Source organism: Tenrec ecaudatus, chromosome 4, assembly GCF_050624435.1.
Source record: "Tenrec ecaudatus isolate mTenEca1 chromosome 4, mTenEca1.hap1, whole genome shotgun sequence".
NCBI lineage: Eukaryota > Metazoa > Chordata > Mammalia > Afrosoricida > Tenrecidae > Tenrec > Tenrec ecaudatus.
Genome location: NC_134533.1, coordinates 41,218,590 through 41,290,678, shown reverse-complemented (window position 1 = coordinate 41,290,678; position 72,089 = coordinate 41,218,590). Strand labels below are relative to the sequence as shown.

The 72,089-nt window shown below is 40.1% G+C and overlaps 2 pseudogenes; both read left to right on the top strand.

Annotated features, from left to right (window-relative positions):
* Positions 1-20,401: 20,401 nt before the first annotated feature.
* LOC142445792 (uncharacterized) lies at positions 20,402-57,696 on the top strand (annotated as a pseudogene).
* On the top strand, positions 34,634-34,757 carry LOC142447542 (small nucleolar RNA SNORA73 family; annotated as a pseudogene).
* Positions 57,697-72,089: the final 14,393 nt, after the last annotated feature.

The following is a 72,089-nucleotide window of genomic DNA, read 5'->3' as shown; positions in this document are numbered from 1 at the left end:
CCACTGGCCTGTGATCGTTCTGCATGCGGCACCATTGCATGCGTTTTGTGAGTTTGAAAGAGGACTTTATAGCTTGGTATCGCACATATGGGCTAATATTGGACTTATGGACTTGATCTGGACTGGGCTGGGATGTTTTCTCAATATTTTCAATACTCAATTGCTCTTGGATATAAAGCTATTTCCTACACACATATAAGTGTGTCTATGAATGTGTTTCTCTAGTCTACCTGGAGTAACACATAGTGCTAAGTTGGCAAGGGATGAACTGTAAGGGTTAGGTTATTGTGCCAACTCTGCCTCCATAGGAACATGTGGGTAGAGTGTGATCATGATACAGCTTGATTGGAAGGTGGTGAGATAAATGCTTCCCAAAGCTGACCCCCTTATCTCTTTCTCCCTGGTGATAAGACCAACATGCTGCAGCTTTAGCTAGTTCTTTTACTCAACCATGTGCTGCGTTACTTGTGGAATGAGACAGTCTGTGGATCACATTAGTTCTTTAAAAGCTGCTTCGCCACACTGCTGGTGGATTGTGTCCACATGGTACATCACTGGAGTTTGAGACCCTATTGGGGCCTGCTTAGCTACTCCCCGCCCTATTGACTGTTTTTGCCCCATCCTGATATATCTGCTGCCTATAGGCAACCCTGCCTATTTGGTCTGAGGACAGACTCCCCTGTCTGCTTCTTTGACCTTGGACCAGCAGCACATGTGAGTTGAAGGACACTAAGTATATTAACTGTTCCACAAAGTGAATTGAATTGAGTCCTCTGTATTGCTCTGTGAACTAATTAGCCATTCTATTCCTTCTGACTGTATAAAAATATCTATCATATCTATCTATCTATCTATCTATCTATCTATCTATCTATCATCTATCTATCTATAATCACAAGTGTCCTGCCTTTGTTTCTCTAGAGAACTTTGCCTAACACAAACATAATTCTTAATAAAACAGAAGGTCAGTGAAAAAGAGGAAGAATCTCAACAATATGGATTGACACAGTGGATGCACTAATGAATTCAAACCTAACAATACTGAGATGGAACAACACTTCACTCTGTTGTACATAAGGTACATGAATCAGAACTGACTGGAAACATAACAGCATAAAAATGGAATACTTGACACACATCACAGATTCAGCTGACAATTCCTGGGCTAGATGTATTTTTTGATAAATTTCAGGGGACAATCTATCTGTGTGTGCAGATGCATGTGTGCACTCATGCAAAATTCCCCAGTGCCATATACACCAACCGTGAAAACGCTCAGTCATTTGAATGTGATAGTAAACCACAAGTTTACTATATCACAAGTAACTTGATATAACCACAAGTTATAGTGATTGTTTTTCCTGTATGTCTTACATCCTCACAGATGGTCCTATGCCTGAGTCGATGGACGCATTGATGCCATTGTGATGAGTAAGCCCCCAGGACAAAAAAAATCTATGACCACCAGCCTTACACTCATTACAATCACCTTTCGTATTCCTTTTGATTGTTAATTAGGAGCATGAGGAGATGAAACTGGCCTTCCAATTTATCCAGTGAGTCACTTTACCGCCAAGTCATACAAGGATTTGTGGAAGGATAATGTTTTAAGCATTGACTGCATTAACAAGCCACCAAATGGGGAAATAGGTCACAGTATTATGCAGGATTGTGAATGTCAGTCATATTTCTAGCCAAAACCTGTCACTGAAATTCTTTAAAAATATAGCTAATGATATGTTCTCATCTTTCCATCAACTTATACTAATCACTGATGATTTATTCCTATAGATGAGAGACAGTTTAGTAGAGTGTGTGAGGCTGCAGGCAGTCTGATTATTACATAACTTTCACTAAGTTTCTGAAACTCTCTGAGCCTCAGTTTCCTCATCTATAAAGTTATGAGAACAGTGGGGCCTATGGGAAAGCCCTGGGGGCATAGTTAGTTACATATTGGGCTGTACAATACAAGGTCAGTAGTTCAAAACCACCAGCTGACTCTGAGGGGGCAAGATAAGGGTTTCTCCTCTTGTAAAGGTCTGTAGTCTCAGAAACCTACAAGGGCACGTCTACTCTACCCTATAGAGTCACTGTGAGTCAGAATCAACTTGAGTGCACCGGGATATGAGAGTCACAAAATGCATTCAAGGATACAGTCAATATAAAAGGCAGAACTATTCTTAACATATGACAGGAAATCACTAAGTATTAGCACATATTAGTTGGCATGTCTTTCTTAAATATTTATTCAGCTTTATCACACATAGGTTTTAAACATTCCCCACCCCCCAAAAGATGTATATGTTGTAGAATAGAAAAGTATGGCCGCAATTAATTCTCACAAAAAGTAGAATCGTGTTGTTGTTGTTGTTAACTGCCATTGAGTTGGCTCCAATCCATAGTAACGCTATGCGCAACGGAAGCTTGCACAGCCCTGTGCCATCCTCACCATTGTTCCTGTGCTGGAGACCATGGCTGCAGCCCTGGGTCAGCATCTTTTTCGTTGACCCAACACTTTACCAAACACGATGGCCTTTTCCAGGCACTGGTCTGTCCTGACAATATGTCCAAAAAATGTATGACAAATCCTTGCCAGCCTTGCCTCTGAGGAGCACTCTGGCCTTACTTCTTCTAGTACAGAATGCTTTGTCCTTTTAGCAGTTCGTGATAATTGCAATATTCTTTCCCAGCACCATGATTAAAATGCATCGTTTCTTTGAGAGTCTTCCTTATTCAATGTCCAACTCTCACATGCGTATGATGCAATGAAGAAGTACATGGCCTGCGTCAGGTGCACCTTAGTCCTCAAAGTAACATCGTTGCTCTTCAACACTTTAAGAAGGTCTGGTACAGAAGATTTAGCTAATGCAATGCGTCTTTTGATTTCTTTGCTGCGTCCATGAGCTTTGATTGCGGATCTAAGTAGAGAAAATCCTTGACAACTTCAAACTTTTCGCCATTTATCGTGATGTTACCTCCTGGTGCAATTTTAAGGATTTTTGTCTTCCTTACACTGAGTTGTAAACCATTCTGAAGGCCACAGTTTTTGATCTGAATCAGAAAGTGCTTCAATCCCTTCTCGTTTTCAGGAAGCAATGTTGTATCCTCCAGCCCTGAAGGCACAGTCTTCTTCATATAATCCTGCTTCTCTGAACAAGTATGGTGAGAAGATACAACCCTGAGGCACACCGTTCCTGATTTTAAAACATGCAGCCTTCCCTTGTCGCATGCACACAATGGCCTCTTGATCCGTGGGCAAGTTCCTCATGTGCCCAGTGAAGTGTCTGCAATTCCTGTTATTTTCAAGGTTAGCCGCAGTGTATGATGGTCCGTACAGTTAAAGGCCTTCGCATAGTTAATGCAACACAAGTCAAAATCTTTCTGGTATTCTCCATTTTGAGTAAAAATCCATCTGACGTCAGTAATGATATCCAGTTCCCTGTCAATGCAATGTCAAAACAATTGTTGTATGATCCTAAGCAAAATTTCACTTGTGTGTGATACCAATTAGATAACTCTCTAGCTTGAGCATTCTATTGGGTCGTGTTTCTTTGGAATGGGAACAAATATTTATGTCTTCCAGGCAGTTGGTCAGGTTGCTGTCTTCCAAATTTCGTAGCATAAATAAGTGAGTGTTTCCAGTGTTTCGTCAGTGTTCTGAAACATTTCAATGGCTATTCCATCAATTCCTGGAGCCTGGTTTTCGCCTAATTCAATTAGTGAGGTCTGAACTTCTTCCGTCTGCACTGCAGGTTCTTGCGCAGATTGGCACCTGCTGAAATGGTGTGCTGTTTACTAGATTTTTTAGTGCAGTGACTCTGTGTGCTCTTTTTATCCTCTTTTGATGCTTCCTGCATCAGTCACTCTTTTTTCCTATGGAATCTTCAAAATTTCTATTTTGGGCTTGAATTTTTCTCGAGTTCTGCCAGTTTCAGATATGTTTGACGTATGGTTTTCTTCTTCTGGGTCCTTGCACATGTCATGATAATATTTGGATTTATCTTCTCCAGCTGCTCTTTGAAGTTTTTATTCGGCTCCTAACTTCATTCCGTCTTCCATTTGCTTTAGCCACCCTATGATTGACAGCAAGTTTCAGAGTCTATTCTGACATCCACTTTGATCTTTGCTTTCACTCATGCTTTTTTTTTTAATCATTTTATTGGGGGCTCGTACAACTCTTATCACAATCCATACATACATCCATTGTGTCAAGCACATTTGTTGCCACTATCATTCTCAAAACATTTGCTTTCTACTTGAGCCCTTGATATCAGCTCCTCATTTCCCCCCTCCCCACTAACCCCTCCCTCATAAACTCTTGATAATTTAGAAATTATTTTGTCATATCTTACACTCTCTGCCGTCTCCCTCCACCCACTTTTTTGTTGCCCATACCTAAAGAAGGAGGTTATATGCAGATCCTTGTAATCAGTTCCCCCTTTCTTTTATTTTCCTTTTAAAAAAATAATTAAACCAAAGCCTCATTTATTGGCTATCAAGCTATATGCAACTTCACATTTACAAAAGTGAAAAAATCTTTTTTTATGTATAAATCATTTTAGGGAGGGGGGTTAAATCCATAACTCTTGCTTATAACAATCCATTCATCAATTGTATCAAGCACATCTGTACATTTGCCACCAGCATCACTTATTTATTTATTTATTTTTAATTAGGGACGCATACAATTCTTATCACAGTCCATACATAAATCAATTGTGTAAAGCACATTTGTATGTTCATTGACCTCATCATTCTCAAAACATTTGCTCTCTAGGTAAGCCCCTGGCATCGGCTCCTCGCTTTTTTTAAATGACCTTTTTCTTTCCTCAGGGATGATGGTCTTGATGTTCTCTTGCAGTTCATCAAGCCCTCTCGCATTAGTGTTCACTGCATCAAATCTGCCCTTGCTATTCAGGTGGGCTGCACCCAAGGTCATCTTTTGGCTCCTGCGGACTTGTTTTCATTTTCTTCAGCTTCCACCTGAACTTACATAGTAGCAAATTATGGTCAGTTCCACAGTCAACTTTTGATCTAGTAAGAGTCAGTGATATTGAGTTTCTCCATTGTATCTTCCAAAAAAATGTAGTCAATTAGATTTACGTGCATCCCATCTGGGGAAGTCCATGCACATACCACCTTTTGTGGTGTTGAAAAAAGATATTTGCTACGAACAAACAGCTGGTTTCATAAATTTTTGTCATGCAATAACCAGCTTCCTTTCTATCACCAATTTCACATTTCCAACTACTTCTCTTTACCCTGTGTTTCTCACTTCTGCATTGCAATTTACAGTAACTATTAATGCATCTTGATTGCACCTTTAATCAATTTCCTACTAAAGTCATTGGTAGCATTCATCGTAATTTTTACCATGAGATTTCGTGGCCGGTGCATAAATTTGAATAATAGTTGCATTATTTATTGGATTTCCTTGAGAATGGATAGATATAATCTGATCGCAGGTAGCATAATACATCATGATGCATTTAAGACGATACTTTCTGACAATGAATGCCATGCCATTCCTCTTAATTATGCCTTTCTTGATTGTGCATAGTAAACCATATGGTTTTCTGATTCAGAATGGACAATATCAATCATTTCTGCTCACTAATGCCTGTGATATCAATCTTCATGCATTCCGTTTCATTTTAGACCACTGCCAATTTTCCTAAATTCATATGTTGCTCAATCCACCTTCCAATCATTTGAAGATTTTTGCAGCTGTTACTCATTATCTTGAGTCAAGCCCCATCAGCAAATGGAGATTCTGAAGGGCCCGCTCCCACAGCTTCATTGGACTCGCGTCACTATGGTCAAGTCCCCTCCAAGAAATCATCTCTTCTTCAGTTGCATTTCGAGTGCCCATGGACCTGAGGGCTCCCTCTGCTGGTAGTATCTCTGCGAAGCTTATGCATCAGGTTCTCAGTGGCTTTTTCCTCTTAGTCTGGAAGTTCTGCTGACACCTTTATATTGTGGTTAACCCTACTGGCATATGGAAACCAGTGACAGAGCTTCCTGCATTGAAGCAAGGCATATGTCACCCCATTAGGACAGACGGGCAGACAAGTAGAATCATGTGCTAAATAGAATTTTATAAATCAGATGCTACCATGCTTAGATGTTCAAAATGGTTAATTCTAATCTGAGCATTGAGATTTTCTTCTAACTAGATAAATGAGACTATATTATTAATTTAGTTTAAAAAGATAAAGCTTGGAATAGAAAAAAAACTTTTCGACAGAAATTCTAGACTAACTCTCTTTGTAAAGAATCTAAGCCATAGTAGGTTAACAATAAATATTTGTTGGAGAAATAATTTAAATAGCATGTGCTAAGTCTGAAACCCAAAGGTATATATATAATCATTGGTCATTTGGATATTCCTCAAAATGATCCCTCACAGTAAACCATCTCCAGGAGGAGTCAGGATGCCCAACCCTTTTGATGTTCGTAGCAATTGTAAGGTTTCTTTTTTTCTTATGCAATATTTTGCTCTAAGACTGAAATAAGATACCTGGGCAATGAGCTATCAAAAGGATAAAAAAAAGGAACTCTGGAAATTTATGTGAATGTGTCCTCACTTATTTGGCTTCCTTTCATTTGTCCCTGGAACCATTGTGCTATGAAAAAGTTTTAGTAAAATGTAGGCTGCTCACTGGAAGGGAACATGATATTAAGATAGATCGATAGGTAGGTAGGTCAATAGGTAGGTAGATGATTGATTGATGAATTTGTAGTTAACTAAATAGAACCGCCATTGAGACCCCTCTGACATGGTGGGTATGTACATATCAGGATCCCCTTGCCCACTCCGATGCCATCCTGATGGTCACCAGTATGTTTGAGTCCATTGCTGTGACCATTGTACCCGTCCTTCTCATCAAGACTTCCTGATACCCTCTTCTACCACTCTACTTCACCAAGCATGATGTCCACCTTCAGTAATTAGTTCCTCCTAATGATATGCCCAAAGAAAGTGAACTGAGCAAAGAGTTCTGCTGTCATCCATGAAGTTCTCCTCAGCCAATTTTGGACAACACAACATCAAGTCTTTTGTCCGAGTCCATGGCCGTGTGAAAGCTCTGCTGAAACATGCCGGCCCTGAGTGACCCTGCTGGAACTGACCACGGGCAGCATAGCATCTACATCACAGAAATACGGAAGCCACCATAATCTGGCAAATTCTTTGGTGAGGAGTGGGGGAAGGAACTGAGAGTCTAATGTTCTTGCCCATTTCTTCAATTGTATAGATGAGGAAACAGAGGAATGTGTTACTCCCTCACGCACAGCACAGAGCTCCCAGACTATGAGAATCACAGTTACCTTTTAAATACAGCTCTGTGGCCTTTCGTTACCAATGCTCCATGTCTCAAAGGCCCTTTCTCTGGAACATTATTATTTCTTGGACTTCCTCCTGTCTTTAGGAAATAATCATTTGAATACAAAGGAATACCTCAAAGACTTACCATATTTCATGAGCCTTTCTCACAGCACCAGTACTTCCCACCTGGAGACAGAGCTGGAGTAGGATTCAGAGCGGCCAGCTGGAATGCAGCAGGTGTCGCCCCTGGCATGGACTCAGCCGATGGGAGCACTCCATGCTGCCCATGTGTGCTTAGTGGAGAGTCGGCTAAGAACCCCGGACACATGAAGGGACTCGTTTATAAAATGTTGCTTGGAGCAGCAGAAGAAAGGAATTGGACTGGAGATGGTAAATTCTGCATCTCTGCTGGTGTTAGGGGGGAACCCCAAATGCCACTCAGCTAAGTACGTAAACACATAGAATGAGCCATTCAAAGACTTAAAATCATTCATTGTGCTTTATGATTAGTTGGCTATATCCTCTTTCCTCTCAAGTATCTCCTGAATCTAGTCTCAACCAATTTTATCATATTTTAACTTAACAAATATGTTAGTTTATCTCTTTAAATGCTTGATTACATGAGCAATCTACCTCTTTATTGATCCAATCTTCTAAATTCAGAAATTCTGATCTTCCCTAAAAACCTACTGCCAGAGAGAACGTTGAGAAATTATCAGATTCATTCACAATCTTCTGGAATGAATATTGTAGGGACTCACACTGGAGAACTGTGAATTATTTTTATGTCTGTTTAAGTGTTAGAGATTCATCTGGAGATTTTATCATTCTATTAGCCAGACTGGGCCCCATATGTCCATATGAAACTATACTCTTTTAAGTTCACTGCACTTCGTTCTAGTTTTCATTCACAAGAACAGCAACCAACTGCCAGTTGCCTGTATAATTTGTCTCCAACTCTCACATGCTATGATTTTCTTAGTTATCTAGTGATTCTATAAGAGAAATAATACAAGTAGATGGCTTTAATAAGCAGATGAGGGACTAGACCCCACACCCACCACAAAAAAGTGGATTTTTTAAAGCTATGTATTGAATTAAAAAAATACAAAAAAGCCTTATCACCTTCAGAGTACTCTCCATTATACTTAATACATTTGTCAAACCTGTAATTCCACTCTTGGAAACATTTGTCAAGCTCATTTGTTTGGATGGTTGGCAGTACCTCCCTCGTATTTTTCTTCACCTCTCCTATATCATCAAATTGCTGTCCTCTCATTTGTAAAACAAAAATAAGTCCCACAGAGCAAATTCAGGTGAGTCAGGTGCGTGGGGGAAGAAAGGCATGCTGTTTTTTGCCAAAAATTGGCACAATCAGATGGCTATGTGAACAGTTGCATTGTTGTGGTGGCAAAACCAGTCCCCTGTCTTCGACAAATCAGACCTTTTTGGTCACACACTGTGTTAGTCTGGGTAGACTGGAGAAACAAATCCATGGGCACACACATGTGTATAAAAAAGAGATTTATATACAAGAGCAACTGAACATTGAGAAACATCCCAGCCCAGTCCAGATCAAGTCTTTAAGTCCAATATTAGTCCATATGTCTGATACCAATCTATAAAGTCCTCTTCAAGCTCACAAAACACATGTAATGAAGCCAAATGCAGAACGATAACAAGCCAGTGGGTAGAAAGTCTTTGGGTCCATTGGTGGCGTAAGCATCTCAATCCTGGCAGGGGTCTCTCTGCGGCTTTTCCAGCTTCCAAGGTCTGGTTGTGTCCACATGGCTTGTCTTCTGCAATGTCTCCCAGGGAGTAGGAGAGAGAGAGAGAGAGAGAGAGAGAGAGAGAGAGAGAGAGAGAGAGAGAGAGAGAGAGAGAGAGAGAGAGAGAGAGGTCTTCCATCTCCAAGGAGGAAGTACCAGAATTCTCAGCAGAAGGCCATGCCCACACAGAAGTCTCATTGGCTATCTCCAGCAGATTGACAGCCTAGACTCCACCCCTACACTCTTAATCCTTAAATTGACACCACACACACTGCTAGACAATCTTTTAAGAACCTCTAAATAGAAAGCTTGATTAACAGTCTGACCTGATGGAATGAACTCCATAGGTATTTTTTCATCCATTTGGTAAGTTTATGGATGTCAGAAAGAGGTTTGTCATCAAGTGATATTTCACCTTTTTTGAAATGAGAAAACCACTCATACACTGGAGTTTTTCCCATAGTGTTTTCCTTATAAGCTGTGTTCAACATCACAACAGTTTCTGTGGCATGTTTCCCGAGCAGGAAACAAAATTTCACAGCCTCATATTGTTCTCTTGAATTGGCCATTATAAAAAACGAGGTTTGAGCAAAAGTGCTTTTACGAAAAATATTCACTGTGAGCAGAGCCCCTTCCTAGGTGATGCTACTGGATGCACTAACTCAGAGTGAGCTGCTCAATATTTTCCTAGTGGGAAAAATGCATACTACAAAAGCTCTGCCCAGTGGAGCTTTTTCCCTCTTGTATATACACACAAACGCATACATCACAGAGAGAGGGGTTGATTGATTGATTGTAGCTTAGGAAGTCATTTGGTAATTTTATTGATTACTCTTCAGGAAATGAGCAATCTCATGTTAGGCAGGCTAGTCTAGGGAAACATCCAGTAGCACTCATTTATGTATAAGAAAGAGCTTTATGTCAAAAGTAATTATATATCAAGAAGGCATCCAGACCAGTCTAACTCAATTCCATAAGTCTGATGCTAGTCCATAAATCTCTCTGCAGACTCACATAGATTCATGCTGGTGATGAAGAATAGTGAAGCAGGAAAATCACAGGCTGTCAGATGCTGAGCCTTGTGGAAGCCAGGTTGTTGGAAACATGACAGGGTGCTCACATTTCTCAGAGTTAGGCAGCCCATGTAAGGCCACCCCTGATGGCAGACACAGAGTCCCAATGAGTACCAACAGGAAGAAAGAGAGAGCACAGTTCCTGAAGTCCTTCGCTCTTATTTAAAAGAATTATGACATCAAGGGAGTATCATCAGGCTGCGGCTTCATTGACAGGTTTGACTCCACCCCTAGTTGGGAGTGTCGAGTTGATATAATCCCTAACTACCACAAACCTATATTTAAAAAACAATGAAAAATGTATAAGATACAAAACCATTGATTTTTCTTTAGACGAATATCTTTGTATATTTATTATGGCATTTTATTCCCAACATTGCTCATGGTTAAAAATAGAATTTGGTTGGTATATCTGTCATGGACAACTATATAATATCTGATCCTGTTTCTTGTTTGTGATTTTAACTTGTGAGGAAACATGGAGAAGGTGGCTGAGCAGCAGATAAAGGTAATTTATGCGGGGAAAGTGGGGGTTACAAGTATTCTGCATACTGGAATTCAGAATCTGGCAGAAAGAAAGGTCTATACTAAAATCATTCAGGTTGTGTTATTGGGGCTCTTAATGTGGATGAAAAGGACTTGATGGATTTTACCTCTCTTGAAGGTTTTACAAAAGATAGCTAAGTTATTCTTTTAAAAACTACTGGCTACAATTGTTGTGCTGGGTTCCCTGTCAATTGTTGCTAGGGGGCCATGTAGTTGATTTACACTTACAGCGACTCTATGGCACAACAGACTGAACCCCACCTACTCCGACCCCACCCAGTCCCGAAATCTCCTTACAGACCTGGTCCTGGTGGAGCTCATTCTTTCTGTCACTTTTCACCAAATTCACAATGAACAGTAAAAACAAATTTTAAAAACCCCTATTTAAAGCAGAATGCCTATTTAAAACTTAACAAAAAATATCCTGAAACCAATCGTTCCTCTTCTATAAATTCTCCAAGAATAGCCCCTAACCTAAGACTTCAACATGGAAGATTCTGAGTGGCCCCAGTTTAAGGAAATTTAAATCGAGATATTTTGAATATATGCTTTACATAATTATCTATTTTTCTGGTGTTATTTTGTTTATATTCTGGTTGCCCAAGAATTTTATTGGCATAAAATTTATTGGGCACATGTCTGTCAAAGTTATCATGCTGGACAGCTGTCCATGTTTTATAAGCCATCTTAGGCATTAAAGGAGTCATTGTGATGATTCAGCTCAGAAGAATCTAAGCAGCTCAATAGATATGAGTCCCTAACCCACAGTCCTGTGCTGTGGGGTAAATCTTTCGGAGCATTTTATTCTCAGTGCAGAAACATCGCTTGTGCAATAACAAAAGGATATGAATACTCTATACACTTGCCCAATAGGAGGCTAGAATCAAAGCCTAAGATTTTAGCAGCAGCAGAGTGGGAGATAATTCATAGGGATTGGCACACTTTATTAAGTGGCTAAACATCTTTCAAGAGAAATTTATCTGAATAAAAAAATCCTCCTAGCACTGGAAGCAGGAAATAAAATTCCCGTACACATGTATTACAGACGGTAGTTGTTCTGATGGTTCCTTTTGAGAATGTTTTTTATTTTTTTTACTCTTTTAAAATTTTTATAGTAGGTATAATATATATAATACAATCATGCAACCCAAATATTCTGTTTACTTGAATTTTGACAATTGTTGATGCTCATAGTGACCTTATGCACAACAGAACAAAACCCTGCACCATCCTCACAGAGGTTCCTGTGCTGGAGTCGGTTTTCCCAATCGGAGTGTCAGTCCAGCTCCCTGAGGGCCTGCCTCTTTGCGCCCTAATATATACGGCTTCTAAGGGTCTCGTAGCTGTTAGGCATACAAACCTGAAGAATACATAGTAAGGTGCTATTTTTACATTTTGTTGAATTTTTATTATAAATATGGTTTGCTTTTTAGAAGAGGAAACCATTGATATTTTACAATTTGTTTATCAAGAAAAATGATAAGATAAAATCATATTATTTCACTCAGAGAATCTAGTCCTCATCCTCTCGCTCTCCCAGTTGAGGTCAGAGAGCTTTTCTTTCACTGCTCTCACTGACCCAGCTTCTCCGACAGAACAGATCAGGGACCAGTAAGTGGAACTGATCAACTATTCAGGAGAAGTGCATGTTTGAAACCTGTTCTCAAACCTTATAGCAATCTGCCCAATGCTTTTAGAAAATCTCTGTCTTCAGCAACCCCTCCTCATCAGCAGAAGCAGCATACAAGCAAGGATGGAATTCTTTTCCTTGATCTTCTTTATTTTATTTCGAGTCAAGCCTAGTTTGTTCCCCCACCCCCCTTAACTATAAGTTGATGCTAGTATATGAAGTTGAGATCCAGTAGGGGATAACGACTGATTCATGTCAGGAAGTCATTCCTCTCCATCTCTGATACCTGAGGGACACACTGAGCAATTACAAGCATTAAACGCATCGCTGTTGTACAGTTCCAACTCCTATCAGCCCCACAGACAGACTAAAACTACTCCATAGAGTCTCTAACACTGTAATTTTTATGGAATCAGACTACAACATCTTTTCCCATGAACTGATTCATCGGTTAGAAATGCCTCCGTATCGATCAGCAGCCTAGCATGTATCTACAATGCCGCTAGGACTCTTTAAACATATTGGAGAAATTTAGCTCTCTACTCAGAAGCGACTATTTTTCAGTACTGGAGTATACAAGATGTTATCAGAAAGGGTCTGATTGGTGATGCTGGCTCCTAGCTGGCTTACAGAAATAAATTTGTAAAGGCAAAAATATGAAACAAAACAAGTCATAAGGAAATATTAATTTCTATTAATAGTCATTGTGATTAGATGTTTTTTATGTTCTTGAGGTGGTATTTTAATATAGACTGCAAAATAAATTATACTCCAGGAGAAGAATTATGTATGCTACTATTTCTATTATGTCACAGAATAAGCGACTATGCTTTTTATGAGGAATGCATAAAGATGTAGAGAGATGTCTACCGAATAAGTCAAAACGGTGAACAGCAGTGGTCCATCGTGATCTTGCGTTAAGCCCATGTTCAACTCTTCAGCATTGATGTCTTCTTAATATATAATATCCATCATGCTTTAGCTTATATGATGGCTGGAGCAAATACTAATAACTAGTCACTATGGTCAGGTAGAATGTATTTTTAGAGATTACGTTGAGAAATCTGTATTATAAGTATGCTCTCAATGGTTTTAATTGGAAAAAGAAGATTCAGGTCAATAGAATAAAGTTGCTTCTATCAGTGTGAGCCAAATGATTATCATAAACAGATCTTCTCCATTAAATGTGATTTATGCTTTTTCTTAAATTAAATAGTGTGTTCGCAATTAATGGCTATGTCAATAATGTGAATGTCTAACCTTCAGACCTGACCTAGCCCTCATAGCTCCTTTGATTCTGTTCTGAAATATTGGGTTGTCATGCTTGGAGGTGGTCCCCCTTCAATAGCTGCCTGGTGGCGGGACCACACAGCTAGCTGATTCCTTTGCGTCTTCTCTCATGACACACAGGCACCAACTCAGAGCATCGAGCAACTGGATCTGACTTAGTGCAGCCAGAGGCGCTGCCTGGGAAGGTTTCTCTGGGCAAAGTGATTTTTTGGTAAAAGCATCATTGGTTGTGATGGCCAATTTCAGAGAAAAGCGTGCCACTGTGAATTTTTGTTTCCTGCTGGGGAAAATGCCGCAGAATCTGATGGGATACTGAACACCGCTTACAATGACAACATGATGGGGGTGGGGGCCAGTGTGTGCATCATTTTCTCATTTCAAAAAGATGCAATGTCTATTGATGACAAACCACCTTCTAGATGTCCGTCAACTCTCCGAAAGGATGAAAAGGTCCACAAAATCCGTAAACTTGTGTTAGAAGTCTACCAACAGTTCATTGAAAAGATGGGGACGTTAACTCGACTATCATGGAGTTTGCTTGATTCAGTGAATTTTAATGGAAGAGGTGGGAATGAGAGGGTAGCTGCAGCTTTTGTGCCACGGGGCTGACTGGCCAGGAGAAAGAGCGTCCAGTGGGAACAGGCTGTGGCTTTGAAAGAATAGCTCCGAAGTGACCCAGACATTCCTCACCCCAAGGTCATTACTGGTGTGGAGACATGGTGCCATTCTTACAATCTCAAGAGCAAACATCAATCAAGCCAGTGGAAGACACCAACTTCACCTTGCCAAAAAAAAAAAAAAAAGCTCATCAAGTGAAATAAAAGATCAAGAAGATATTCATTTGTGGGGTTTTTCTTGTTTTGTTTTGTTTATGTGAGGGAGATAATGCATTAGGAGTTCAATCCATCAGGTAAGACTGTTAATCAAGCTTTCTATTTTGAGGTTGTGAAAAGATTTCATAACCGTGTGTGACAATAAAAGGCCTGATTTGGTTTGCCACCACAATGCACCTGCTCATGCAGCCATCTCCATGTGCCAATTCTTGGCAAAAACAGCATGACTCTCTTGCCCCCCACACCTTCCTCACCTGACCTCACTTCTCCCTGTGACTTCTTTTGTTTCATGAATGAAGAGGGAGATGAAAGGACAGCAATTTAATAACATAAAAGAGGCGAAGAAAAATAACGAGGGAGGTGCTGCCAGCTCCCCGAACAGATGTTTGACAAATGTTTCCAAGAATGGAATTGCAGATATGACAAATGTCTTAAGTGTAATGGAGAGGACTCTGATGGGGATAAGGTTGTTTTATTGAAATTTTTCAATACATAGCTTTGAAAAAAAATTCCAGGTTCGTTTGAGGACCCATTTCTCCAAACTTTCTGCATATTAAATCAAATATACATGAGCATAATGCTGCTAGTGAGGTGGCTTGTTTTATCTTGATAGACCAGTTTGCTGTGGAGAAATTGTCTGCAGTGCTTCACATCCAACCCTCTCAGAACCCCTATAAAGGAGCAAGTGAGGTGCACAAACAAACATGAAAATCTTGAGGAATGCATATGGTGTTTGTTACACACACAAGCAATTTACATATGAGGACACTTATCGTGCTGCTTTTTGCAGCTTTCATTGTACAATTACACACAATGTAGTCTTTCATATTCTCTTGAATATGAGCATTGGCTGCTGACATCTGGGCTTTATTGCCATTTAACGGTGACGGTATTACCCAGGAGAAGAAGCCCTGACCACTGTGACAAACATATTAATTTTCTAGCTGCTATGGGCCAGGTGTTCCACAAGGAACTGTATTGAGGTTATTTTATTTGTCAAACAGCCATTGTTTGTGTATTAATAACTCCATGTGCAGGCAGATACACTGTGTCCATACATGTACAGAGGAAGAGAGGAAAGGTGCTGCGGCTCCGGACGTCCATGCTGGTCACCGAGTTGCATGTTTCCTCACATAAAGCCAAGCGTGGTCATAGAACCTTAAACCGAAAGCACCTAGAATGGCTTCATGGAGTCCTGGTCCCATAGCAATATGATAGCACTATTTAGCAAGTTCAAAGTCTCTTTCTAAACTAACCTTCCCAGGAGAAAAATTCTACTTAAATCCAAACACGTTCTGCCTAATTAATTCTTCAATGCATTCCCTCCCATTCACAACAAGCATAATACCAATTTAGGATTGCTCATATATTTTTTAAATGGTGATATTTCTCAATAATATGCACATTTTCTTGCTTGTCTGCCACTTTGATTTCTTCTTCCTTCCAACTGAAGTTGTTTTGCTTATAGTTTCTTATTTGAACATTGTTTTTCTGAATCTACATGGCAACTCCTCTCCTTCATCCAAGGAAGGTCTGTGCACTTTCTTTGTGTCTTCTGAAGTATAACTGCTTAAGGGCGTTTGGTATATTTTCTTTGCTTCTGCCCTGACTGAAGCAAGCGTCACACTTTGGGTGCAAAAATCTTTGATCTCAACAAGATCAGCTCCTGCAAACTACCTAATTAGATGTTGGATTTTAGATGGAAACAGAAAAAAATAAAAAGCTGATAACTTGAAGGAAACAAAAATGAACGAATTCTAAAAAGGTGTCTTGTCCCTAGCACAGTCATCAATTAATAGTTATTTAATACCTGCTGTGTACATGAATTAGAACTAGATTCAATGAAATTTTGATGTTCAGCTAACTGGATGATTAGAACTCTGTGAAACTGTACTTTGAGAATCATAAGACATTAAAAGTTGGGGAACTTTAGAGATCACTCCCACTCGGATCTGATCAGAGAGGTTACATGTCTGGACCAGGATCACAGAGCAAGTTAATGCAAGAACTGTCAGCTCAAATGATTTTCAATAACTGGAGTCTAGGAGAAAATGATCATTTATTGAATGTCCACAGCACCCCAGCATTCTTGAGAGAAAGTTCTACATATTTCATTTACCCAACAGCGTAGCACTGGGAGGTTGATTTGGTTTAGCATGCCAGCGTTTTGGCATAAAAGAACATCGAGTTTCAGGTCTCACAACTAGGGAAGGCTCATCTAGGGTTCAGATTCAAGTCCATCTGATGTCCATGGCTCAATCTCTTAACTAGTCTATCAAAATTTAGGCTTTGTTTTAAATGTTGGGTTTTCACTATGAATGGTGAGACTATGGCTATTGTATTATTTCATAAAGTGATCTTTTGGAGCTCGACTCCACTGGATTGATCAAGTAGAGCCTGGACCATTCTAAACCGTGAGATCGGGACTAGAAGCTAATGGACAGGTACTTCAAAGAAATGTGAGATTGAAACACAAGCAGCAGAGTCAAAGGAACATTTCTGACAGAGACATGACTCATTGGAACCTGTTCGGCAACACGCGCAGCCCCCACAAGCATTTAGTACCTTAGAACTGAACAATGCACTCCCACACCTCCTTTCTGAGATGACGCTGTACAAGACTCCGCTGCCAATAAGAGATCAATAGGACCAAATATATTGCACAAATGAGTCACATAGTGGATACCACAAGTTGATACCACAGAGCCATAAGTACATCTGAGTTTCTAAAAGACTTTTACAAGGTAGAATTTATTCCCTGTATTCTACATGGGATGAATACTTAACCACACTGCTTTAATCTTCACAAAAATTCTTCAGGATTTTTAACATTATACAAGAGAGAATGTGATCAAACTTTACATGATCATTTATTCCTGAGTATTATATAAAAGTGATTTCAGAGCAAGTTAAAACATATCCCCATTCCCTATCACCATTTATAAATTATCAAGCAATATAAAAGATGCTGTGTTTAAAGGAATGTGGAAATATTACCGAGTAGTCTACAGATATGTATAAGCACAATCTTTTAAAATGGCTTTAATTGTTGGGAATGAGAGAGAACAGATATAACAAACAAGAATGCAGATGGGATATGGAGAAATCTTCTAGAGTTCTGCCTTTAGTATTTGGGGCAAACTGAAGAGGAGACCTTTAACTCACATGGACACAGCACCAGTAATCAACACTGTCTCTGGGATCTAGGTGCTGACTAGCCTAAGCAGAACAACTATAGATAGATATAGATATAGAAAGATAGAGATAGAGATAGATAGAGAGATAGAGATAGAGATATATCCAGTTGTTATTCAGTCAATTCTGAGCCTCATCCACAGCGCCTGGCAGTGGAGCGACAACCTGTGCCTCGGCAGAGCCTCCTGGGACCCGTGGTGCTGAGGCTGCGCTGGGCGGTGGAAGGTCATTGTCTCAGCTGGGCTGCTGCTGCTGCTACTGTGAGCCAGGCTGACCCCGCCCAACACGTGAGGATGCCGAGGGGCGGGCTCTAGACACCCAAGAGGATCCAGCGTGGGGTGCCCAGCAGACTGAAAATGGAGAGCTCGGTTGGGGCTCCGAGCCCGTGGGCCTCAGAGATGTATGCCCTCTGGGCCCGGGGCTGGCGCCCTTGATCCGCAACCTCTCCTGGGGCTGGCAAGGTGGCAAGGAGAATAAAGGAAGTGAGAGAGGAGTTGGGGGTCAGGAGCCCCTTCTTGCTCTCTGATTCTTGGAAACCCTATATATGTATCAAATCAGAGAAGAACTATTCACTGTAGGATGTTCAATAGCTGTTTTATGTTGTTGTTATCTTGGTTTTGTTTGCTTGTTTATTTGTTTTAAATAAAGCACATCACCAGGGCTTTCTTCAAGATGCTTCTGCATGTACTCAAATTGTTAACCATTCGGTTAGCAGCCAAAGTACCTGTTAGCACCATGCAAGGACTCCTTATAACAACAGTGTTGATGCACTATAATTATATTTATTTACTTATTCACAAACCAGTTATTCAGAACCTCTGACTATTCTACAGTGTTGGGAAAAGAAATATTATAGTAAAAGAAGTCTGATTGTAAGTAAACAAATAATTAAAAGGAAAACTTCAAAGGGTTTTAAATTTTAGAAAGAAAATAAAACAGAGTGGGATGTGTTGCAGCTACATAATCTGTTGTCAATTTGAGATTTAAGAGTGAATGGTGTCGAGTTTAGCCTGACAACTAGGTGGCAGCTTGATGACCTCATTTGGAGGAGCAAAGGAGATACATAGCTTGCTGGAGGCAGGACACAGGCCCACTCCCTGCGAGACATTTCTGCAGACAAGACACATGGAGCTACAGTAGAGCCCTGGAGCTGAAGGAGCCACGTGGAGACCAACACCAGCACTGAGATGCTTCCACCACCACTGGATCCACAAGACTTTCCGCCCACTGGCCTGTGTTCTTCCCATATTAGGAATCATTGCATGTGTTGAGTGAGTCTGAAGAGTAATTTATAGATTGTTATTGGACATATAGGCTAATATTGGACTTATGGACTTGATCTAGACTGGGCTGGGGTGTTTTCTCAATATTTAACTGCTCTTGTATAGACATATGAGTGCCTATGAATTTCTTTAGTCTACTCAGACTAACACAGCATGGCATAAGGAACATGACATATAGGAAGTGTTAAGGAAAATCTTCTCTGAGTAGTTATCATTCAAGATAAGATCAGAATGGCCAACAAGAGTAAGTCATATTTTTTCTGAATGTTTATGAACTTAAGACTAGAAGCGGAGATCCCAGAACCAGGTTGTGATGTCACAAGAATCAGAAACAACCTTCTTTTAGGAGTAAGGCCCTCCCTATTTTTGCTTCTCTCTATTTGCATCCTTACTCTGTATCTTTGCAAACCAACTTCATCAGTCCTACTTGCTTAAGATGCTTACAGAGTAATGATTAAAGTCACTATATCACAAATCCAAATTTCAAGAAGCTATTAGTTTCAACATGGGCCAACTAGCCACTCTGAATTCAATAATCTTTGGACAGTAGGGAAGACTCCAAGCCTATGCTTTTCACAAAGAAGGGTGAGAAAAGTGTGATAGGGTTTTGTGTGTGTGTGTGTGTGTATGCGCCAACATAACACCTGTAGGAAGATATGGGTCGAATTTAACCTGTCAATCAAGTAGCAGCTTGATGACATCCTTTGGAGGTGCAACTGAGCTAAACGGCTTTCTGGAGGACAACCCGTCTCGCTCTTTCCCTTCACCTTCCTGTTGCAGAGCCCCACTAAGACCTGCTTGAACCCAGAGATGTGGCTCCCGCCATTGGATTCACAAAACTGTACCCACCAGCCTGTGATCTTCCTGCATTCAGCATCTTTGCTTGTGGATGTGCGAGTCTGAAGAGGGATTTATGGACTTGTGGACTTGAGTTGGACTGGGCTGGAATGTTTTCCTGATACACAATTACTTCTTGACTTAAAGTGCTTCCTTACACACATCTGAGTGCCATTGGATTGTTTCTCTAGTTAAGCTGGCCTAATACAAAGAGTAAAATGTTGGTTATCCATTCATGTATCCTCATCAACACAGGATTTAAAAGTCTTCTCTATATCTGTCATTTTGTATCTGCTTACAGAGAATGGGGTAGGAAGGTAAGCAGTGCAAGATGCTTGGGATATCAATGTTGGAGATTAAGGTCAATTAGGAGAGTTAAGTCCTGTACACGAATATCTAGAGTTCCGAGATAAAAGTGCCATTGGAAGCACACAAATACACAATAGGATATTTTATCAGAGAGAACGATATTTCTCTGTATTTATAAATGTCATATTTGGGGCCATTTCTTAGAGGAATGGTAGAATCAACTGTCTAAGCCACTGGTAAGATTTTGAATCTACCATTGCCTTCTCATGATGTGCTGCTAAGTCAACTTCCATCATAAAAGTAAACACAATGGGCCAGGAATGGATTTCTGCAGAGAACGTGTTGGGAGGCCAAAGGGCTAAGTGCTGTATCAATAATAAATGCACCTTCTCTGTGGCTTGTGATAAACCAGACTCTCCAAACTACCAACAGAGGAGGCGCTTCAGAAAGACGATTATTTTTGCCAGAAAAACTGTGCTGGTGAAAATAAAGGTGAGATTTTTGAAATTTTACAGTCTTTCAAAACTTTCTTGAAGGGTCTTTCTGAGTTGGAATCAAGGCAAATAGTAAGGTACTAACCACAGGCATAGCCATGATCATATTTTATTCTAAAAATTAACAATTACTTTAAGCGTTTTTGATTACAGGCTTATTTCTCCTTACTACTGAGATCAAGTTTCTGAGCTGTGATTTTAGAAGGAAAACTACCTGAGCTGAGGTTTTAGGCCGCCAAATATGGGGAACTGTCCATTATTTTAATCATTGTAATAGCATGTTAAATGTATTCCCCCCATTCTTGTAAAATGGCCTCAACAGTGAAACGCAATATAATAATCTGTAAGCTATATAATCAGATTGTGTTAAAAGATGGAAAGCAGCATTCTCCACCTTTAGTCCATCCAACTACTCTGAGGTTGAAAGCCCTGTTGTCGTGCTGGACGCAAACACATTCAACCACTAACCATCACTACCAATACATAGGATGGGGACGGATTTATTTTTTCTCTCTCTAAAATTTACCAGCTCCTGAGTGGTAGGAAATTGAGTCCGCCTGCTCTCATAAAGATGTATTATCTCAAAAAACCTATATACAGTTGCTATAAATCAGAATTGACTTGATGACAGAGGATTTGAAGTATTTAATTTTTTCTTTCAAGGTAAGTGTGGGATATTTTAGGAGAATCACTTAGCAGTTTGGCTGTGACTTAAAGGGCCTATATTGTCAGAGAAAGGAGAAAAGTCCTTTCCAGTGAACATGTGGAAGAAGCCTCATTTCCAGAGGGGGATCTACAGTGGAAAGCTCTCAAGACACCTCTGCAGAAGACATTACCAAGATCCCTTCAAAATGCTCTCCCAGTGAAACACAGGCTTTGGTAATACCAAACATCCACAAAAGCAAAAATTATCATTGCGCTCAAGTTAATTCCAACTCATAACAATCCTATAAAGCAGAATAGTACTGCCCCCGTTTGGGTTTCCAGAAATGTAAATTTTTATGGGTTTGAACTGCCGAATTTATGGTTAGCTGCTGTGGTAGTTACATAGTTTCATGGCAAACTTAAAGATATAAAAGCGTAGGGGTGGGTCACAGCCTGATGGTACCTGCTGCTGGGTGTGGCCTCATAAAGAGGTTCCTGGGAATGTCTCCTCTCTCTTTGCCTACATCTTCCTATAGAAGAGCCACACTGGAAGAAAAGAGAAAAAAATGATTAGGGCAAAGACTGTACAGATGTGCTTTATACAATTGATGTATGTATATATATGAACTGTGAAAAGAATTGTATGAGCCCCAATAAATTGTTAAAATTAAAAAAAAAAGAAGAGCTATGGAACAAAAAAAAAAGAAGAGCCACACTGGGAGCTGCCAGATCCCTGTGATGCTGCCTTCACCATTGGATCCACAAGACTTAGCATCCACCGGCCAGTGATGTTCCTGCATTCTGCATCATTGCATATGGCTTTGTGAGTCTGAAATGGGATTTAGGAAGTGGTATTGGACTTATAGACTAGCAGTAGATTTATGGACTTGATCTGAACTGGGCTGGGACATTTGCCTTATATCAATTACTTCTTACTATAAAGATCTCTCTTACACATATATATGAGTACCACTGAATTTGTGTCTCTTGTCATCCCAACCTAACAAAGAAGTCCAGCACATAAACTGTAAACTCCCGAAACCAAACTCATGGTCATCAAGTCAATGCCAACTCATAATAGTTACAAGTTGAGCTGTGAACTGCAAGGTCAGCTGTTAGAAACTACCAGTGCTCTGCAGGAGGAAGATGGGCCTCTCTACACTGGTAAAGAGTTACAGTCTTAGAAACTCATAGGGACAATTCTATTCTGTCCTATAGGTTCAATATGAATCCACATAAAGAGGTCAACAATAAAACCAGATCATACCTTTTAAATTCCCTTGCCCCACCGAACCATACATAATCCTGAAGTCCCTCAAATAGAATGAATTAGTCAGAAAGAGATGGTAAATGGGAGAAAAAAATACTTCACCAGGATTCTTCTTCCCCTTTGTAAATAGAAACAAGATGGAGGAATTGAGATGTTTTATTAATGTGAAAGAGTTTTTGTCAGATTGGATTAGAAATTGTTACTTTCTGAAAATAGTGAAGGAGTGATGAGCTATGCCTGATATTTCATTCAGGAAAACAGCATGCTATAAAGTATGTCCACAATTTCATTGGTCCTCATTCTTTCTAGAGATGGAATATAATATCGCTTCTCTTGAGTGTGGACTAGACTCAATTATTCTTTTTAATATCACAACATGGTGGAAGCGATGGTGGTGTGACTAGGTCAAAAGCTATCACAGCTTGCTGTTTTCTTTCTCTCTTACAGAAAGCCACTTAGGAAGAAGTCAACTATCATCACATCAGGATACTCAAGCAGGCCTATGGCATCCAAGTGACAAGGAATTAAATTTTCTAGCAAGACATAAATTAACAATTCATCCTGGCATTGATTTCCGTTGTATCAGTCAAGATTTTAGCTAGTTACAGCTATTTCCAGTATCTTTTCCACAGCCTCATGAAGGTCCCTAATCCAGAACCATTCATCAAAGTCAGTGTTTCCCAAACACTTCTTAAGGGATTCTCAGATTCCGGCTCTCAAAAATTGCCATGTACCCAGCTGATTTCATAAGTCAGTTATATAGAAAATAAGCCCAATACCTTAGGGTATAGATTTATGTTTATTCAATCTTTTTCTCAAATATGATAATGAGGGTTGACAGGTGGGATATGCTAACCTGTCACCAAGTCCTATGAGGGGAGGAGGTGATTCTAGAAACAGTTGCACATCCTCTACACTGCCCTAGAAGGTAACTTTGAACAACAGTTAAAGGCAATCAGTGAAACTCCCCCTTACTTCAAAATAATATTTAAAAAATTAAACATAAGTAAAAGAGCAATTTGTAGTGTTAAACAAAACTCTATTTTAACCTTGCCTTTATCTCTTACTAGAAGTATATCTTGGAGAAGTAACTATCCTCTACTTATCTTTGAAATTGACATGATCAGAAGGAAAAATTATCTTTCCCATAGTGAGACATCTGACTTTAGACACCCTGTTGAAAAACACACAGGTCACAGTGTAAGCCAGAAGTAACCCTCACACTCTTATTCATCTGACATATTATCAGGAGGGATGAGACCTTGGAGAAGGATAATATGTTCATATAAGTAATAGGGCAGCAAAAATTTAAAAATAAAAGAAAACATAATCTTAACTATCACAGCCCCTTATAGGTTTCTAAACCCAAGTTTTACTCCTAATAATATGAATCCTTGTCTGAAGGGGAAAAGTGAGAGAGACAGAGTTGTTAGCTATCATTGGACTTACACACATTCTTAGAGAGAAGCCCGATGGCTTAGTGGACATGCATTGGACTTTGATATGCAAGGTTGGCAATTCAAGACCACCAGCCACTCTGAGGGAGAAAGATGGGGCTTTCTACTCCTTGAAACAGTTTTGTCTCAAAATCTTACAGGGGCAACTCTGCCCAGTCCCTTATGGTCACTTAGAGTGAACATTGACTTGATGGCAGTGAGTGGGTGAGTGGGTGAGTGAGTGAGTGAGTGAATGAGTGAGTGAATGAGTGAGTGAGTGAATGAGTGACACCACCACAGAGAAGCCCTGGTGGTACAATGGTTAAGTATTTAGCTACTAACCTCAGGGTCGGCTCTTTGAAATTACTTGGCACCTTCAAGCCAGAAACACCTGGGCATAGCTCCAGAAAAGATCACAAGTCAGTATGGAAGGTGAAATTCATTAATATAGTTCTTCTATCCATGTCTCTGGCCCCCATTAACTCGTTGAGTAGGGCTATGCAAATAGGGTGTGTGTAGCACTAATAGAGGAGATTGGTCAGTGTTTGTCATCAGTCTCCCATCACCCTTGTTATAAGGATGAGCCTTATTTTTGAAGCGCGACCAGAAAAGGAAAACCCAGGTCCTTCAGAAGCGCATGTTCTGGATCTCTGTCTGAAGTGGTGGAGGCTGAGACCAGTGACCAGACGCCAGAGGCACAAAGTAAAAGAAGCAGTGCCTAGACAATGGGGACTGGGAGACAGTGACAGCAGAGCAGAGGCAGAGACCAAGGGAGAACGTGGTTGAGAGGGTAAGAACTAGAGAGAGACTTGGCTGCTGGCTGAGGAGAGGTGTTGGTCTGAAACCAATGACTATATCCTTACTGTCTGTTGATCCTGACTTGCAGTAACCTATGAACGTCTCTAAAGCCCCCATAATTGAGAGGATTGTCTTTGAGTTCCATGTGGCCATTGCAAGCCATTGCTAGACTCAGAATCGATGCTGAGTGCTACATGAGAAACCGCTGGTATCCGAACAGCATAGAAAGGTAGAGAGTGGAGGCCTATTTGACCGGTGAGTCTTGCCAATAGAGAAGTCAGAAGAGGTCAGATATGACCGTCTCTCTGCTGTTTACTGCACCAGGAAACCTTACAGGGTAGTTCTACTCTATCACACAGCGAGACTGTGAGTCAGAATTGAGACCACTAGCAACGAGGATAATTGTATGTGTGGCGGGATCTGTCAACCTTATCACTGTTGACCTTCTGGGCTAGAGTAGACGGTGTTGTTGGGAAGTCAGGGGGACTCTCCTGTGCAGTAGAGATGTTTAACAGCATATCTGTTCGTCTGTCCTGTAGAATCCTTAGCACTCCCTACCTAGTTGTGATGACCAAAATCATATAGAAGCACTACCAAATCATCTCTGTTTGAAAAGACTCTTATAGGACATGTTAGCAGGAAGGACCAGCTCCTGGGGAAGGACATCATGCTTGGTAAAGAAAAGGACAACAAAAACAGAAAAAGTAAAAAGACCCGCAGCAGATGGATTGACACAGTGGTTGCATCAATGGGCCCAAGCACAGGATGAATGTTGAGGTCGGTGCAGGATCAGTGGTGTTTCCCTCTGCTGTGCAAAGGGTCACTATGCGTCAGAACGGACTTGATAGCACATACCACCACCACCAACAACAACGTGGCAAAAACAATCCAACCGGAACTGATTGCAGCACAGAAGAAGCTCATTGGTTCTTATGGTAAAAAGCTCAGCGACTCTGCCCTTAGAACAGCCAGGTTCAAGGGTTCGTATAACATCATTTAGACTCTTTCCTTCGTTTCCTGAGTCATTTATTATTAATTCTATTTTAATTCAAACTCTTCCCATAAGTTGTTGGCAATTTATTTTAAATGCACCTTCTGCATCTGGCATCCATTTAATTTAAAAAAAGGAAGAGAAATCTTCCTTAATAGTTTGATTTTAAGTAATGGGCCTGAGGCACATTGGTCTGAATTGAGGTTCTCAGGTCTGCCCCTCTACCAGCCATTGTAAAAGGAGGTCATAAATGCCAACTGGCTTCAGTTTGAATTATAAACCCACCACAAAACACACTTGAGGATCTGTCCTAGAAAATCAATGTATTAAGAATAAGAATGAAATATTTTTCCTAAAGCAAATTTGTATTTGATACCACCAAAAGGCGGACAAGAGTGGGTGCTGGATGCAAAAATGAACAGGGGCAAGCACGAGTGACCTTTCCCATATTGCACCTGGTCTGCTCCCTTTGCTTGGTGAAAATATGCCAGCCACTCAAGCTTCTCCCAGAGTGCAAACTCATCATTAAGAAATATTAGTCACAAAGCCTTGGAGAATCAATAACACCCAGGAATTGAAACAGCACATAATTCATCCCCTTGGAAACTTTTCAAAAATATCACCTCGCTGACGCGGAGGAGGATCTGATGCCTTACTATAAAGGAGAGAGGGGAAAAAAGAAGGGGAAAAATGTGAACTGCCTGACAATTATGCGCAGGGTGCCTCACTCACACTGCAATCACACCCACTCCCCTGTGCCAGCGCGCCAGCAACCACGGCTGCGCACGCTCCCAGCGCCCTCACACACCCTCTCACACACCTACCACTTCAGAGTCTGCCCACCAGGCCGACAATCACACTGCCACCTCAGAGCACCCAGTTCCTTCTTCCCCCGCACCTTGTCAGCTTCTAGGTTACCAGCTCCTCAACACCAGCGGGCCAAGGGGCTGCAGCGATGAGAAGGAAATGCCTTCAGACACGCAGAAACCCCACAGCACAGCCATGCTGGTCTTGATAGGCAATAGAGAGCCTGGAGCAAACTCTCCTGACTCTGGTCCTGCACTCCAGTACCCTTTTCCAAAGCAGGCAATGCCAGAGACCCTGGGCAGATTTCCACAACAGAAACGGGACCCCTAAAACCCAGGGCCATACTTGCATGTGCCTGATCTAAAAGACAAACTGAATGCAACCGTTACTGAGAGAGCCGAGCAGCGTATGAGGAGGAGGAGAATGGAGATGGTGCCAGGAATTCCAAAGAGCAGCCGTCCCCCAGGGAGCTGGGTGCCAGGCTCTGTGGGATGGGCAGAAGACAGAAATAGCAGACTCCTGGATCCCTGTGGGGCCGGTGGTGGGTGGGCAGCCGGAACCCTCTGTGACCCAGTTAAAAGCGAGCTTTCCCAGGGCTGGAGCTGGCCTCGTGTACAATGAATAGAAGGGTGAGTGTGATCACAGTACCTCCCCCACTCTCCATAGGCATAATATTGTGAAGATAAAAGGAAGTGACATGTACCAAGTGCATACAGTAGTGCCCGGTATAGAGTAAGCGTACAATAATCATGAGCTAATAATAGTGATAGGAAGTATGACATAAAGAAAAGAACTCAGACCTGGGAGCAAAGCCTGATTCTACCACCCACTCATGCAGCCATCTAGAGCACCTTCCCTTCATTTCAAATTCTTCAGCTGTGGAGTACTGGTTGCATCATGTTTTTATGACATCATATCAGCTATGTGAAACCTTCCTAAATCTATGCCTCATAGATAACATTTCAATGCTAGCTCATATTACCATTATCACTGCCAATGTCCTTTCTAATGTTTCTTTGAAATAGTGTTACAGCCAGTATCTCAGTGTTCTTCAGGCCTATGCAAGAGGGAACTAATAGGTAGGATAGACATTGCTCTTATTTTCCATGGCAGAAAATTCAGACCAGAAAAGGCTTGTCCATCATCAGACACTGATGGAGTTGGAAGATGTGCAGGTCTTTGGATACGTAGGATGATGCTCACTAGTCCTTGCCATAGCACATGCAAAGTAGAATCGAGGCCATGTGTGGGCAATGACAATAAGGATAACGGCTGCTGACTTAATGCCTGTTTAACTAGCGATCTTGCTTTAGTACTTTTCAGCAAGAAAAAGATGAACACAGAGGGATGCTGGGAAATTCCATTAGTCAGCCTTGGCTGTGCCCTGCCATTGAATTTAGGTGTTCACTCCCCAAAATCATTTCTTATCAGACGTGCTTCCTGGCACAATCCACTTCCTCCTATTCCACACGTGCGTCCTATTTACCCTCCTGTGCACTGCTTACAAGAGTCAAATTCTTACAGAGCTTCCTTCTGGTTTCCCTTACTTCTCCCCCCCCACCGCCCCCCAGACTTTAAAAAGCCTCTCTCCACTGCTCAGACATTTGGGTGAGTCTTGTGGGAACAAGCCCTTTCCAGCGTGTCTGGCGTCTCTCTCCAGTATGAGGGCCTGTTTGATGGGGACTCTGCCGTTCTGTGCACCGGGGGTAAGCAAAGGGAGGATGCAATCCAAGGATGAGCCCAGCATTAGGAACCTGTGCCCTTCTCTGCTAAGTTTCCGACTTTTCAAAGAATAAAGTATACCTCTTTCTCTTGGGGCGATATGTCACGTGGTGTACAAACTGGCTTGCTCTCAGTCGATAGTTCTTCATTTTGTATGTTAAGTGTTCTGCTCATCAAATGATCTCTTTTCATATTAATATAGGTGTCGAAATGTTGGCTGTTTGAAAAATGCCCTAGCACATAAGCAATTTTTTGTTCTTTCTTTTTATGAGTTGGGGGGAGGGGCTCTTAACTATAGTGTGGCTTTATGTATCCATTTTTTAAATAAATAATTTGTTGGGGGCTCTTAGAGCTCTTATAACAATTCATACATCAATTGTATCAAGCACATTCATACAAGCAATTTCTAAAGCCAATGTGAACAATTGGTTGGGAGTCAATTTATTATACAGTTTCACTGTACCAAGCTGGTAAGAAAAGATCTATCACTAAAATATATATAATGACAGATATGATGACAAGATAAGGAAACTTTAGAGAGGGATTTCAAAGGCACACAAATGATGCTAAGATTGGATGCTGCTCATCTGACACAAATATACAATGAGTCATATTTATCGATGCTCCTAAAGAAGAAATGAGAGGTGGATACCATTCCCTACTCCAGAATCAAGCAGTGACATGCTGTTATTTGCTTAAAGGCTTTGTTTCACAAACTGGAGAAATAATACTCATTTTGAACAACACCTATTAGACTCCCATCTAGCTTGAATTCTTTGGCCAGGTTTTTTAAGTATAGGCAAACCTTTTCAGTGGTTAGAATTTTTTAAACAGTTTTAGAATCATTTTTGAAACTCATTTTTCTTGCTGACTCATGTTGGCCTGGAAATGCCCTCAACTTCCATGCATACCTCAAGCTCATGCTAGTGGTTTTTCTTATTTAGAGTTCATGTTAATCCGATGGTTTCACACATCTTCGGAGATGAAGTCATTAAGAATAAACACATATGTAGGCACTCGTGGTTCAAATTCTACCAAAAACTAACCAGGAAACCCTGAGAAAACCGCTTTCACTTTGTTGAATACACCAGTTTCATACCTGATTGTAGACTACTGGTTAGATTTAGATGTTGCCAGTTGAAATTTCCACAGTATACACAAAGTTAGTATGTGGGGGAGTTTCTTAAAGCCAACTTGGAGCACGGTTTGGCCATTGTGAGGCAAGCAGAAACCCGTTCCTCTTGGACAGCGATTTCATCATAGATGAACTGAAGGTTCAACTTCACTCAGCCACTTCATTCCACACTTGGTGGGCATCTGTTTTGCCCCATGCATTATTTGAGCTTAACAGCTACCATTAAGTCTGCTCTGACTAAAGGTGAGCTCAGTAGTCCAAGGACTGTGTTCCATATAGCTTTCAATTTTCATTCCACACTTGGTGGGCATCTGTTTTGCCCCATGCATTATTTGAGCTTAACAGCTACCATTAAGTCTGCTCTGACTAAAGGTGAACTCAGTAGTCCAAGGACTGTGTTTCATATAATTTTCAATGGTTGCTTTTATTTTGGGTGGTGTTGTTGGTTTTTTTTTCAGAAGTAGATTGTCAAGCCCATCTTTTAAGGTAGACTTGAATCGCCAATCTTTCAGTTGTTGGCTAAGTTTCAACCATTTATACAAGCTATCCTTAGCATAAATAATGGTAAACTCTTTTATAACCTTGATTGTGAATTTGGGTGAGGGCTTACAGAGCACATTGTCATTTTATGTTCAATTCCATCTATTGCAGTCCCCTCGATATCACCTCACTTAGACCACTCCTTCCCATTCCCATTCTTCCTGCCTTCCTAACCCTTCTGAACTTGGTCCTTGAGCTAAGGCTGCCCATTTGGTCTCAAATGTTTGATTCTTCAAAGGTGTAGACACCTCACCAAGGCTGGTTTTCTCTTTAAAGGTATGTCTGTTGTTTGGCTGGAAAGAGCCTGGTGGCCTAGGGGTTACCCATTGGACAGCTAACCACACCATTAGGAGTTCAAAACTACCATCTGACTCACAGGACAAAGATGAGGCTTTCTACTGCTATGGAGGCAGTTCTCTACCTAGCGGGCTGCTATGCGTTGGAATCTACTCAATGGCCGGTTTTGAGTTTTTATTTCTTGCCTAAAAAATTGAGACATAGAAGAGAGCTCAGTTCCAGACCTGAAGGGTGATTCAAATCTAAACAATTAAAAAAAAAAAGTGAGATGTGACAGCCACATACAGGGATGGGATACATTGCTAGTCCAATAGTTTGATATTGTCTTCAAGATACTATTCTGATACACAGGGGTCAGCATGACTTGGAGTGGACACCAGGACAACAGGATTCACTTGACTTTGTGGTCCTTCCTGGACTACTCTCATGGTTGACCCTGCAGGCCAGCCTGGTTTGACACTTAAAACTTTATTCTCTAGTTAGCAATATGTCTTGCCTTCAGTTCAATTTTGTTTTGTTTTAGGAATACAGAATTTAAAAAACACTTCTATACATGTGACTGGAACATAGGTTTTGATGGAACAGTAAAGATAAAGCAAAACTTGCTTTCAACCTGAGTAACTGCATGGGGAGCACGTAATTCACTGCGATAGGAAAGGCCGCAGGGAAAGAATACTTACAAAGGGGAAATAGTAAGAGTTTAATTCAGGTCATGTTAAGTTGGAGATATCTGCTAGAATTTCAAGTAGCACAATTAAGTAAAATGTTTGATAATAATGCTTGGAATGCCTTGGGTAAGAGACAAGAATTTGGGTAAGAGACAAGAATTTGGAACTCACTGATCATTTATATTATATTAACTGGAACCTTTAAAACAGTACTCCAATACAATGACTGCCGAATCACAAATTTCTAAACCAGATTTACTAAATTTTTCTATGAGTTAATTATTCAGTGAATCTGGGAAAGGTTCTGGAAACAAGAAACCCTAAATTCAATAAAAAGAAGATGAATTTATTTGATATATAGACTATGTTCATGTAGTTAGAATGACTTCAATACATTCTAAGTAGAAAAATGAATCTCACATATGACACAGTCTATTTCTCTACTTTTTGTTCATTCAAGTGAAGATGCTTTTAAAAAAGGAGAAGGGTGCAGACTAAATATTTCTCTCAGTTTTTGAAACCGAGAAAACCAGGAAAGACGGTATTATAGGGGAGGACTGTCTGGATAAATCCCCAATTATTTACAGAGCAGTTTCTAACATTGATAAAAACCTTACTTTTTTTTAACTTTTCCATCAAGAAAAAGATTAGTTTTGCTATCAGTCATTTGACCTCTGCTGGCATTTATTTACTTGCTTAATTTTGATAGTAAATAACAGGGGCTTTTTCCATTATCAATGCAGCTACAACAGAAATTAATCATAGGGGGAAATACTCTGTGCTACGCTTCTAAGCCTTAAATACCCTTGGCTCTAACATAATAGGTAATCACATGATTTCCTATATGGCAATCTCTTCTAATGACCAAACTGATATACCCTTGACCTTTAATTTGAAAGCACTATGGTGGGTTATACTTATGCAATGCTGTATATCAAATACTGGTAAATATCAACGCGCGGGAAGTCGGGGCTAGTGGTAAAACAGAATAAAAAAATACTGGTAAATATTTTTGTCAGCAGTTTGAATTGTGTGAAAAGAAATGGCAAGTGAAAAACAGCAGCATTAACTGGGTGACTGGCACCATATCATGAAATCTCCTTTCACAACACCAGAGTTATAACAGCAGGGGGCTAATTCTGCAATCACAATTTAGGCAGCACTCTGAGGATGCAAAATGCTCACTTCCATGTAGAGAGGAATAGGAATCCTGTGAGATTGGGGAAAAGGGGAGGCTGGATAAACCAGTTATTACAGTTTATTATATAAGCATAGTTTCATTAAAAAAATAAACAGAAGTAGTCATTATAATTTTAGTTAAAATTAAAAAGAATTATTTACCATTTAGGATCTGCTTCTCTATATATTCATACCAGCAACTTATTACTCAGTTGAATTCCTTAATATTGGTATTATAACCAAACAGGGACACTGATGGAAGTATGTGAAATTGAGATTTAAGGGCCACTCAATAGCAGGGGGTTGTTCTGTTTTGGTTTGGTTTGGGCTTAGTTGGGTCCCCTTAGGAACTTAAAGCTTCTGCCTCTTTCCTCATTTATGAAACTAAGATGATAATCTGTCTGCTTCAGATTGCTTAAAGGACTACATAAACTCATGCATGTCCAAAATAGCATATTCGCCAGCGTAGGGTATCCCAGAACCCCACACGCATTGCCCCTGAGTTAATTCCAACTTCAAGTGACCCTGTGCGAGAAGACACTGAGGCTCCAGAGGGTTTCCAAGTTTGTAAATCTTCCCAGAAGCAGGTTTTCCATCTTTCACCCAAGGAAGAGGTGGTGGGTTTGAAACATTTACCTTCCAGTTAACAGCTTACTACTCCTTACTGTACCGCATGGCTGCTTGGCACATACTAAGGGGCACACAATTGATAATATTATTAATACTATTTATGTGGCTTACTAGTCTATTAGAAAAACTGTCACATTCCTCCTTTCCTTTCTCCCCATTTACATGATTTCACTATAAATCCCAGATGCCCATAACTTGGCCAAATACTAACTGATCTTTAATATCCCTGTTCTCTATTTTACACACAAATTCCAGGTAAGCCCTCCAAAGCTCACCCTGCTTACAAACCTTTATTGGGGACACAATGTCTACCAAAAAAAAAAAACTCTAAACTCTTTGCTTTGGCACTCAGGGCCTCCAAAATCTGAGCACAACCTCAAATTCTAAACTACTTGATCGCTGCCATGCATTTAAGTGCCTGCCAACTGAGGCCTGAGCCAAGCTTGGGCTTGATTGAGCTTCACAGTTCCCAGAATGGTCAGGAGGGAATGGAGCCAGATAGGGGGTGGAAGCTGCATCTAGGAATGAATGCCAAGGTTTAAAGTCGAGCAAAGGAGCCAAATCTATTGTCAATGTGAAGGGCTGATTTGGGGATCAAGATTGATGAAGCCAAGAAGATCTGGAGGTGATACAAACAACCTGAGAGGGATTGAAGAGAAAAGAGAGAAAGAAGGGGGTTCAGATATTTTTATGTGAATAGAGAATGTTTATTTGTTTCTATCCCCATGATATAAAAAGTGTTATCATAGCTCAAATTAGGACTTAAGTCGGCTGGGGTAGTAGTGTATTGCATAATAAATAACTGAAATTTTATCAATGGAAATGATCTTCACTGTACACTTTTGTAAAATAAAAGTAAAAAGCATATTTAAGTAATTACCAAAGGAATATGTGAAGTGTTTATATAAATATATACATATTATATAAACTTAATGTATTTTATTGTTGACGTTTCTATAAATCTCTATGTATTACATATCTATTTGTGTTAGACTTACAATCTATGATCTTGTCTATATCTAGTTTCTTGGAGTCAGAATTGATTAAGTGGCAATAGTTTTAATATACACTCCCAGAAGGATGGACACAGGTATATTAATGGAGATTAGTAAGCATAGAATTCAATGAAATTATTTTTCCTCCTCCTTGTTCCTAATACTAAATTTCTGTAGTGAATGTTCATTATGTTGAAAGGATATTAGAATAGGCCAATAGCCTAAAACACATAATTAATGAGGAAAAAATGGTCATTTATCTGAAATTTCTAAATCCTATGGTCACATAACGGGAATTTGAGAGGAAGACTCAGCCAAATAATTAACTCTTGAACAAAGATATATACTCTTAAGGAAAACAGTAATTTTTAAATGAAATAAAATAAATTTTACTGATTCAAATACAACTTGTGTTTTTGTTATCTTCCTAGTGCTTATTAGAGCACTTTCATTTGGTCCTCTTACCATGACACGCTGTTTTTATTACGTCTGTAATGGGTAGGTTTTATGTCAACTGGCACTTGTGTAGGGGTGGGTTCCAACCTGTTAATCAGGTCACAGCCTGACGATGCCTTCTGGGAGAGGGACATGTGACCGTTTAATAAGGCACATTGGGGGGGAGGGGCTGTCCCATCCACCTCTTTAGCTTTATGCTTACTGGGATTCTGTGTTTGCCTCCCAATGTAGCCCCATGTGGGCAACCCGACGTGGAGAGCTGACCATGCATCTCATGTTTCCACTGATCTTGGATTCATGCACCTGCACCCACTGGCCTGTGATCTTCCTGCATCACACTTCATCTTTCTGCATCTTCAGCCTGCAGCTCCATGAGTCTGAAGAGGACACCAGCTAGGATTGGGACCATAGACTTCAGTTGGAGTTGGCTGGGATGCCTTCTTAATAAAAGATTATTCCTTGATATAAAGTTCTTTCTTATACATGTATGATTTTAACTTCTTTAGGTTCTTGAGAAAACACAGTCTACACCTGCATATTCCTACAGCTTCTCAGAGTCCTGTGGACAATGACTGAGGAGACAAACCATGCAGGGAACATGTCTGAAAAAAAGAAAGAAAGAAAACTTGGTACTATGGGAGTGGGGCACTAGAGAAATCATGAAGATGGAGATGGAGAGTGGAGGCATATCTGACCTCTGCTTCTTGGAAATTGGGTGGAGCTGGATTTTCCTTCTCCTTAGGATGGCCAGAGGTCAGATGTGGTCACATATTTTACTCAGTTGGTTTCAAGAAAGAGTATGAGAAGTGAAGCCTCTAACCTGCTCTCTGATTATTCTTACTTGAAATGGCACAAGGAGGTTAAATGGCAGCTTAGGGAAGGAAAGCTTCTCTTGGACTTTCCTGAGTAAGAAGCCACACACTCAGACAAAAAAAAAAAAATGCTCATAGAAGGCCAGGTCCTGGTTCGATCCTGCCAAGGGACCAAGGACAAATGCAGACGCATAGGCTAGCCTACATAAGAAAGGACCAAATGTGAGTGTTTTAAACAGAATTGTGTTCAAGATATGGCTCTACTAGTATTATACTGATTTCTCCTACTGCCTGTGTATTGGCATAATGTGATAGAAATGAAGAGTGGAAATTTTTAGAGCAAAGGAGAGATGGATTGAATCTGACCACTAACACCCAAGGACCTGGTACCAGCCACAGGGACTAGAGGAGAGAGGAGTGTGGACTGGCTGGTCTGATGTTGAAGGAGTTGTACCGAAATTGAGCCTATGATACGGGGGGTTGGGTTGTTGAGAATTGGGGAAGGGATCAGTAGTCTGAAGCAGAGAGAGCAGTGTGAGAAACTCCTCCGATTGCTATAGCAGCTAGTGATCTAGCTTGGTTAGGGCTGAGTTGACCAGAACATGACCAGGTGAATAGGAAGATGTTTGGCCTTGTGGGATGGGGAACATTGCTTTCTGACTTGATGTATGGACTGCTCTAGAGTTGACTTTGCTTATGTATCCAGACATGAGATTCTGACTGGAACGAAGAGTCTTCCCATCAAAGAACATGCTTGTCTTCTCAGAGAACTTGTCGAATAGAAATGGGCAATTGAATATTTGGATACTCAAAATGAGGGGAGATAAAGGCATGAAGCAGTGGCTTAAACACTTCATGGATGGGGAAAGATATTGATAAAATTATAAGCTCAAGGCCTAAGTGTTCACAGTCTGCAGTTGTTAAGCATAGAATATTTTTATTTTGGTCACTCATAAAATATAAGGTTTATTTAATGGTTTAACTGGGCTGCTGCATTTTCAATTGTATATGATTTAGTTTTATCCTGTTGGGTGTAAACATGCCTTTATCATTGCTGTTGTTTAAAAATAATATAAGGCTAAAGAGTTGTATACAAGTGTCAGATTGAGAAGGGTGGTCTGTGGAAGTTATATTTTATGTGAACTTGCATTGTTTATGGGTGGATTCAAACCTGTCAATCCGGTCATAGCCTAATGATGCCCCATGGGAAATGTTGCCTTTTCATAGGACAGGCACTAGGGGCCAGGCGCTACTTCTTTCCCTCTCTCTGAACCTTCACTCTTCTGCTTGCTGACAGGATGGGTATGCCTCCAGGGTGGCCTCATGTGGATTGCTCAACCCTGAATGGTCAGCACCCTGCCATGTTGCCACTGACCTTGGATAGATGCAGCTCTGTACCCTTTAGTCTGTGATCTTCATGCATCATACTTCACTTTCTATGTCATCGATCTGTAGCTACAAGAGTCGGAAGAGGGCTCCATCTAGCATTGGGTCCACGTGGACTTAAGTTGAACCCGGTGGGGATGCCTTCTTAATATAAGATTATGTTTGTTTGTTTTTAATCATTTTATTGGGGCTCATACAACTCTTATCACAATCCACACACACATCAATTGTGTAAAGCACACTTATACATTCGTTGCCCTCATCATTCTCAAAACTCAATTTCCACTTGGGCTCCTGGAATCAGCTCCTCATTTTCCTTCCCCACTCCCTCCCTGCTCTCCCCTCCCTCATGAACCTTTGATAATTTATAAATTATTATTTTATCTTATCTTAAACTTCCCGGCATCTCCCTTCACCTACTTTTCTGTTGCCCATTCCCCAGGGAGAAAGTTATATGTAGATTACTTCTTGATATAAGGCTCTTTCATATACATCTAGGAGTGTCACTGGTTTTGTTTCGTTAGACGAACCAACCTAACGCAGGTGCCATTGAGACAGTTCTGACTTCTAGAGACCTGTGTCTAACAGAACAAAACAGCGCTCATTTCTAGGACATCCTCATCATCAGTGCTGCTGTTTTGCATATTGTTGGAGCCACTGTGCTACCAGGTCAATCTACCTTGTTGAGGATGTAGGATGTGCCTTCACATACAGCATCCTCCCTTGACAAGTAGAGAGGGAAACTTAAACACAGAGACTTGACGGACTTGTTTTCTGTTTAGAGTAAATGTCATTTTACGTGATATATCAAGATCACTTGAATCAGCATTAAAAGAATAATTAAACATTTAAAAGATGATGCTAAGATTTCTGTTATGAATGAACAATAATATCACCTTTCAAAAAATAAAAGGAAAGAAAATAAAACATTCTAAATGATTTATTTATTAAATGATTCTAGAGATGGATAAGCCTCCTTGTATTTTGGTTTTGGTCTTATTCCTGCTTTGAATTCAAAGTTATTTATTTATACATGGATCAAAGCTCTGCTGTTTCTGAGTAGTTTCACTTCTGTATACGTATACGGGGTTATCATTCTGTTTTATTACTCCTTTCAGCAAAAATCCTTATTGAATTACAACAATACCCATGGTACCTTCCAGAGTACAGATTGATGATTGTGGTTCCCCATTTATTCAAAACAATGGCAAGTGTCAGGGAGAGAAATCTGTACAAGTCTGAAGCCAACATTTTTGGCATCATTAAGAGGAAACAGACTATGCTGTGAAACACCATGTGAATTCCATTAAGAGGGTATTTGATCCATAAATTAAATCAACAAGGAAATTTTCTGTTTTTCTTCTATATAACTTTTGCTTCTGTGATTGAGCACATTTTGCCTGTTCTCTTAAGTCCAATTCCTATCACACCTTCTGACTAACAATACCCAAAACAACTTCTCTTGAACTAATAGATCATGTTTTTCTCACATTTGGGATTTCTTTTATGCTGCCTTTATTGATATTGTTTTGGTCAATGAAATTTTTTGTCTGCTTCTATATACCGTATATACTCGTGTATAAGCCAAGTTTTCAGCACATTTTTATGCAGTTTTTGTGGCAAAACTAAGTGCCTCAGCTGATATTCAGGTTGGCTTATACTTGAGCATATATTACCCCTGTAATAGAAGTCTACCAGAGGAAACAAGCCTTATCATGTATGTTTTTCTCCAAGAGTATGCACAAGTGATCCTGGGAATGAAAATCTTGACTTTGTCATATGAGGTAAATCTAAGATTTCTATAATATTATCCAGATATAATACTTATGACATGATTTTATGAAGGCCAAAATGTGTGTTTGAGGGGGTAAGGTACAAAACTTTGAACTTCAGTAATTGAAGAAGTGGTTATTTAATATATATTACAAGTCAGTTGTTACCAGCACAGCTATAAAGAATAGATGCAGACCTTGCCCAGAAGAAACTCTAAAACTATAGAATAAACAAATGCTTTGCATGTTGTTGCTGTTCTTGTTAGACGCCGTCAAGTCTGTTCCACAACAGAATGAACCACTACCCGATTCTGTGTCTTTCTCGAAATCGCTGTGATGTTCATAGTCTTTCTCTTTGTTGCTGATGCTCAACTTCGCTAAGAATGATGTCTTTTTCCAGCAACTGGTCTTTCCTAATGACATTCCCAAGATACATAAGACAAGTAATCAAAACAAGCAAACAAAAACAGAGGACAATGAGCCAGACGCAGAATCCAGAGCTAGCAAGGAGCAAACAAGCTTTCCACAGCAATGACTTGAGGAAGCCTCCTTCAATGGCATCTAGGCTGTAACCTAAGAAACGTGTTGCACTCCTTCCTGATCTTATTACAACCAATTGGTCAGATTCCATTACTGAGTTCATTGCATTGTGTTATGTAACATCATAGAAGCCCTAGTTGCATAGCAGTGTGCATCGGCCTGCAACATCAACAGTTCAAAACCACCAGCTTCTCCACAGGAGAAAGATGTAGAGTTACAGTTTCAGAAACCCACCAGGGCAGATTTATCCCAGCCTATAGTTCCCCCATGAGTTGGAATTGACTCAATGGTAGTGAGTTTGTGTTTTGTTTTTCTTGGTATGCAATAGCATAGAGATTACTAGGAGTTAACTGAAAACCACTGAGAAGTTTTACCTCGCCAAATTGACACAAAACCTAACTATCACAGAGGTTCATGGACATAATGCAATACCAATTTGATTTCTTTGGTGGCTTCTGTCATAAGGGTTGATTGTGAATCCAAATCCAAATCAAATGAAATCCTTGGCAACTTCAATCCTCCCTCCGTTTTTCCTTCCTCCGTTGTGAGGATTTGGGTTTTCATATACTGTATTGTAATCTATGTTGAAGGCTTCAATCTTTGAGTTTCATCAGCAAGTGCTTCAAGCCCTTACTGTCAGCAAGCAAGGTTGTGTAACCAGCATATGAGAAATTACTAATAAACCTTCCTCAAACGTAGCCTTCCTCATATAGTCCAGCTCCTTGGATTATTTTCTCAGCATATTGGTTAAACAAGTGTGATGAGACCTGCCCGATTTTAAATAATTCATTGTTCACCTGTTCTATTCCAATGACTGCCTCTTGGTCCACACACAGATCCCACATGAACGCAAGGAAGAGTTGCCCCATTCTCCACAATGTTGTCCACAGTTTGTTGATCCACAAAGTTGAATGCCTTTTCGGGGTCCACAAAATACAAATACATATCCTTCTGGAATTCTCTTCTTTCAGATATAATCAATTTGATATCAGCAATGGTATCCCTTGTTCCATGTCTTCTGAATTCCCTTGAATTTTTGACAACTCCTTGCCAATGTATGGTTGCAACCATTTTTGGATTATATTCAGTACAATTTTACTTTCATATATTAGAGATTTTCTCATATAATTTCTGTTACATAATTCCATACACCTTTCTCTGGAATGTGCACAACTTGGGTGTGTTATATGTTGCCCAGGTGATTGCCTTTTCTTGATAAAGACTCATATGTGTTTCTAATGCTTCATCAGCTTATTGCAACATTACAGTAGATATTTTGTCAGCTCCTGGACCCTTTTTCCTTAACAATGGCTTCAGGGCAGCTTGACCTTCTTCCTGTAATATCATTGTTTCTTTATCATATACTAATTCTTAAAATGGTTTAACATTAGCTATTTTTGGTACAGCATCTGTATTTTTTCCATCTTCTTCTAATGCTACTTGTTTAATTTAATATTTTAGCCATAGAAGCCCTCAAGAGTTCAATTTAAGGATTAAATCCTCCCCCATTCTTTCAGCTTGAAATATGCAAAGAATGCTCTTACTTTTTAGTTTCTAACTCCAGATCTTTGCACATTTCATTATAACACTGTCTTCTCAAGTTGTCTTTTGAAATTTTGTGTTCAACTCTTTGACTTCATGATTTCTACCATTTGCTCTAGCTGCTTTGTGTTCAAGAGCAAGTTACAGGGTCTCTTTGATCTTTTGTCTTTTTAAACATCTTTTCTTATTCATGTATGCTAATTATGATAAAAGCCATCCCACAAAATCACATCATTGGTCATTAATGTTCAATTTCTAAAAGTTGTTATTAAGATGTTCTTGAAATTCTGGTAGGATAAACTCTAGGGCATATTTTGACTCTTGTGGACTTGTTTTAATATTCTTCAATTTAATGGAAATTTACCTATAAGCAATTGACATCTGTTCCCCAGTTCCCCCCAGCCTTACTTTGGCTGAGAATATTGAGATTCTTCACCATCTCTTTCCAGAGATGTAGTCAATTCCATGCCTGTATATTCCATCTTGTGAAGTCGGCATGAACAGTGATCATTTATGCTGTTTGCAAAAGATATTTGCAATGAAGTTCTTGGTCTTTCAAAATTCTGTAATACAATATCTAGTGAAGTTTTTATTACTAATGTCTTATTTTCCAAATGCTGATCGATCCTTCCTCTTTTTTCACAACTCTCACATTCCAATTGACAATGAATTGATTTGTATGTTTGATAAATTTTAAACTAAATAATATGGTAGAATTATACAGTTTCTTTATCACTAACTTTAATATATAGTATGTAAATTTGAATCATAGATTGTACTTAAAATTAAGTCTTGGAATGTTGATTTTGATGAGAAATACAGAGATGCAGTCAATTACTTAATATGGTACTTCTATCCCTAATTCCCATTGTGATGTGCTGTGACTTTTAGCTTCTCTGCCCCTAGTTATAATCTGATTATTGAGGGAATTCTCTGTTGTGCTGAAGGCGTCGTGTATTTTGAGTCTCTACCTTTGGTGAAGTAATCACCCTTTGTCTGAGGAAGGCAAGAACCACACGCCATCAAAGCCATTCATTTTATGACTTCCCCATCCTTACAGGGCATCAAAAAAAAAGAACATATGCCTTAACTTTCAGATCTGGTCACGTACAATTCTGCTCTCTGCATTTGGCTTGCCTCTGCCTGACCTCCAGTTCTCTGGACCTGAGTGTGGCCTATTACTTGACCAGATTTCAATACCTTCGGCAGGTTTGTGGATGAGACAGATTTCTGAACTTCAGATTTGGGATTTAGTAACACCCACACACAAGTGAGCTATTTCCTTAAAACTCCCCAAGTTCTGTGGAGCATCATTGCATATTAGAGAACCCAGGGACATGGGGAAAATAATAAGTGGAGGCGTGGGGGTTGATATCAGGGATAATGGAGTGATATAGCATTTTGGAAAAGTTAGACATGGGATAGCTTTAATGTCTACCTCTTTAGAACTAATCTTGTTTTAATTTTTCTAAGAGAAATTATTTTCACAATGCAATGTCATACCTCTTAAATCGGTCATTTCTCCCATATTAAAGCATATGATTCTGCAATTCAAGTTGGCTAATACCAGTTCATTTCAGCCCACTAAAACCTAGGAAATAAAAGATGGAAAGCCTAGGAAAGCCATTTTTCATGGCTTCCAATTTCCCTAGATACATATCTTATACAATCCATATTCTGTTGATTAATGATGTTTACCACTGTTTCAGCTAATTTTGAGTTATGCCTTGTAAAATGAAGGTCCTGAAAGTTCAATTTTCCTTTGATAAATTAGCTCTTCCCCAGCCATATCTTGAGTGCCTTCCAACTTGAGAGACTCATTTGCCAGCACTATATCTTACAGTAGTCTCCTGTATTCGTATGGTTTTCAACGGTTAATTCCTCGAACATGGACAGTCTATTCCTTCTGTGTAGAATTCTTTTAGTCTGGAAGCTCCAATAAACCTAGTCACCATGTATGACCCTGATGATATTTGAACCCCTGTGTGATGCTTAGCTTCCAGCCTCACTGTAACACTCAAGCTACCAAAGTAGGGGAAACTGACATGCAACTTGTAAGAATTCTTGTAGAACATAAAATAGACATGTATATTAAAGCCACAGTGTAGAAGAAGTCAGTTTACTTTGCTGTGACTAAAATTCCATGTAGTGGCCTCCTAGTTAAGAATCCTAGATTATTACGGTGTTGTGAAGAAAATTACATGGGCAAGTCAGGCAGTATTACTATTTGGGTTCCAGTACATCTATGCCCTGTTTGTTCCAAACAACGACAACAACAACAAATGTTTATATATGGTTTGTAACTGAATGGCTGCAGACAAGTTCACTAAGTAATATACTTATTATGATGTTGTGTAAGGCTGGGTTGACTAGAGAAACAAATCCAGATATACTCATATGTATAAGAAAAAGATTCATATCAAAGAGTAATTGCATATTAAGAAAACATCCCAGCCCAGTTCAAATCAAAGCCGTATTATATTAACCCATAAATCCAATACTAGTCCATAAATGCTTCTTCAGACTCATGCAGCACATGCAATGATGCAAACTCTAAGAAGATCATCGGCAGAGACTGCCAATTCTTGTGGCTCCAATGGCAGTAGAAGCATCTCCAGGGCCATCCCAGGTCTCTAGCAGGCCACTGCTTAGCTTGCCAGCAGGTAGGTGAAGAAGAGGGAGTATGTGGTCAGTTTCCCGGGGGAAAGAGAGGAAGTTCCCAGAATCCTCATGAGAAGGCCATGCCCACATGGAGGCATCATCATGCTGTGATCTGATTGGCAGACTAGACTCCACCCCTACACTTAGTTATCAAGTTGGCATGGAATTCTGTCGCTACCACAGATGCCTTTTTAAAGTCCAATCAAAGCAGTTGCTTAGCAGAGGATCTCCTGGGCCAGCTCGATTCAAGGCAGAGCAGCCACCGCAGAAAGGCATTGTCACAATTCTGGGGGAACACTCGAGTGTGCCATCTCGATTGATTTTTCCTAAGGACACAGGATGACCAAAGGGATTTATTGTGAAGAAGTTTTAAGATGATGGAAAACTGAATTTGTGACAAAAATCCCAAGAAACTGAGCCAAGAATTGTTGGTTTTCACTGGGACACTGCACGCGCTTGTCCTCTGAGAGTGGATCAAGGGCTGCCCTCTGCGCATTCCATCCATCGACCGGGCTCCATCATGTCTCTGGCCGGGTCTTTCCCAGCAGACCTTTGTGTTTTTCTCAAAGAGAATTTAAAAGGAACACAACTGGAGTCCCTTGATGATGTCCAGCCTGCCATTGTGACATAGTATAAGTCCACGAACACTGAATTCTAAAGGAAAAGTTAGATACGGAAACACAGCCTTCAGATGTGTATCGACTTACATTGAGAACATGTCAAGCTACAAGAGCTTCACATTTTGATATGTTTATTTACTAAAGTTTCCGTAATTGTGTAGCAATATCTTTTAGTTGCCCTGGGAAGACACACGGCATGGTGCCATGTGGTACGCCACCGTCCTCATCTTTGGTGTGTTTGCGCCTCTTGCTGACGCTATGGTCTCAGAGTTCAAAAGTAACCCTTTGAATGAAAGAAGGCCTAGTCCTCCCAGCTGTGCTGATATTTGGGTCTTCCTCCTGCTGTCCTCACCCGGGCCAGGCCAAAGAGAATAGCACTTTCTTATAGCAAGGACATTACTGAAATTGTAGCAGTGTCGTTTATTCTCCATCGTTCATATTTAATACAGGGAACCATTGGTGGATTGTACCACCCAGTAGGTATAATGCTGTCAGCAAGCAGCAGAGTTTTCTCATTGTGATGTGTTCACCTTTGTCGTCTCTCGAGCTCTTTGTGGGCTAGAACCATCCTGTCCTCTCTCTCATACTGGATATTCCAACTCTGCCCCAATGGGCAAGATAATATTAAATGTAAATGCAAATACTCATATGTAAAAACAATTGTACAAAGATGTAAAGATAGATCAAAAATATTGTTACATTGATCAGACATTGCATGATGCATTAAGTAGCTGTGAGAGAATTTAAAATCACATACATAGTTTGCCTTCTATTCCTATTTGGTCATACAGTTTCAGACAAGTTTAAAACACGTTAAAAAAATTCTCCATCTAAGTCAATTGGTCATTGTCACAGGTTAAGACTAGTAAAAAAAAAAAACTCAGGTCAAATTCTATTTGCAGTAGGGGCCTAATAAATGCACATATATCAAAGTGATATGAGGTTTGAGAACAATATAATAAAGCCTAATATCAGAGAGGAGAAGTTGGTACGAGTGTCAGCGTTTCCATGGAGACATCTTACACCTCGTCTATTACAGTTCTGGTTAGTAGCTGTACAACCTGTGCTAGAGTCTGACGGAAAACTGCTGTGAAGATCACAGTCTTGTTGGCAGTGAAAACTGTTCAGGATGAGAGTTGGGATGTTGCTTGTTGTGGACGATCTTAAGTCACATTCATAAGAAATGTTACTTATTCATCTTAAGGCAAAATCAGAGGTAAACTAAGCAGACCAATACAAATGAATGTACCCAAGTTTCGGAGAAGCTAAAAGATGGTCATCGTCCATACTGTAAATGGCTTTGTGTTTTACATTCTTATTGCATTAATTGTCATTTGTTGTTGTTACCATATATTATTTGTCCATCCATAATTTGCTTGGGGAAAGAAAAAGTTCCCTCTTTCCTTCAACTAAATAACATGTTTTGATAAACATAACATTTCATCATTGCTGCTAAACCAATACTCTCTCTCTCCCATTATAAAAATTGCATGGATAACTCATAAATATAATATTTTTTACATTCTAATTGGAAAAACTCTCTAAAGTCTCACTCTCAACTGGATTATTAGATAACATCATGATAAGGGGAGAAAAACTTGAAGTTGTCAAGGATCTTTACTTGCTTGTATCCACAATCAACGCTCCTGGATTCAGAAGTCAAGAGAAAAAAATACGCAGTGTGTTAGGTCAGTCTGCTGCACAAGACCTCTTGAGAGTATTGAAAAGCAAGGCTATTCGTTTGAGGAGCACGGTGGACCTGACTCAAACCATGGGATTTTCCATTCCACATCTGCCTGTGAAAGTGGGACACGAATAGGAAACATGAAGAAGTATAGATGCATGTGAAGACTGTGCTGCAGGAGAACCTTGAAAGCGGCTCGGGCTTTTAAAAGGAATGACTGATCCGTCTGTCTTGGAAGAAATATAGCTCGAGCGTTTCTTAGAGGCAAAGGATGGCAAGACTTTGTCTTACACACTTTGGGTATGTTGCCAGGGAAGAGTGCTCTCTGGGAAAGGACGTCATGCTGAGCAAAGTGGAGGGCAGAATAACAGAGGGGCAATCCTCCTCCGCAAGCTGGATTGACACCATGGCAGCAAGGACAAGCTCGGCATAGGAACAATCGCAGGGACGGTGCAGGATCAGGCCGGGTTTGTTCTGGTGTGCACGGGCTTGCTATGGGTCTAAAAGGGCTTGATGCCATCTGACGACAAGAGTTGTACTTGGGACTAGTCACTTAAAAATGCATGTCATTGCCAAATTAGCTGTATAATAGGAACAGTGATATCATCTCCATTTCTTAGCGATCAATAGTAAGTTAAAGTCTCCTAGTGACAAAGGCTGGAACACAGCATGGGTGTGTAAAAACCTTAATCTAGCAGTTAATTCTCACATGAAACCTGTCACCTTCTGATTTAGGAAGGTTAGTTAACATCTCTGGATTTTACTGTTATCTTTTATATTATACAATAATATTTACTTTTAGTTATTATTATTGTAAAATTCCATCTGTATACTAACAATAAGGTCAATATCCTAGAATTTCTCTTTGTATATACATGTAGTTTTAAAAATGCTTCAGTTGTCAGACATATAAATTAAACATCTCAGGATACCCTAAACTCAAAATTCATAGCAGAGAATCCCTTAGCAGAGAAAAGTTCAACTTTTCCATCTTCCATTTAGTAATAAAGCAACTTACTGTACCCATCATGAATTAAATGGGAATTGTACAAAATGGTCAATTTGCTTAAGTGAATATAGGTGAGATATATGAATATCAGTGACTAGAAGGTATTTCTAAGAGAAATGTTTAAATTCCCTCTGGTGGATCTGGACTATTTCCTTGAGGAAAAAACTTCAAAGGGTTTGGATTTTCTGGGCATCACTGTTAAATCCATGGATATCTCCTGTGCCTTCTGAATTAGTCATGAGACATTCTCAACCCCAAGTCTTAGATAAATATTCCCTCTGACCTAAAGATAGTTGATTATTACTTCTTAATCGAGAAAGGAAATATGAGAAGCAAGAGAGGAGAACAGAGGGGAGGGAAGAAGGTGGGAGGGAGAGAACCACACGAAAAAGCACCTGGGTGGATTTCTCCTCAGATAGTCTCGATTTTCTTCTGCCCAAGCTGTCTTTAACGGTGACAGGTCAGTGTCTTAACCAGAATGCACGCTCTGCCAGAAACATGTGAGTTTTGAAATAGGTCATTTTTATTTTTTTGGAAGGCAGTTAGCTTGTGAAGTTGTTGTTGTTTTGTTTTTTAAGTAGAAGGATAAAAATCCAGCTGTTGTGCTAATTGGATATTTAAATGGTTATTTCAGGTTTCAGCTCTAGAAATGGTTTATATAGTCCCAGCGAATAAGCCATCTCCACACACTTTGTCCCACTAGGAATTCTGTTAGCTTTCTGTAGTTACCTTCAGTAACTGCCCTCTCTCTAGAGTTTGTTATTTCTCAAAACCACCGTGGCAGTTGATAGAAACTGCGCCCTGAATGACATGTGGGCCCACTTGTTCATAATTCACAGCTTTCCCCATCTCTGCTTTGAAATGAAAAGTTTCTCTTTTCCTACTGGTACACCTAAAGGTCTTTCAGCTTGCAAAGATCAGAAAGATTGAATGTATTCCTTGAGTTTTTTTGTTGGGGCTTCCATGTTGGCCACGATTAACTATGCACTATCATCTGACAGCAAAGTCAGAATTAGACTATATATTAAATATCTCTGAGACAAACAAGTTATATAATTATTACTTCTCAATAATTTACAGCAATTGTAATAGTATTTCACATTTGTGTAGCACTACAAATTTTCTAAAATATTTTCTTTTATGCATGATTCAAAGTAATTCTGCATGACATGGTAGAAAGCTGCTGAGGGTCAGATGGCAGAATAAACACTGAGGCTAGAAAAATCCATATTTAATTTCCTATGTTACCCATTACAACCTTTGTGACTTTGGTCAAATATCTAACCTCTCTGAATCTCCATTATTCACACGCCAATGGGGGAAAATCGCACTGACTATACTTTTAAAGAAATAATGTGCATGTTCCATAGATTTTGCAAATTAAGCAATCCTCTAGCATATTCATGTCCAATTCCTCCTCAATGCGTGTTTGAAAAATGTTTATTTGCGCATTGGCATTATATGCAAAATACAGTGCCTAAAACTTACAAGGGCAGAGTTTAATATGTGGAACTTCTATATACCTCAGATCAGCCACATGCAAATGTGTTCCAGTTTCCCTGGGGGGTTAGCCTCCGGCCTTGTTCAGAGCCATGGAGTCAATTCCTGCTGATAAGGACCCTATCGCCACTGAGTGAAACACAGCTGTCTTGCCCCATCCGCCCAAGTGTTCTTATGCCTGTGCTCATTGTTGCAGCTACTGTGTCAATCACATCATTGAGGGTCTCCCTCATTTTTAATGTGCCTCCACTTTACCAAGCATGATGTCCTTCACCAGGGAGCATTCTCCTCTGACCGCTGATCTAAAGTACATAAAATAGTCTTGCCATTCTTGTCCCTAAAGAACATTCTAGCCTTACTTTTTCCAAGACAGATGGATTTGTCCTTTTGGCAGTCCATGGTATTTTAAAATTTCTTCACCAGCACCACAATTCAAATGCATTGATTATTCTTCTGCTTTCTTATTCAGTGTGCAACGTTCAAATGTGTATGAGGCAATTGAAAACACCATTGCTTGGGTAAAGTGTACCTGAGTCCTCAAAGTAACAGCCTGGCCTTTTAGTACTCTAAAAAAGGTGTTGGGTTTTTTCCCCCTAAAGAAGTTTTGTTTAGCAGATTTACCCAACACAATTTGGTATCTCTAGATATTTTGCCTGTTGTTCCATGATTTTTCATTGTGTAGCCAGAAAAACAAAATACTTGACAACTTCAATTTTTTTCTTCGATTTATCATAATGTTACCTGCCTCTTGATCCATTTACAACAGGTGTCCTCAAATTACGGCCCGCGGGCCACATGCAGCCCTCCGAGGATATTGATCTGGCCCGCTGGGTGTTTTTGCTCCGTTTTGGTTTTTTACTTCAAAATAAGATATGTGCAGTGTGCCTAGGAATTTGTTCATAATTTTTCTAACTGTAGTCCAGCCCTCCAACGGGTCTGAGGGACAGTGAACTGGCCCCGTTTAAAAAGTTGGAGGACCCCTGATACAAGTTCTCATCAGCACAATTCCATTCTTCTCAAGGCTATCCATAATATGTTATGATCTACCCAGTCGAATACCTTTGCATAGTTAGTAAATCACAAGTAAACATTTTCCTGGTATTCCCTGCTTTCATCTGAGATCCTTCAGAAATCAGCAATGATATCCTTTGTTCCACATCCACTTCTGAGTCTGGCCTGTACCTCTGGCCAGCTCCCTGTCAATGCTCTGCTGCAGCCACATAGAAGACCATGTGCTTCTGCTGCTTTAGCATCTTGTTCCTTATTTTATCCACAGAATGTTTCAACATTGCAACTTGATACCTGAGTATTCTTTTTTTTTCAGTTTCATATATGCTAAACAAGTTCCTACCTTTTTAGTTTTTTAACTCTAGGTCTTTGCTCATTTCTTATTATATATTTTTAAGATATTTCTATATTTCTTCTTTTTACTTTTTATGCTTTCAGTTTTAATTTATTTTTATTAGTTGAGATTTAATACATATGTCATATCATTCGACCATTATAATATTTTAGTTGGCCTTATGGAACTGTTCTTTGAAATATTCTATCCAGCTCTTTGATATCATCCTTTCTTCCATTTGCCGTAGCTATTTTAGGAGCCTTGGTCCACATCAGCAGCAGTTCAAAGCCAACAGCAGCTCCAAGGGACAAAGACTGGGCTTTCTACTTCCACAAATACAGTCTCAGAAACCCACAGAGGGTCGCATGAGTCAGCATCCACTTGATGGCAGTGAGTTTGGTTTGGTTTGGAGTTTACTCTAGGATTAAGAGCAAGTTTCACAGTTTCTTCTACATCTACTTTGATCTTTGCTTTCTTTCCTGTATTTTAATGGCCTTTGTTTGCTTATTGAATGATGTTCATGACGTCCTCCCACAATCATTAGGTCTTCGGTCAGTAGTGTTCAATGGGCCCTTGAGATGTGTTCTTGAGATGTTCTCAATGTTCGGGTGGGATACACTAAGATGTTAGTTTGGCTCCCTTGTTCTGCTTGAATTCTCTTCAGCTTCAAGTTGAATTTACATATGAGCATATATGGTGTGTTCCACAGCCAGCCTCTGGCCTGGTTTTAGTTTCTGTTGTTGAGCTTCCCCATCATCTAATCCCATAGATGTAGTAAATATGATTTTGTGTATTCCACCTAGAGATGTCCAAGTATGTAGTTTCTTTTTGTATTTCTGAAAAGGGGTATTTTCAATAACCAAATCATTTCTCTTGTGCAGTTCTATTTGTGATTTTCTGTTTCACTTGTATCACTAAGATCATATTTTTCAACCACTGTTCCTTCCCTTTGTTTCTAACTTTTGCTTGCAATAATTATCAATGAATTTTTATTTCATTTCTTTTTTTAAATCATTTTGTTGGGGGCTTATACAACTCTTATCATATCCATACCTACATCCATTGTGTCAAGCACATTTGTACATTTGTTGCCATCATCATTCTCTAAACATTTGCTTTCTACTTGAGCCCTTGGTATCAGCTCCTCATTTTTCCCCTCCCTCCCCCAACATCCCTCCTTCAAAAATCCTTGATAATTTGTAAATTATTATTATTTTTCATGTCTTACACTGTCTGATGTCTCCCTTCACCCACTTGTTTGTTGTCTGTCCCTCAAGGAGGGGGTAATATGTAGGTCATTGTGATTGGTTCCCCTTTCTCCCCACAGCTTCCCCTTACCCTCCTGGGACCACTACTCTCATTATTGGTCCTGAGGGGTTTATCTGTCCTTGATTTCCTGTGTTTCCAGCTCTTATCTGTAAAAGTGTACAACCTCTGGACTAGCGGGATTTGTAAGGTAGAATTGGGATCATGATAGTGGGGAAGAGGAAGCATTCAAGAACTAGAGGAAAGTTGCATGTTTCATCGTTGCAATACTGCACACTGACTGGTTCGTCCACTCCCCTCAGTCCTTTGGTAAGGGAATGTCCAATTGCCTACAGATGGGCTTTGGGTCTCCACTCCACTCCCCTTCATTCACAATGATTTGATTTGTTGTTCTTTGATGCCTGATACCTGATCCCTTCGACACCTCATGATCACACAGGCTGGTGTGCTTCTTCCATGTGTGCTTTGTTGCTTCTGAGCTAGATGGCCGCTTATTTACCTTCAAGCCTTTAAGACCCCAGACGCTATATCTTTTGATAGCCAGGCACCATCAGCTTTCTTCACCACATTTGCTCATGCACCCACTTTGTCTTCTGATCATGTTAGGAAGTTGAGCATCATGGAATGCCAGTTTAATAGAACAAAGTGTTTTCACGTTGGAGGAGTACTTGAGTGGAGGCCCAATGTCCATCTGCTACCTTAATACTAAACCTATAAATATATGCACATAGACCTGTTTCTCCATCATCATATATCAATATATTTACATATGTACATGCCTGTATTTAGACCTCTATAAATGCCCTTTTTCTCCCACAGTTCTTTCTATTTCCTTTTACTCTCCTCTTGTCTCACTATCATGTTCAGCTTTCATTCGGTTTTAGTAATTCCTCTTGGTTACATTGCCCTTGATCAAGCCCTACCAGGCTTCCTATACCCTCTTCATCATCGATTTGAATCACTTGTTATTCCCTTGTCCCTGGGTTTGTTAACAGCCTCTTTCTTTCCCCTCTCGCATGTCCCCTGGAACCTTTGGTCCTGTTGATTTCTCCTCCAGGATGTTTATCCCACCTATCTAGATAGATCTGCAGAGATAATAATATGTACAAAATTAAGACAGAGCAAAACAAAGCAACAAAGGAAAACAAAACAACAATGAAAAAACCCACAAAAATAAAGAAAACCTGTAAATAGTTCAAGGTCTGTTGATCTCTAGGAATGTTTTCCAGATGAGTCTGATGGGGTGCCACGCCCTGGCCCCAAGTCTATTTTTGGTATTCCCGAGGCACTTTCTTGCTCTGTTCTTCTTGCTGTTCGGTTCCACGTCCTTATTGTTTTGCCTTGGTGTGGTGGGTCTGATTGGGTGCAATTCCCACACTGCATCTCCAATGTTGTCCCCTTCAGAGGTATGGGTCAGTGAGAGATGTCCTGTCTCATAGTGGGGCTGCTGCTCTGAACAGGGATATTGTTGTCAGGGCTTGGTGGGCCATGATGTGCTCCACTCTCTCTTTCTCCCCCTTCATTTGCTTCTATGTGCTCTGATCAGACATGTCCCTCTCCCTGAGCTGTAGTCTCAGTGCTGTCTTCTAAAGTCAATGCTTCTGTGGGAAGGGGGCTGTCCACGTAGTTGAGATTGGGGCTGGCTCCTCGGACCTCTCTATTGGTTCCCTGCTTCTGTCGGAAAACTTTGGCATAATTCTTAAATGTCTTCATCACTAGCTTTTGTGGTTGGTGTATTAGCTTAAATCGTGGTTGTACTCATCAGATATCTTTGAAGGCAGACAGATATAATCCACTCACAGACTGCATTGTACTTCAAATTTGACATTGAAATGTCCTTTTGACAATGAATACAATGCCTTTACTCTTGATTCTGTCATCCTGGCATAGTAAATCATATGATTTGCTCACTAAAAATGGTCAATACCAGTTCAATTCAGCTTACTAACACATGGGATACCAATTGTTATGCATTCCATTTCATTTTTGATGCCTGTTAGCTTCCCTAAGCACATATTTTTTACACTCCAAGTTTCAACAATTCAGAAATGTTGGCAGCTATTTCTTTTCACCTTCAGCTGTGTCTCATCAGCAAATAGAAATCCTGAAGCTGCCACACCCACAGACTTTACTCCGTTCACATCAACACGGCCAACTCCACTGTGAGAAAGCAGCTCCTCAGTCACTTCCCGAGTGCCTTCTAATCTAATGGACCCATCCTCCAGCACAATCTTGGACAATGTCTAATTCCATTTCTTAGACCTTCAGCATCTGAAAATGCTTACGTGCTATGAGTAAGGTTTACATTGACTGTTTCCTCCAAATTGGGTGGCCAAATCCTTTGTCTTTTCTCAGTCTGGATATTCCCCTGAAATCTTTTCACTGTGGGTGGCCCTGCTGACATTTGAAATATCAGTGACATAGCTTCCAGCATCACAGCCACATACAAACCACCGCAATATGACAAAGTGACAGAAAACTGGCAGCCTAAGGCCTTAGTTATGAATTCACCATTTGTATTTGTGCTGACTCTGACTCAAGGAACTCCCTTGGGTACCGGAGTAGAACTATGCCCCACAGGGGTTACATGGGCTGATATTTCAGAAGCACATAAAATCTTTAGTCCTTTACTTTTTTCTGAGATACCTCTGGGTAGACTTGAACCTACAACATTTAGGTTATCAGATAAATTCATTAGCTATTGTTTTAGGCTGGGTTCGTAGAGAAACTAAGCCAGTGATGGGTATTTCTATATATGGCTAGAAAGAGATTTCTGTCAGGACATGGCTCAAAGAGCTGTAGAAATGGGTAAATCCAGTCCAATTCAAGCCCATAGATCAGATGGTAAGTTGGAGGCATCTCCAGACAATATAGCTGTGCGGCCTGGTGTATCAGAAAGCAAGAAGAAACAAACTAGTAGATGTATAGTCAAATTAATACAATATTGGCAGTCTGGTGATGGCTCATTGGATTGTCAAGCAATATGACAAGGGGCCAACACTTTTATGTCAGATGTTCTTACTCTGGCGGCTTATGTGTTGATGTCACACTGATAACCATGCCACTGATGTTTCAAATGTAACCAGGGTCACCGAAAGTGAATAGGCCTACATGCCGCTTCCAGACTAAGCACAGACTACAAAAAAAAATTGCCTACATACTTCAAGAGATCTAAAGACTTTAAAATGTACAGATAAAATAAAAATAGTATCAGACACAGAAGGCTTAATGAATAGAGGAACATTTTTAGATATAGGGCCAGAAGAGTAGCCCATTGGATGGGAAGGCATTCACAGTATTGCTGAGGAAGAGTTGCCTTCTCCACATAATTGACCATAATGAAGTGAATGGAATAAAGCCTCTAGGAATATAGCCTTTGGAACTTTCCTAGCTGATGGGGCATACCTCAAATGAGAAGAAACGGATGGGAAAATCTACTACTGATCAAAACTTAGAATGTACAGAATATGAATCTAGAAAAATTAAAAGTTGTCAAAAATGAAATGGAACCCATAAAGCTCTATATCCCAGGCATTAGTGAGCTGAAATGGACTGGTATTGAACATTTTTAATCAGAAAGCCATATGATTTGCTATGCTTGCTATGAAATAATCAAGAGGAATGGTATTTCATTCATTGTCAAAAAGAACATTTTAAGATCTATGTTAAATTCCAATGCTATCTGTGATAGGATAATATCTATCATACACTGGGAAATGCAGCCAATACAACTATTGCTCAAAGTTATACACCAACTATTAAAGCTAGTAATGAAGACATTCAAGAATTTACCATAGACTTCAGTCTGGAATTGACCAGACAAGCAATCAAAATGCACTGATCATTACTGGTGATTAGAATGAAAAATTTAGAAAGACAGACATGTAACAATGGCTGTATAAGATGGTCTTGGTGCCAAACAAACCTGTAGATTGTATGATTTTTCAAGACTAACAATTTGATCATACCTCTTTTCAACAACCAAGAATATCATACCTGAACAAAGAAAAATTTCCTTAAAAATATAGGGAGAGAAACTGATGTCAGAAAAGACTGAAACATTCTCTTAATAATTCAGTAGTTAAGGCAAATAAAAGAAAGATTAAGTCAAAGAACTGAACAGAAAAATTTCAAAACGTAGCTCAAGAAGACAAAGTAAAATATTATAATGAAATGTTCAAACACCTAAAACTAAAATGAAGAACAAGCTCAGCATGTCTTAAACTGAAAGAAATAAAGAAAATTTCAATCCTTGAGTAACAACATGGGACGATTTTACGGGAAAAATAGTGAATGATGCAGGAAGCATTAAGCGACAATGAAAAGAATAAACAGTCCATGTACCAAAAAGAACTACCTATATACTCGAGTATAAGCAGACCCAAATATCAGCCAAGCCACCTAATCTTACCACAAAAACGGCATTAAAAATGTGCTGAAAAAGTTGGCTAATGCAGGAGTACATATGGTAATTGAAATTGTATGATTTGGGGAGGTAGCATCTGAGCAAGAAACAATAGTACTGAAGGAAGAAGGTCAAGCTGCATTGAAAGTATTAGCCCAAAACAAGGGTCCAAGAATTGTTGGAATACCAATTATAATGTTTCAGCAAGCTGATGAAGTACTGGAAGCACTCACTATTCTATGCCAGGAAATTTGAAAGACAATTACTTGGTCAACTGACTGGAAGAGATCTTTATTTGTGCCCATTCCAAAGAAATGTGATCCAACCGATGGCAGAAAGCATAGAAGCTTATCATTAATATCATGTGCAAGGAAAAATCTTCCTGAAATTATCCGACAATGCTGGCAGCTGTACATGGACAGAGAGCTGCCAAATTCAGAAGAGGACTTGGGAAAAGGGATACCATTGCTGATGTCAGATGGATCTTGGTGAAAGTAGAGAATATCAAGAAGTTGTTTACTTGTGCTTTGTTGATTCTTCCAAGGCCTTTAACCATGTGGATCACGACAAACTATGGTTAACCTTGAGAAAAACAGGAATTCCAGCACATTTCATTGTGCTCAGGTAGAATTTGTACATGGATCAAGAGGCACTTGTGTGAATAGAGCAAAGAAATCGTGTGTGTTTTCTGATCAGGAAAACTCTGTTTCGGAGTTGTGTCCTTCCACCATGCTTATTCAATCTGTTTGCATATCCAGTCATCAGAGAAGCTGGATTACATGAAGAGAAAGCAGCATCAGGATGGAGGAAGTCTGAACAACCTGTGATGCGCAGATGACACAATTATGTTTGCTTAAATCGAGGAGGACTTGAAGCACTTGCTGATGGAGATCAAGGATTGCAGGCTGCAGTACTGATTACAAGTCAATACTGGTATAAAGATCACCAAATTGTTCATGGACCAGTAGGTACCATCATGATAAATGGAGAAATGGGGTTGTCAAAGATTTTATTTTGCTTGGATCCACAGTCAATGCCCATGGAAACAGCAGTCAGGAAATCAGAAGATGTTTCCTCAAATAAATCTGCTGTACACGGTCTCTTTAAAGTGTTGAAAAGCAAAGAGGCTACTTTGAGGACTAAGATGCGCCTAATACAAGCCATGGTATGTTCAATTGCCTCATATGCATGTGAGAGTTTGACATTAGATATTGAAGACTAAAGTGATTGGATTATGCTGTGCAGAGAGATCAGTCCCTGGAGAAAAACTTCATGTGTGGTAAACTAGAGGGGCAGCAGAAAAGAGGAAGACCATTCATGATATGGACTGACACAACTGCTACAGAACAATGGAACAGTCAGTGTTGTACACAACAACAACCACATTGCAGGAGGTCAACACACCAGATTTAGAATCCCGTGTCAGCAGAGGTGAAGGTTTCCCATGGAGGCTGCTTAAAAAGATGCAGATTACATCCCCACGGAGTCTTTCTTCCAAGTCCAGCAAGGCTCTGACTTCATTACGGGGTCTCAGAACCACCACAGCTGCAGGCTGCCACGGGGGTTGGTGGTTGCTTTTGTTATTGTTAATTTTCATTGAATTGATTCAGCCGATAGCAAAGCAACCTTACACGCAACAGAAGGAAACTGTGCAGTCCTACACCAGCCCCACAGTTGGTCCCATGCCTGAGTCCATTGCTGCAGCAAGTGTCAAGCCATCTTAGTGAGGGCCTTCCTCTTTTTCATTGTCCCTCCACTTGATGACACAGGATGTCCTTTACCAGAGACTGGTGTCTCCTGACAACACAAACCTTGCCACCCTTGCCTCTAAGGACCACTCTGGCCACACTTCTTCCGAGACAGATGGGTTCGTCATTTTAGCAGTCCATGGGAATTCCCATAGTGTTCTCCAGCACCACAATCCAAACACATCCTTCTCTTTGTTCGTTGCTCAATATCCAACATGCAGACGAGGCAACTGAAATATCCTGGAGTGGGTCAAACTTACCTAAGTCCTCAAAATGACAAGCTTGTTTTTCTTTTTATTATTGTTATTTATTATTATTCATTGGTAGTTAATGCATACATCATATCGTTCCATAGTTTAAGCATGTCAAGCAGAATTGTACAATTGCTATGGCTGCCATGGCCCGGGAGGTTGACCACTTTGATTGAAGCACATCCAGCAGTGACTGAAGCCAGGAGTCATGAGCTTCAGCATGAGAAGAACTACTGTGAGAGCAGGAATCCTGTTCTTCTTCCAGAAGTGGAAGTGCTCACGGATCTGGAAAATCATACCCCTGCAAGATATCACTCCACGGAAGGTCCCAGATCTAAGTCCAGGTCCAGATCTGAATCTAGGTCTAGGTCCACAAGAAGTTCATGGAGGCATTACACAGATCTCGATCTCCATCCTATTCCCATAGAAGATACTGTAGCAGGTTTTACAGTTGGGGTTATCGCAGGTGGCATAGCTACAGTCATTTTCCCATGTCTACTAGCAAGGTCATTGGGAATCGGGCAAACTCTGATCCCAGCTGTTGTTTTGGCCTATTTGTGTTGAGCTTATACACCACAGAAGAGACTTAAGAGAAGTGTTCTCTAAATAGGACCCCATTGCTGACGTGTCTGTTGTGTATGACCAGCCATCAAGGCATTCAAAGGGATTTGCCTTTGTATGTTTTGAAAATGCCAAGGAAGCTAGAGAGTGTGCCAGTGGAATGGAGCTTGATAGCCATAGGATCAGATTAATTTCCCCACACATCCCAACACCTGACATATGTGGGGCGACCTGCCTATGATAACTCACACCATGGGGACTAGTTGATAGAGGCCAAGATGATCGGGCCTCCTACAGGAGATCATACAGGTGAGGAGGTGGTGGAAGAGGATGGAGAGTTGCTGAAAGCCACGATCAAAATGAAGTTGAAGACTTTCCAAAACATGCCCTAGAGTTGGGATATCTATTGAGGACAATATATTTGTTTATTGTCTACTTTTAAAAAGTGAGCAGTGCCTAGTGACAAAGTTTGCTGACTTTTACAGCTTTTATGATGCCTGCTTTGGGTGGAGTTGAAATACTGTTTTCATCTGCATTTGTGGAGTTTTGTGCTTTGTTCAAAGGTAAGTGTTTTCAGAAAAGTATGTTTTGTGTGCATTTTTTATAGTCTAAATTTTGACTGCCAAGAAGTTTCTATTGTACAAAACATCATTCAAAAGGTTTTTCTACTGAATCCAGGGTTCTGAGGATCAAAGGTTGTGTTGTAAAATGCTATCAAATGGTAAAAAAAAAAAAAAGGTGAAAATAAACAGTTTGATTCCTGCCTCCCTTTGTCTTTCTAACATATCAATGGTTAGCATAATTGTTCAGAGTAAATTGTTGGTAGTAAATTTTAAAACAAATATACATTTTCTTCCAATTCATTGAAAGTGCCATACTTAATACACACACAACTGTTAAATTATGCTCTCTAGCTCTGTACTGCTACTCTTAGAACAAAAGATATTTCAATATAGCAAATTCTTAATGCTTACGTAATTGTGGATTTGTCTGCCTTGATGCAATCTAATGTATATAGCAAGGAATAAGAGAGTTACACAGTATATGGCCTAAAAAATGCTATTTCTTGAAACTGTTACATTGGAATAATGGTATTTCAATGAGTTATTGGCAAATGACAATACATTCCACCTCAAATGTAAAAAAGAAAAAAAAAGCAGGAAGTACAGACAAAATGTTCCATAGGAGCAAGGATTACTAGACTTTGTCTCAAGTTCTTTGGCCATGTTGCCAAGAGAGACCAGCCCTTGGAGAAGGACATCATGCTTGATACAGTGGAGAGGCAGCAAAAAAGAGGAAGGCCTTCAATGAGACTCATTATCAGATTACCTGCCACAAGGATCAAGCAGAAGAATAATTCTGAGGGCTGTGCAGGATCGGGTGGTGTTTCTCTTCCTTCTACTGGATATAGGGCTGCTGTGGGTGGGAACCAAGGACTGCACCCAACTACAACAACAACTGATGACTCTGAGTGAGCCAAGTTGACACAGACCCTAACTATAACAACCGTTCTCATCACCCTCCACAAAGGACAGGGTTCTTTTTCAAGTTCTGTACGAGGGTTTCTTTTGGATAAATCTGCTGCACAATAACTTTTCAAAGTGTTGAAAAGCAAGAATGCAATTTTGAGGACTAAAGTGCCCTTGACCCAAGCCGTGGTCTTCTCAGTCACCGCACATGCGTGTGAAAGCTGGACATTCAATAAGGAAGGCTCAAGAAGTATGAATGCACTTGAATTATGGTGCATTTGAATCAATACATATGATTCTTTAAAATACAGAAACTGCCAAAAGAACAAGCAAATGGGTGTTAGAAGAAGCACCATCAGAATGTTCCCTTTTTCCTTCCAACGTTTCACATGCCAACCGTCATAGTCATCTCCTTTAATTGCAAATCTGCTATTATTGTCCTCATTAAAATCTTAGTGATTTCCCTTTGCCTTCAAGTTAAAGTCTATGATGAATAACCGTCAAGATCATGCACCTGTGAATATTTTATATCTTGTTCTACCTTCCACTTTGTCTGCGTTCTGAAGTGAATCCCCATTCCCACCTCTCTTAAAGCAAATCCTGAGACAAGAACCTAGGTGAGCATAACTTATTCGAGAGCTAACCCCCAAAAATGAGAAAATGTGGACAAGGATGTAAGACAAGTGAGGACAAAGTATATTAGCAAACAGGACTACTGGATCTCTAGTCTACTAGCGATCTTTGACACAGTGGAGATTTTGCCACACAATTTTGCCACCTGCATACCAAAACCCTGAAGTAATAACCACTGACTTCTATAAACCCTTAGCTGAGAGTTTCCACTGAAGTTGTTCATTGGTTGCATAGTGAGTTAGGATTGGGTTGCTAATCACAAGGCCAGCAGTTTGAAACCCCTAGTCACTCTTCGGGAAAAAGAAGAGACTTTTTACTGCTGTACAGATTTCCAGTCTAAGAAATCCACAGGAGCGGTATTACCCTGTCCAATACGGCTGTTCTGGCTCAAACTGACTCACCGGCAGGGACTGTGGTTGTTTAATTCTGTTTTGTTTTGTTTTCCATGTTGTACCTAACTACAGTGGAGTAAGCTTCCCAAGGTGGCCTCGCTCTAATGGTTATTGAGGGCTGTCAACCAGAAGTCTTTTCTGTAGACTTGTCCAGCTTCTCCCATGTTGAAATGGCATCCCAACGTTCAATGCTCCCGTTATCCACTAAATCCACTAGAATTGATTTAATGGCAGTGAATTTGGATTTTGACTTTTATCCATTATCAAATAGAAAGTTACACAGAATGTAGAATTTTCACACTTCTCACCATGGAAAGGCAAATTGAAATATTTAATTGGCCCTTCTGTCTTAGATGTGGAGCTAACTCATCTAGTAATGGGAGGGCATGCCAAAGGTCCCTTAAGCCACAAATTCTCCTTAGGAGATACCACTTTTGTATTCCAATAAAGCAATGGCTTCCTTTTGCCTTCTTTGAAATATAAGGTACAGAGTTCTTCCTGATGAATTTACAGTGATGCAGAAAAAGGGCAAACAATTAATATTTCTAAACAGACAGACTCCAAACAAAGACCTGCAAGGTTATGATCAGATTAGAGTCTATCAGGAGAGGTAATCTTTGAGAGGACCTTGCATAGTGAAAACACTGGTTAGAAATTTTAGTGCCATCTGTTCTTGTGAGAAGGAAAAAAATAGATCACCAGGCAATGCCAAAGTCTGACGTTTAAAGGGATAATTGCTACAGAGAAGAAGTTCAGCTAAAGTAGAAAGATGATCGTGAGTAAGAATCCCTTTGTTCCTGCTTTTAAAAACTCAGAGGATTAAAGAGTTCCTAAATCACTTCTCTTCCTTAGTAAAATAGTGAGGTATTCTACATCAGAATGCTCTGAGTGTATTCGCTGAATCAAGATTTTCTACGATATGAAAAGATAGAGTCTGCTTTGAGGGGAAGGTGTACGTGAACAGAACGGCACAGGAGGGAGCTTGTGGTGGATATGGTTAGACCCTCTTCCCATTTACCATTGAATCTCTGCCAAAGAGGAGCCTGCGGCCTGAGAAGTACATTTCCCGCCCTGCTTGTACTAATGTGGGGCAATGTAATTGACTACGGGCTACTCAAATAGAAATGGAAATTAAATGCACTGCTTTTAGGCCCTTGATTTTTTCCCATGTCTTCTCTTCCTCAAGCTCTAAGGGTTGCTTGAATTTCAAGGAAACTTAGAACCCAAGCGTTGAAGATGGCACAGCCACAAGTGTTAAGGGCGACATAAGTCCCTAAGTGACAACAGAAAACGAAATACCAACCGACCCTCAAACTCTACCTACTGGCTCTATGTAAGCAAAAAGCAAACTTCCACTGGGTGAAGTCACTGAAATTTTGGATTTAATTTAGAAAAGCAGATTGTATCGCAGTAACTGATAACTGGAATTTCAGGAATCTTTCGCCTCACTGGAACGCTACTCTCAAATGAAGTAGAATAAGTGACTGCAATGGAGCAGCTTTGATTGATGAACGTACGAAGATGGTTGAAAGGCAGATTGATCGAGCTCTGAATTGAACATTTACAATTTATTAATGAGTGGAGTGACATTCATGAAGGAACATTCTTGATTAAAGAGATTCTACTTGTCAAACACCTTATATGCAACAAGAAGCTGGTGGCACACAGCTAAGCACTTCACAGCTAACAGAAAGATCACTGGTTTGAACTGACCAGAGACTTTCACAAAGATTACAGCCTTGTAAGCCCTCGGAGGCATTTCTATGTTGTGCTATTGTATCCCTTTTCCTATCGTTTGTGAGTTCAAACCTACTCCGTGGTGGTGGTGGGTGGGTGGGTGGGTTAGTGGGTTGGTTAGTTACAAGGACTGTAGGTATTACAGAACATGCTATAATACACTATCTATTATTTTGGTACTTATATTCTAATTGAGGAGCTGTACAAATCAACTACAGAAGCAAAAATATAATACAATATTAGAGAGTGAAAAACTTAAGATGCATTGCAATAGTGGTAAGAATTAAGACTAATAATAAATAAAAGCAGGACATAGTGTGCTTTTGGAGATAGAGTGCTCAGTGAAGACTTCTCTGTGCAGGGTGGCATTTCCTTATAGACGTGTGTGGTATGCAAAATTGAGGCTAGGGGCTGTTGAGAGAATAGGCTTTTAAGTTAGAGATTCCCAGATAAATTTGAACTTTAGACAAACACCAAATAAATCTTAGTATAAATATGCCCCCATGCAATTGTGCGACACACTTATACTAAAAAACAAACTTCTTATCGTGGACCGAAATTCTAATTTACCTGAGCACCTATATTTTTATTGCTAAATCTAACAAGCTTTCTTTCCCCACGACCATTGTTAGTGCTTTGTTTCATACCTGTGGTGAAATTTAACTACTTAGTAAGACTCATTTATTGATAGTCCTTGCAATTTCCACCAAATGACTGGGTTGGCTTCTCAGGGATAGGTCACTTCTGCCATTCCACTGGGTGTAAAAATGAGTCCTGTGCAAAGCTCATCACACATCATTTTACAAGCACAGTGTTACTAATAGAAAGGTCCTGGCTGTCTCCTATAATCAAATTAGCTTTTTTCTGATTAAAAATAAACAATGGTAAACCAGTAGCTGTCAATTTGACCCCAATTCATGGTGACCTAATGTCAGAGTAAAACTATGCCCCATAGAGTTTTCAATGGCTGATTTTTTGAAAGTATGTTGCCAAATATTTCCACCAGGTGTCAACCTTTTTAGTCAACAGTGAGGGCAATAGTCCTTTGCACCATCCAGGGATACATGGTCCTGTATCATGCCTTATTCGTGGACCACGCATATTTGATACATATTCCACCACTTCTAAGAAGCACCATTATAGCACTTCCTGGTAAATAAACGAGCTATATAACCAGAGCCCAACACATCTGGACTGCTTGTGAATCAAGCACAAGGCCCAGAAAGTGACATATCTGAGCATTATACTAGCTCAACTCTTTCCTAATTGGAGAATGATGGGCGAGTTCCTTATGGTCCATAAACTGTAGTTTAATGTTCATGTCCATTGGTTCGTAGGGAATGTAATGTGATGGTTTATAGCAAATAGAAATTGTGTGTGTGTGTGTGTGTACATTTTTTACTCCAAGCTATGTATCTAATTTTTTTTATAAAACAACCTTTTCACCTTCAAATCTCCATTACACTTGATACATTTGTTAAATCTGCAATTCCATTCTTGAAAACACTTGTCAAGTTCATTGGTTTGGATGGCTGACGGCACTTCCCTCATTTTTCTTGACCTTTTCTATATCACCGAATCACTGTCCTTTCATGCTCCTCTTCATTCTTAGAAACAAAAAGAAGTCACATGGAACAAGGCCAGGTGAGTGAAGTGCATGGGGCAAGAGAAGCATGCTGTCTTTTGCCAGAAACTGGCCCACTGACATGGATACATGAGCAGGTCCGTTTTGCTGGTGGCCAAACCAGTCCCCCAGCTGCCACAAACCAGGCTTTTTTGGTTGCACACTGTCACACAATCTTTTCAGAGCCTCTAAATAGAAAGCTTGATTAACAATCTGACTTGATAGAGCCTACTCTAAATGCACTATCCCCCTCACATAATTAAATAAATTAATAGATAAATAAATAGATAGATATCTTCTTGATCCTCCATTTCACTTGCAAAGTTTTTTGAGGTGAGGTGACAATGGCATCTTCCACACGCTTTATTGATGTTTTCCCTTGGGGTCATAGGAGCAGCACCATGTCTCGTCACCAATAAAGACCTTGGGGGGAAAGTCTGCGTTGCTTAGGAGCTGTTCTAGCACAGTATGGTAGTTTCCACTCGATGCTCTTTTTCCTGGGCAGTCAGAACCTCAGGCACACATTTCACAGTGACCCTTCTCATTGAAAAATGTTCCATTAAGATTCACTGAACTTAGCTCCAAGATAGTCCAGATCAGAGGGATGGATGCATTGTGATAAGAGTTGTATGAGCCCCAATAAAATGATTTTTAAAAATAAAATTTAATTTAAAAATATAGTCCTGATAACTTCCCCATCTCTTTAGTGGTCCATCATCATCGGTCTTTGAGCACAGATTCATACATTTTGTCGACATGCTTGTCTGTTTGGGAATTTGATGAACATCCAGAATGAGGTTCGTCATCATTTGACATTTCACTTTTTTTAAATGAGAAAAACACTTGTACACTTGAGTTCTCCCCATAGCACTGTCCTGTAAACTGTGTTGAACATCGTAATAGTTTATGCAACATTGTTCCCGAGGAGGAAACACAATTTCAGAACCATATGCTATTCTCATAAATCGGCCATGACAAAAAGTGAGGTTCCAGTGAAACTGTTTTTATGAAAAAATTCATTGTAACCACAGAGAAGCTTTCCAGGTGATGGCACCAGGTGCACTAACTCATAGTGAGTTGCTTGATGCTTGCCTGGGGTGGGGGTGGGGGACAGGAGAGCGAGGGGCGGAGGATGCATACTACATTCCTCTACAGCAAGAAAGTCTATGATCAAAATCATAAATCTCAGCACTTTCCCCTTGTACTGCGGTTCTGACAACTAAATCTTCATAAGCAAGTACTCTGATTAGAAGAGTGTTTTATTTAGCATCTGTCTATGTGACAGTTACGTCACTGTTGTCATGAAGGTGTTTCCTTGTGGACTTAACTGTCAGCCACACGCCCCCATTTGTGAAAGTAAAGTGTACTAGTCCACACTTCTGTTAACAACAACTAAACCTGGGACCTTGGTGAGAGCCTAGAAGAAACAAATGTGGTATTTTGGCCTCATGCAATATTTTAGAAGTGGATTCCTTGGGCCCTTCTCAGAAGAGGCTAGTTAAGATTCCTTAAGGATAAGATGAGTTCTCTTGATACCAAGTGCAACTTGGGTGCAAAATAAGAAAACTATTGGTGGAGAAAAAAGGAGACCCGGTGACATAGTGGGTTACTCACTGGGCTGCTAACTGCAAGGTCAACAATTTGAGTCCACCAGCATCTCTGCAGGAGTAAGACAAGGCTTTCTTCTCAAGTAAACATTTGAAGTCTCTGAAATCCACAGGGACAGCTCTACAGCAACTTATAGAGTCACTATGAGTCTGAATTGGCTGGATTGCATTGAGTATTGATGGGAAAAAGAAAAAAGAAAAATGATTCTTTTTTTTTTCCTCTGTCTAGTAGTAGAAAGTGAAAAAAAAAGGGGGGGGATGATGTCATTATTTTTTCTCCTAACTGGGAAGAGTTTCTCACAATTCTAAACATAATGTTTTTTCCCCCACACAGAAGAATGTGGAAAGATAAATGCATCCAACCACTCAAGTTCAAAATAGGTCAATTCTTTGGTGTAAACTTGCTGTAGGGACAGGAAAAGATGGGTGAGGAATAGATTTCTGATGGGGTGTACACTTGGGATGAGGCCTACATCTGCTGTCATCCACTTTTAGAAATTCTGATAATCTACAGTAAATATCTTTGCATAGATTTCATCTAGCCTGATTCCATCCCCAGAGCCTGGCATGATGCCTTGTTACAGCCTGTGGGTGCAATAAATATTTTGTACAAATGAACAAAAAAGAAATAAACAAGCATCACATGAATTGAGAGGAAGTCATAAATATTCAAGACCCACTCCTCTTTGAAGAGACCTTCTCTCCAGGGAGGAATCTGGTCTCTCAAGCATTGAGACCTCTCCTTTGAGACACAGCTGTCTACTAGCAATGCTGACCCTAATTTAGAAGTGTAAGTCAATCACTTATAGTTCATTTTAAAAAAGAAGAAAGAGAGAGAGAGACTGTTAATCTTAGTCACCTCTCCATGGTCTACACAAATAGAAGGATGAGTCCCACATGATGGTAAAACAATGGATACCTGAAACAAAATAGATGGTTCTAAAATAGAATCAAGATTCATTCAAACATATTCATGTCTCTCCCTGCAGTTTATATTCTTTGATTTTTAATATGTATACAAGATTAGAAGAGACCACAGAGATTTAATATGTGCACTGACTTATGGGAATGACTACTTCAACATGTACCCATCCAAAGATTCTAAATATATATATATATATATATATATATATATATATATATATATATATATATATATATATTCCTGCTTACTTAACTTTTGTCTCCTACAACTGATTACATTTTAATTAGAGGAATTCTCTTTGCTATGAACAAATGTCTCTAGCTTAAGTCCCCTATGCAACACAATGGTTTTACCCTTTTTTAAAAAACTGGTATTTATTATCTGTTCATGCTAGTCCCTGTAAGAAGCCCTTAGAGGTAAGATGACAGTGATTTTTAAAAATAATGTGACAAGCCATCAGCTGTAGAAGATCACTGTCTGTTGAGGGCCACTGGAACCTAAAAGTCCCTGAAGACAGAGATCATGACTCCTGGGCTTTACCTTCAACTGGCTGATACTATGTCTCTCACACAATATGCACTGCATTAAGAAATAGGAAGCACATACTCCCTAATCAGCACACATATAAGTACCTTGGACAGGGAAACATCTGGAGACAGCTTTACAGCAATGTGAAGGATGAGTAACAGGTGAGGCAAGAAAAGGCATGCCAAGGCAAACAGGTATCTAAAAAGACAAGAAAAATGAGAAGCTGGTACTTGACAGGCTAAGGCAATAGAAAGTCATTGAGTTTAGTTTTTGCGGGGATAGTAGGAGGAGATAAGCTTCGAAATGTTGGAGACTTTGTCAGGGGGTCTTAATATAGTCTTAGTAGTTTGACCATTATTAGTATGTAATTTGTAATTGGAAAAGTTCTATATTTCAAGTTAAATCCCCAGACTTTTTTGAGTCAATCACTACACACACACACACTTGCTTTGCCCCAGATGCATAGGATAGTGCTCTGCAAGAAAGAGACTCAGGATCACACCATCTCTATCAGAAGCATCCTCTAACAGTTTCCGAGCTCTGCATTCTGGGTCCTGTTGTTAGTTGCTGTTAGGGGCTACTGAGTCGGTGTCGCCTCACCACCATGGAATGTGTCACAGAGCAGATCACGACCTCGTCTTGGGCATCCCCCAGTTGTTGTCATCGTGAGCCCACTTTTGCAGTCCCTGTGGATCCATCTCCTTAGTGGTCTTCTGCCTTTTCCTGAGCTTTCATTTTACCAAGGATGCTGTCCTTTGCTAGAACTGGGCTCTTCTAGTAACATGTCCAACATATGAGCTGACCTCTCAACGCCACACCACCACTGCCACCACCATCACCACCACCACTGCCACCGCCGCCGCCACCACCACCACCACCACCACCGGTAAGTACTACATTCATTTGCACAGTGGCAAAACACAGGCTTATCAAAAGTTAGGTAACTTTTTCAACTCCACCTGGCAAGTAAATGCCAAAGGGCTAAGGTGCTTACCCAAGTTTGTTTTCAAGTGTTACCCTTCACATATCCTGCCTTCTTGATAACTATCTGCTGTTTTATTAATTAAAAAAATGTTCCTTCACCTCGACAGAGTTACTTTTGATAGTCAATTTAACTTGATGTTATCAAGGTTTCTTTGCATGTTTGTTCTTTCTTTCTTCTCTATTTTTTTCTCTTAAATATAGGGTAAAGGGGTGGTCAAGTGGACCATTCAGAAAGATCATGGCATTAGTTCAATCCAGCCCCTGACCATGTGAGCTACATCTGAGCCCGTTTCCAACTCTCGGCAGTCATCACGCACATCTCTGCTGGTAAAACGCAGTTCAGAAGTCTGAGTACACATCAGCAACCATCATAAGGTTTGTGTCCTCTTTACCTTCCTCATAAGTGACAGGTATCATTAAAAACCTCCTCCATAAAACTGCTTCACAGTGAACTCATTCCCCATCTCCATGGGAAGAATAAATGAAGGCACATTTTTCAAATGTATAAACTGAATCTTCAGAGGTACAGCGTTGGAGGTTGTCATGGCAACTTTTCTCTCTCCTTCCCACTGTTTTTGGCGAGCTTTTTATTAAACAAAACAAAAAAAATTAAATGCCCTCATTAGCCCCATCTCCATTACCAGCTGAAGCAGACCATTTCTTCTAAGGTCCGGATACTGGCTCACCATACATTAAGCACTAAAAAATATACATACTTCTGGTTCCTTATTCAGAACTGAAGACAAATTCACTCACTCACTCATGCGTTCACTTCATTTCAGCTTGGATCTCTTTTCTGAAGTTCCAATCTAGGCCTTTTATAAATAAAGACTTATAAAGAAAAAGAAAAAAACATCACTCAAAGGTTCCGGTAGCGAGTTATGCTTTGGGGCTAAAAACTGCAATATTAGCAGTTCGAAACCACAAGTTGCTCCACAGGAGAAAGATGAAGCTTTCCACGTCTATAAAGAGTCACAGCCTTGGAAACCCCAAAAGGGCAGCTCTAAGGAGTCCTAAAAGGTCACGATGAGTCAGCATTGACTTGAGTTTGTTCTTTTAATTATTTTTAAAGTGATTCCAAGTCACCTAAGTGCTGGCCTGCGACTTGCCAGACCAAGAGTTCACAACTGTGACCTAGTCTGTGGGAGGCTCATCTGTTTCTGTGAAGATTTATAGCAGTGCCATCTTACATAAGGTCACTGTGACTTGGAATCAACTCAGTGGTACTCATTTAGTTTCCAGGAATCCTGGGAGTTTTGTGTGTTGTGTGTTGGGCTGCTAATCTTAAAGCCACCAGTTCAAAACCAGGAGCCACTCCACAGGAGAAAGATAAGGCTTTCTGTTCCCGTAAAGCTGCGTAGCCTTTGAAACCCTAATTAGGGTTATTATGAGTCAGAATGAACTTGACTGCAGTGAGTGGCAGTGTGGTGGTGCCATCCGTAGGTGAGATTAAATGAATACATAACTATGATTTAAGTGAGCATATAAAATCAAAATATAGTAAACGTACATAGGAAAAAAGGAAAACCTTTCCTAACCAATTGGAGCTACCAGAGAAAGTCAGTCTCCTGGAGAAAGTGGCTTTTGCATTGATCCTTGGAGAATGACTACAAGTTAAAGCATAGAAAGTCAGATTAATTATTATAGTCATCTCTTTCTGAACATCTGAATATCAGTGTGGTTTTTTCATTGCACTGCGATGCTGTGATCTAGAGAAAATGTCAGAAAGAATGGCGCAGCACGGGATGGAGAAGATGGTGGAAGATGGAGATGCAATAGGAAACTTAGAAGGACCAGCTGGTATCGGGTGATATAAATATGTCTCATTGTCCAAATACTACGCTTGAGGGAAAAAGAATTGTTCTCATAAATTAATTAGAAAATAGTATAAAGTCATATAACTATTTCATAAAATAACATTATAACAATGCTAAATTAAATTTTAGCAAAGGTTAAAGACAAATAAAACACAATGGAGGTACTTTAGGAAGAAAAATTCTATGACTTTTTCTGGGCAAGTAATATTAGAGCTTTTTTCTATTCAAACTAGCTCTATTCCTTTACTTTTGTCTGATCACTTTTTATACTTTATTTTTTCATTAGTGAAGGAGATTAGAAATCAAGAGTTAATCATATAAGAAAAGCTTAAAGCACTCCATAAAGTAGCATTGCATTGAAACCAAGATAGAAATTCATTTCTCTTGTACCCATTTGTCCTGACAGCAGGTACCAGCAAATATTTGAACATTAAAGCTAAAAATATTTCAAGGTAAATCTGATCTGAATAATATCAAAAATAATTCTACAGATCTGCTGGCCTTCGGAAACATCTAAATTTTTTAACTTTACAGCTTCAATGTGGGTAAGCCAGTGGATCTAGCCTAGATTTCCAGAAGTTGATGGGCCTTTTAAATAGAGGACAATAAAAATGTAAGAGGAAAACTTCAATATTCTTAAAGTCTAATTAAAATTCTCCATTTACCTAGGCAGGCTGGAAATGTCCTTGCCTTTCATTGGATATAATCATCCCAGAGTGATCACAGTACTTATATCTCATGCTGATCAGGAGTTCAATCTAACAGCTGTTTAAGTCCCTGGCTAATTAAAAATGGAAAAACAAATTAATTATTACTTAATATATGCAGTTGGCTTGATAGTTAAATCTGCTAGAACAGTGAATCAACAGAGGATGCAAAAATAAAATGATAATTAACGATGAAAATTTAGGGCCCCTAAAGTGCTTGTGATAATTCAACAAGGGCCCTGTTATTTTTTTATATGTGTCCCCTCAAAATTTATGCTTTTGTTCTAATCCTGGCTAGATGTGAATGTGACCTGATTAAATAGGGTCCTTAGGCGTGATCTGTTAACATGAAGTTGTAATGGAACGGTGTGTTTGCTCTCCTTATATCGCCATATCATAATCCAGAGGGGGGGGCTGCAGCCTGATTTTCCTCAGAGCTTCAAGTTGTCTTCACTTACTGTAAGTAAAGTTGTGGCATCTGTGTTTTGTAGGTTTTTAATGACTTTTCTTTTCATCTCAATGCCACATTCTTCTTTATGGAATCCAGTTTCTCTGATGCTTCCTGGGCATAGAGACTGACTACAGACAGGGAAGGGATAGTCCCGATGCAGACCTTGCCTGGTTGTAAAGCCATGCGTGTAGTGTCCCCGTGTTCGCTTCCAATGTCAGCCTCTTGGTCCATGTGCAGGTTCCACACAGTCAAGTGTGCAGATGGTGCATGATGCCTCCATAATTCACTCTGTTGTACATAGGGTCGCCATGAATAGAAACTCACTTGATGGCCCTTAACAACAAAATAATAAAATGGAGGGAAAACTAAACCAATTTGACCCAACTCAACTCAGTTCATTACCATCCAGTCAAATCTGGCTCCTGGTGATCCTATAGGACGGGGTAGAACTGCCTCTGGGGATTCCCTAGACTGTAACTCTTTACAGAAGTAGAAAGCCTCGTCTTTATCCCTCAGAGCAGCTAGCTGTTTCTAACTGCTGGCCTTGAGGATCACAGCCCAATGCATAACAACTTAGCCAGCAGAGAAACCAATCTGACTAGTGTCCAATAAAAAAAAAATAAAAACATGCACATGGTAAAACAGGCAGACGGTAAAGTGCTGCACCAAAGGAGTGATTCAGCAGGCACAACCACCACAGGCAGTGGATTACTGAACGTGGCTCTTCCAGCCACAGTCTGTAACACCCATCAAAGGAAATTTGCCCGCCTGGGTCTGGGAAGGAAGACATAATAGGATTCAATTGGGAGTCTGTTAGCAAGACTCTTTGGAATACCAACCTGCTAAGTATAAAATATACTGAGAATCATAAAGGGGCATTTCACTACCAGCAAGGACCAAGAGTAGAGCGCATCTTTGGACTCCAAGGTCCCTGCACAGGGAACCTCCTTAATTCAGAAGGCAACTTTGACATCTGAGGAGCGGCGGAGAAGCAGCAGCAGCAAGAGACAGTGTTAGAATTCCCAGCCCAGAAAGCAGGTAAAGCTGAATGATTCGGGACAGGAGGCTGGCTGTGGAGTGAGGTCCCTCTGAGGACTTGACTGGGGGATCAGTGCTTGATAACTCACCGAGATGGAGCTGAGTTCCTGCAGGTTGAGGCTTTCTGCAGTGGGGGTGTCTCTTGGCACTTCATGTGGGGAACTAGGTTCACTGACCTGTGACGCTTAAGGTGAATGTGGTTGGGTTGAGTTACAGCAGAGTGGCATGCCTACCGGGCATTTATCAGCAGTGCTGAAGGAACTTTATAATGTGTGCTGACTGAACATCTTTATCCTGAATGTTTCTCGCCTGCATTGTAACCTATTAAATTGCTGTAAACACCCTACAATCATGAGCATTGTCTGTAAATTCTGTGCAGCCATTGCAAGGAGCCTTAGAACCTATCAAAAAAGTTAGTCTAATTTGAGCGACAGAACACAATTACTGGATTGAGACATAGAATTCAAATCCTAGCTTCAAGAACTCTGCACCCACTAATTTGTTTTTATCAACAACCAAGATTTAATATCTTGTCAACTCTAAGAAACCAATACAGTATCTTTTATGTCTACCATCACCGTTAAAGAATTCATCTTTCATTGGCATGGGGAAACTGAAAGGGGACATGCGTTTTTCTGTGGATAGACTAGTTGAGGAGGAACTTGGAACCAGAAAGGGGGCTGAGAACAATGGCATGAGAACCACATATGACCCCTCTGGCTCCCAAGGCGGATTGCTACAAGGCAGAGGTCAGCTAGGCTCTACGCCCACACCTGTTACCCTAGTCTGACATGACTGTCCCTCCCGGGGTGCTCTCCTTCTGTGACTGGGCTCAATAATTCATTGCAATGATCACACAGAACTCACAGGTGCTGCTCATGATGATGGGGCTTATCATGGAAATTCATAGGTAAACATACAGG